Source organism: Pongo abelii, chromosome 8 (genome assembly GCF_028885655.2).
Source record: "Pongo abelii isolate AG06213 chromosome 8, NHGRI_mPonAbe1-v2.0_pri, whole genome shotgun sequence".
NCBI lineage: Eukaryota > Metazoa > Chordata > Mammalia > Primates > Hominidae > Pongo > Pongo abelii.
In genome coordinates this window covers 119,182,880-119,254,968 of record NC_071993.2, presented here as the reverse complement: position 1 = coordinate 119,254,968, position 72,089 = coordinate 119,182,880, and the positions used below count along the sequence as shown (strand labels likewise).

The window sequence follows — 72,089 nt, the reverse complement described above, 5'->3', positions numbered from 1 at the left end:
GACACGGGGGTAGGACGAGGAAGCCGGGGAAGCAGCGTGGAATGCAGGAGAGGCAGACACAGTAGGAAGAAGAAAGTCAAAGAAAAGAACTCAGAATCATGGAATGCTATGCAAAGGCAAAACTGAGGCTCTTGGGCGTAGTTATTTGCAGCTGACAAGAGGTGCAATCACGTTTGTGATGTAACATTCACATCTGTGTGCATTTGCTCATGAAATCCTTCCCAAGTTTTTGCTACTCTTTTGGCCTCCATGAAATCCTCCATCCTGGCTCAGAACCCCCAAATCCTGAGAAGATTTTGGACACTTTATGAAAAATCTAATTGCTTTAGCTTGAAACGTCATCAAATCTGATTTGCAAATAGCACATGGCCTTCAAAGGCTCTGCTTAGTAGTACAAATCCTGGTACCAATCCTCGTGATGTTGGCTACAGAGGAAAGAGGAGGAGCTGAGAACCTCTTTTATGAAAGTTTGATTCCCACTTTAAGATCTGTGTTTAACGGGTGATATTCATTCTTATCCCCACTGTATTCCCTACTCAGGGTTGTTTTCTGAGCTTGGGTCGGGCAGATAGCTTTATGTCAAAGGACTTTCTCACTGTAGAGGAAAACTGGGCTCCATATCGGGCCAGCAGGATTTAACCATCGGGAATGAAGATCAAAGACAGCAGAAAAGACAGACTTCATTCTCTCTGTTAGATTTGGCTGCAGGTGGCAGCACAGGGGAAGATAAGATGCAAAACCAAGGAAATCAATACTTTTGTTTTAGTATTGAGTGGAAAAGAATGTTTTTACGGTATGTCAGTATTCTTAACACTGATTTTTCCCTATATGCATTTCAGGTTAAGAAATAACCATGCCAACCGCATTTCCTCTCTCCACTCTGTGGCTGTCTTTATTCCCAAGTACTTCTGTCCGTGTTGTCTTAATTCCCAGTGTTCATATCCAGATCGTCCCTGCTTTGTTAGCCACAGTGGGATGAGTCCGTGGATCCCCCCACAGGATGGTGGAGATGCTTCCTGTGCTGACTGCTGTGGTCCTCAGGGAGCCTTCACTGCAGGGGTCCTGTGGGATTTCCTGAGATTATCCAGAGTATGAGGGCCTAGAAGTTTGTCATAATGACGCGTGCTCTTCTTCATAAATTTGTGGAAACTGCCAAGAGGTGGAGGACAAGCCCCGTGCAAGGGGTTATACTTCTTGGATGTGATTCTTCTCTGCTCTTTTGGAACATTTTCTCCCTTTGCCATTGCCAGCATAGTCTGGATCCTGTGTGCCTCTTGGGCCTCTTTTCACATCCTTCTCTACCTGTGTCTCACCACAGAAACACTCTTTTTCAATTTTCTGGACCCACCATGGTCGAACCTTATCACATGTTATCTTGTCTGCCTAAAGCATTCTTCACCCTACCCTGCCTCCGGGTCTGACCAAGTCAGGAGATTAGTCAGGTCTCTTTCTGAGTAAATCCACTTCTTCTGCTATGAGGTTAGGGTCCCCTGAACTTCCCCTTATTGGACCACTAACCATATTGTCTTATGATTGCTTGTTTCCTGATCCATTGCCCCCACCAGACTGACAGCTGTGAAGGCAGGGTTCGTGCCTTTATAACTCCCAGCCAGGACCCCAGAGCCTAGGAATCTGTGACACCCAGTAGGCTCTTTCTTGTGATAATGGCTAACATTGATGGAGTGTCTTCTACATACCCAACACTCTTCTAAGGGCTTTATCTTATTAACTCAGTCCCCACAATGAGCCACTGAGGTCACTGAGGTAAGTGTCAACCCATTTAACGAATGAGCAAACTATAAGTTAAGGAAACTGCCCAAGTTAACACAGTAAATGGCAGACTTCAGAGCCATGCTTTTTTTTCTTTACATCTATGTCATCATGCCATTCTAGGGCCGAAAGAGCTAGTGAGAAATGAATGAATGATAGCAGGCTGATGGTAAAAACATTGTAACTGTTTCACATGCTCTGTTGGACCCATTCATTCAGCTGGGCCTATTGAGCACTGACCATGTACCAAGCTGTGAGCAAGGCTTTGAGAATACAGTGATTAGCAAGCACAGACCCTGAGCTGAGATGCTTTCAGTTCTGAGATCTGCTCTGTTCTCTCTGTCGAGATCAGCTTTCCCGTCCGTCTCACCTGCCTTGGTAGCCAGGGTTAAGCACTTACAGGCTCTCGCCTAAACATGAAGAGGAGCTCCAAATCTGGAGTTTGTTCCAGCCTTGAAGTGAGTGCTTAATGAAGCTAGCATTGTCCGGAAGCTGACTGTATCTCAGGCACCGTGCTGAGTGCTTTGCCCTGGCTGATCTCGTATTTCCTCCTTATGAGGTAGAGGGGTTACCACCACCCTGTGTTTCAGATGAACAAACCAAGGCTAAGAGAGCATAAGGAATATGCCCAAGCTGGTAAGTGCTAGAGCTGAGAATCAATGGCAGGCTGGTCTAGCCTCCAAGCCTTTGCCCTTTCCATCAACCAGAGGCTTTCTCGAGACCCTAAGCTTTGGGCTCACTGCATCCTGATGACTGGTTTCTGTTATTAAAAGTAACAGCGAGGCCGGGCACTGTGGCTCACGCCTGTAATCCCAGCACTTTGGGAGGCCGAGGCAGGCGGATCACGAGGTCAGGAGATCGAGACCATCCTGGCTAACATGGGGAAATCCCGTCTCTACTGAAAATACAAAAAAATCAGCCAGGCGAGGTTGTGGGTGCCTGTAGTCCCAGCTACTCGGGAGGCTGAGGCAGGAGAATGGCGTGAACCCGGGAGGCGGAGCTTGCAGTGAACTGAGATCGTGCCACTGTACTCCAGCCTGGGCGACAGAGCGAGACTCCATCTAAAAAAAAAGTAACAGTGAAAACCGGAATTACTTTTGCACCAACCTAATATTCCTGTCAGACAGATATTCCTGTCTGTTTGTCTCCCCAGTTACTGAGTTGGGGTTTTCTCCCTGCTTAGTGGTCCTCAGCCCCCTCTTCCTTGACTGGACCCCTGACCTAACATCTTTTCTGACCACTCATACTTGTGGGCTCCACACTTATGCCTGATTAGGCAAGACGGGGCACCTGCCTGGGGACACCTGCTTTGAGCCGCCCTCAGTCTCCAAGTGGCCCCTCCTCTTCTCTTCTCTCAGGGAATGGTCTTGGAGCATCTGGTTCTAGAACATCACATTTGAAAAAGTCTAAACCAAGGTCTCCAGCTTAAGAAACCCCCATACATCTGTTAATCTTTTGTTAGAAAAGCAGACAGCCTAAGGAAAAACGTCATTAGAATCCAGAGCTGAATCTTGCTTTTTTCACTTGTTATTTAAATTGTTCAAGCTCTAGTTTCCTCCTTTGTAAAATGGGTGTAATACTTTCTCATGAGGTTACTTTGAGACTACAGATTCTGTGTTCTGTAAATATGGGTTGTGTGCTTACTGTGTGTGAGGCACACAGTGGGTAGAGTAGAGAATGAGGCTGAGAAAGCTGTGTGCCCTTGTGGAACTTACAGTTGAATGGGGATGACCGACATTTAAAAAATCACACGAACAAATAGCTCAGTCCCATATGTGATGAAAAAAAGAACAGAGGACCTAGTTTAGATGGGGTGGGAGACCCACTGATGAACCAATAGGATTTGAATCCTTAATAGCCTGCCTCAACCAGAATGCAGGAACTTCTCAATACTTGCCACCCTGGCCATGGACCTGCACCTGTCTGGGGCTCAGAGTCTGTGAGAATAAAATGAGGGAGTTGGACTGAATGATTCCTAAGACTGAGTTGCCCACCTCTGGCATTTTGTGATTTGATGGCAGGTTAGATCCACGTGAAACCAGGGCCTCTGACTCCCTATCCTGGGCTCTTCTTCCCCAGGTGCTTCTGCTGGTGGAGAGAAGCTAGGCCCAAACTCAAGGTGGCAAGAGGAAGAAGTGACCAGTTCTCTCTTCTAGAATCCCCATTCTCTCAGCACCTCCCTCCTACTTCCCCCAGCTGGAGCCCAGTATTCACTCCCCTGGGGTCACTCCTATCAGAAGAACTCCCTAAGCCCCTTTCCAGGAACTACATCCTTCCTGTAGACCCAGTTCTCTGTGTCCTTCCTCTCCAAGCACCTGCATGTCCAGCCTGGGCAGTTAACCCACCTGGGGTGGGATTCTTTGGATGGTGAAATTCTGAGAACAGGAAGGCTGCGAGGGCAGCAGGAAGCTGAAGATTTGAGAATAGGCCTAGGTCTGTTCCTTGGCTGCCCATGAGTGCTCCCAATGCTTTCCACTTGACCTCCCCCAGGCTCACGATGTTCCCTCTGCACAGCACACAGTGTCTATTGTGAGCTCTTATTAGTGACATCTCTTACAAATGGCTGGTTAGCATTTTTTCCAGACAGAGCAGAAACTCTGGAGGTGGTGGGGAGGCTAAGTTTGCAGAGGGTGATGAAAGGAAATGCTTAGCCTCAGGCCTCTGAAAGAATGGAGATATCAGCATCTTCAATTCTCTCCCACCTTTCCTGGGTAGGGTTGAGGGGGGCTGTCCCCTCGACCTCCAGAAGCATATGCATTCTTTCTCCATCTCTTCTTCCCTAACTGGGGTCTCACTCTTGCCTTCAGCTGTCTGTTATCCAATACACCCCATTGCTTGCTGGTCATGGGGCTTAATGGGAACTCCAGGGGCATTGGTGTTTTAGCTGACGATGCCTGAAGAGAGCAATAATGGTGGGGAAACTTTGGTAGGCATGAGACTTCAGGGCACACAACTCTTCTTCATATGAATTCAAGATTTGAAAACTCCCTGTTTGATGGTGGAGTCATAGAGAGTTGAATGTTAAGAAAGGGACAGAGATGCTATGCAACAAAACTCTAGATCAAGAACATTTCCAAAGAGAGGTTGAATAGGAAGTTGTACTCCAAGGCAATTAACCCCAACAGCTGGTAAGAGGAAAATGACAGTATATGTGCAATGAAAAGTTCACTCTCATCCTTCAGTTCCCAGAACTTCAGCCTTGCTATTCCCACCACGTGGTACTGGGTTCTCCAACTGCCACACAGCATGTCAGATGTAAAACAGGGACCCTGCATGTCAGGCTGAGTCAGTGCTAATTAAATCATTGCATCACGGCTCCTGGGCTCTCCAGGCATAGGCAGGCAGGAGCCCTTTCCCTACCCTGTCCGCCTTGCCTGAGTGCACTTGCTTAGTGAGCTTTGCATGCAAACTCTACCCATGCCCTGTGGGGCTGGCGGGAAGTGTAGCTGTGTTATGGGTTTCAGCATCCTGCCAGAAAATCAGATTGGCCATAAAAACACCCAAAATGAGTCTTGAAAGAAAGTGACATTCATTTCCCTGTGGGCTGGACATTCTGCAGGAAAGGGATGGTTGCCGTAGAAATGAACCCTGAAGGCTGCTAGTAACAGTGTCATTCTTTTTTTGAGTCAATTCCAAAAAGTGACTATGAGGAACAGGGACCTGGGAAAATTGATAAACCTTGGGACTGAGAGCTCTGCTAGGACTTGGCTATGGGAAAACCAGGGGGACCATGAAGCAGCAGCAGGCAGGAGGCTGGCTTCTCCCCACCATCAGCTCTGCTCCCACTTGGACATCTGCAGGCACCATGGGAGAGGAGCTGAACTTTGCTCAGTGGTCCCCCAGGGATGGGGCAGCAGCAATTCTAACTCCCATCAGGCTCCCCTTGGGGCGCATTTTAATTATCCTGTGGGTTGATGCTCAGGGTGAGCCCGCTGGGTAAGGCAGGAGTGGGGCCCCTTCCACTACCGAGACAGAACAACATGCACTATTAGATACTAGAAAATGTGCTCTCTAGTCCTCCGATTGCATGGATCTGTGAAGCAGCACTGTGCGTCCCTGGGGCTTCGCCATCCCTCCTTCAGTGCCTGACTACACCATCATTCCTGCCCCATGTCTAATTAGCTCCATGAATCAGGGCAACAAGGCATAGTCACTGCTCTCAAGGAACTCACAGCCCAGTGGAAGAGACTGGTAATTAAACAGGCAATTTAGTGCAGCATTACAGAGTGGAAAATGTGACCGGACCATAGAGCAGTGCAGTGTGTTCACAGTGCAATGTGTTTCTTCCCAACTGTCCCCGTCCCCAATCCCTGTCCTTGTCCTGAACACCATCTCCATTCCAGCTGGGTCTCAAATCTGATCTTTCTCCAGCCAATGCCAGTGGTTGTTTAGCATTCATGGCACCCACATTCCAGACAGCAGATAGCTGTTGGCTTATGATGTTTTTTCCAGTCTAGGGTGAATGTATTCAATTTGAGGAACTTCCCTTCGTTTTGAGAGTCTATCCTTCCTGCTTGTTGGAATTTTAAAGCATTATTTCTTTTATCAAATGATGGGGTTTGTTGATTGGCAATTTATGTTTAATTTAATTTTAACCTTATGACTGGGCAGAATTAAAAAGTTAGTATCCCTTGGTTTACTGCACTGTAATAGCTCAGAGTCCAAGAAGCATTGTTCAAAAAGCTGCTTGTCACCGAGGCTAACATTCTTGCCTAAACCCATGCAGGAGCCCTTGGGATATCCTTCTTAGTTTCTGATTTCCCAGGCTGTAGCAGAGTGGCAGAGTTGATCTATTCAAATTCCATTCACTTCCCCAAGACACTTAGCTGGCTATTGCAGCCAAATCCTTAAATAGAAACTACTGTTTTCTTGGCGTCTCAGGCTCCTGTATGTTTAATGCCTCGAGTATCCACTTTCTGGGCCAAACTCATGAAAATCTAAAGGGGAAACAATCCATCTCAGAAGCAGTTGCAATGGAAATAAAAGCCATTAGTACTCAGTGTTATCTGGATGTTTAATTTTTCATTGATATTTCAAGATAAAAGTTGATTTTCAGAGTGGTGTTAATTTAGGTCACCAGCTTCCACTTAGATGCAGCTTAGAGACTGCTGCAAAAGATGCCAGTACGTTGGTTTATGGTAGCCGAATCTTGGAGGTTCTCCATCTGCCTGCTTCTGTTAGGGGATTTTGGGATCATTGGCTCTGCTGTGATTAAATGAAGTCCCCTCATGCATGTGGTTATTCTGACACTTGAGATATGGTCCAGGGCACTGGAAGTCCCTCACAAGCTTGACAGATACAACAAAATGTCCACCAGGCAAGCCGAATCCCAAGAATATAAGTGGCAAAGTCCAAGTTCTTGGGCTGTAGTTTAATGTTCCTGAGTTAAACATTGTTTAAAATAAGCAGGTCATGCTAGGACCTCAATGCTTAGATATTTAGCTGCAAGGAGTGTTTTGTTTTACCCATGTTTGCAATGTTGCCTTCTCTCTGTGACAATAACTGCAAAAGAGACTCTAATGCTTGGGTTGAGTGCTTCTTGAGGTCAAGGATATACCTTGAGTGTGATGTTGGTGGACACCTTCTCCCTCTGCCTGTCTCTTGCTTGAGACACAACACATCTCCTGGCACGTAGGAGGCCAAACATGGTTGTTGGTGACAATGATAATGTGAACAATATACATTTTAGAGAGAATATTTCTGGCAGTTTCTACCATGACCTAATATGTCTACTTAATTATTAATATTTTAGCTTGCCTATTTCATTATTAAAATAAATTCCTTTGGCTTGATCATTGTGTTTGGTTTACTTCCCTAAGAAAAGGAAGTTGAGGGAGCATGAAGCCGGTGGGCAGCAGGGCCTCTAAGGGGACACTGTTCCTTCGGAACCTGCGCTGGTTGCTTATGCAGGGGCAAGAACATTGTAGAAGATTTCAAGCAGTGTTTCTCATCAAGGCTCTGCCAGCTGTGTGGACCTATGCAAGTCTCTTTATCTCTCTGGGTTTGGGTGTCCTTATCTGTAGAATGTGTTAGGTTGGATCAGAATGGCTCAACCTTGGCCCTATAGGTGCTATATATCAGATAAGTCTTTTCGTGTGGGGACTGTCCCGTATGTCATAGGAAGTTTAGCAGTGTCCTGTCTCTAAGCACTAGATGCCAGTGGTACCCCTCTCTTCATTTGTGACAACTAAATATATCTCCAGACATTTACAAATATCCCCTGGGGAGCGAAATCACCTCTGGTTGAGAACTACTGGATCAGATGATTTCTACCTGAGTTTGAGAAACCACATTAAGAGTTGTTAATGCATCCTGTTTTATTGAGCTTCTACTCTGTGCTAGGCACTGTATTAGGCTTTGTAGCTTGACTAGATATTCTATTGAGAAAGGGGCATCTACTTCATGAAAATCTGAATGAGAGCTGGATAATCTGAATTATTTGCACAGGCATGGAGGTAGAGTGAAGAAGATAGAATCCCTGTTTTGATTCTTACTAGCCATGTGAGCTTCATTTCCTCATCTGTAAAACATCAGATTTTCACACTGTTGTCAGAACCTAATGCCCAGTGTATAGGAAAACAACAGATCATAGTAGACATGCAATAAATAAACTTCTCTCCCCAACCACCGAGGGAGTCAGATCTGTGAAAATCATTAGCTTTGCCAGTGTTGCTCTATCTTTACAACCTATTCTTCCCTTACCCACTCCCAACCCTCTTCCTACTCAAGCCAGTGCTGATATATCATCTTAAAATCCCCAACTGTCTATTTCAAGAAGAGCCCCCAGATCTCTTGTGTCACCAGATGTTTGAAGTTGGGCCATCCTTGAAAGGGTTGTCTCCTTCTATCAAAAAAAAAAAAAAAGAACAAAGAAAAAATTCTCTAATTACCAGAGATTTGCAGACAGCATTGTTCTATCTATGTGCTTGAGCAGGACAATGGCAATAGGAATTGAGGACAAGGGACCTTCTACCATGTGCATTAGCAGCATGCTCCTCCTGGAGGCACTGATTAGGCACGGGTTCTCAGTGTCTCAAGACCATGCTTTGGATATTGACAGCAGCTGCTGTGCCATCTCCTCCATGGAATACACCTTGGTGTTTGGTAGCCTGGCATAAAGAGAGGCCTCATGTCACAGTGAGAAGGAATTTGGGGTGAGGGAGTTTGAAGCTGTACCCTCCTCTCAGTGAGACACTGACTAGGGGCTCCAAGGAACGTGAAGACAGTGTAGTTCTTTAAAAAACAGACTCTGCCTCAAATCCCAGCTTTGCCACCTACTCCCTGTGTGACCTTGGGAAACTTAGTTCTTTTTCCTGAACCTCAGCATCATATCTGACAAGTCTGTAATCATAAGGGTCTTTCTCAAGTTGGACAGTTATGAGAATTAAATAACAGAGTGTATGGAGAGCGTGTGGCACAGTCCTGGTAAATACTAAGTGCTCACCGGAAATCCATTATTGTTAATAATATGTATCATCTTAAATGGTAACTCTAAATACTAATGAATATAACATGTTAAACAGACAACAAAAGCAGAAGTTTGAGTGGGTGAAAAATTTGAGGTTGACTCATTCTGTTACTGACAAGAAAAAAGGCTTAGAAAGGGGCAGAATGGGAAAGCCTTAGTAACTAGGACCTCAGTGCTGGCTGTTGGCAGAGCTGGGGCAGATTCCCCCTCTCCAGAGTCCCCTTCAGATGCTGGTTCTCCCATGCTGGGGCTGCTTTTCTGCTCAAACATTTATGGCCCATGTTTAGAAAATTACACAAAAATTAAGGAGAATAAGGTGTTAGAACAGTGTGCTGTTTGCAGAGGGAATCTTTTTTGGAGGCTTGTTTTTAGAGGGACTCTTTCTTCAGGATAAGAGAGAAATGAATATTTTGTCTAATACTTTCCTAAATACCTAGGGCTACCCCAGAGAAGGGGGTTTCTATATGTCCATCTTAGCTAGATGAAACAGGAAGAGGAGACTGAGTGTTTTACTGCTTCTCTCTCCCTCCCCCTACCACAGCACGAGAGGAGGCCTATCCTCTACACTCCAGCTCACACTAACCAATTGCTTACACACCGTCAAGCACTACTGAAACTACCTCCTTTGTCCATTGTTCTCCTACCTTCTCAAAGTTCAGCCCCTGACTCCTAGCCTAGACCCAAGGGATGGCGAGTTGATATTTTGCTTCAATGCTGATATTCGGTCTTAAGAACCACTCTGAATTACTAAACAACAGAGCACAAATAATGTTCACCTTTCCAAATAAGATTTTAGATTTCTCTAGGCTGGCTCAGACCCGTGATTCATACCTTGCCTTTTACCCCTGGCCAGTGATTCATGAGTTTGCTTGAGAAGGAAAGACTGAGGCATCCAGGCTCCATGGTTGAAAGAAGAAGGGTTTTTAACAGAGTGGCTTGGTACTATTTTGGACATGCTTGAGATGAAAATTTATGTAGGTTTTTTATGGTGTCAGCGTGTAAAATTATGCATAACTACAATGAGAATGTAACCTTGCTTAAAATGTCATAAGTTATTTGAATTAAACTGTACTGTAGTCTTAAGTGATGGTTATAATTCAGTCAAAAGGTTTCGAGTCATAATTCCTGTTAGAACTCAATTTCCTATTTTGCCTTTTTTGACTTAACAGTTATCTACCTGCTGTCTTATTAAAAGAGGGCTCACCATGAACATAGTACACATTTGAATGTTCTTCTTTTCCTCACCTCCTCATTTTTAAACCCCTTTCTAGAATAGCATATATAGTACAATGGCTTAATGGAGAGATTGGTAACTATGGCTCCTGGGCCAAATACTGCTCACTATCTGTTTGATGAATAAAGTTTTATTGGCACACAGTCACATCGATTTTCTTATATACTGTCTAAGGCTGCTTTCATGATACAAAAGGGTTGAGTAGTTGTGACCAGGACCATATAGCTCACAAAGCCTAAAATATTTACTATCTGGCCATTGATTTTTTAAAAAGTGCTGATTTTGACTTAGAGAATGAGTGTTGGAGTCAGATACATCTGGGTTCAAATCAAGTCTTGGTTCCTTGCTAGATGTGACATTGGGAAAGTTGCATAAGCTCTGTGCAAAACATAACCTGTAGCATGGGAATGATAAATACCTATCTTGGAGGGCTGTTGTGCAAGTTAATTGCAAAACCTACAGCCTTGTGCCTGGCACAGAGTAAATGCTCAATAAATGGTAGCTATGCTGATGATCTTTCATTCTTTTATCCAACAAATGTCTATTTGGTGCTTTTTCTATGATAGGCCTGGGGGCTACGCAGTGACTAAAATGTAGAAAGTTCCTGCTCTTATGGAGCTCACATTCTAATGAGGAAGATAGACAATGGTCAAGAAAAAAAAATCAACAGGTTATTTTCAGAGAGGGTTAAGTGCTATAAATAAAATAAATAGGATGATATAGAAGAAAGTGACAAGGCAAGGGACAGAAAGTTGCTAGCCAAGTTAAGGTCTAAAAATAATAATGAATCAGCCATGCAAATGTCTGCAGAAGGAATGTCCTGGGAGAAAGGACCATAAACACACAGTTTCTGAGCCAGTGATGAGCTGGGGATGGTCCAGGAACAGAGAGATGACCTTGGGGACGAGGGTTGAGTAAGGCAAGGGAGAGTGATAGAGGACCAGGGAGGAGAGGTAGGCAGGGGCAAAACAATGTGAGAGCTTGTAGTTCCTGAAAAGATAATTGGCTCAGAGGCAGGGATGCAAGCTGAGACCATGAAAGAGCAGAAATGTAAGTGGGACCTTGACCTTATTCTATGATATTTGTTCTGAGTATCATCATCCATCCTCTTTGGTCTCAGGCATTGGCCACTGTTGAACAGAGGAATGAGTAGGGTCCTCGTGAGTCCTGGTCAAAGTGGCAGCTCTTGGCTATGGCAAGCCCATCACACCCTACTTGGGTTCTTCTCCTCACACTGCCCCCTGATTCAGCAGACACATCTTCTGGCCAATGTCACTACCTCTTTAAAATAATTCCTTTTCAGAAGCTTTTACTGCTTCTCCAGGTAGAGCACTTAAGGTGAAAATCAGTTAATGTAATCTCAAAACTCTAATAAATGGCCAGCAACATAAGACCACCAGATAAGCATTTTGTCCCTAGGGTCACTCAGAATTCACAGCTCAGTTCCCATAATTAGCATTTCTTTTATGTCTGAATCATTGAACAGGTGTGGACAGCCCCATAACAATATTTTACCTGTTTAAGGTTTAAAAGAAGGCCTTAGATATAATCAGTTGCTCAAACTGCCTCCAGAGTTGCTAATAATAGCTACACAGTATTCCACAGTAGCAAAACACTATTGCATACTTGTGGCTCACTTAGAGGTAAAAGTATCCCTTCAGTTTGCTTACCTTTATCCATTTTGAATGACTCCTTCTCCTCCTCTGCTTGTTCTCCTCTTCATTCTCCTTCTTCATCTTCTTCACCATCAGCAAAACTTTTTATTGGAAGTACTTAGCTCACTAATAGTAATTAATATTTCCCTTACAAAGCCGGGCATGGTTGTTCATGCCTGTAATCCCAGCACTTCGGGAGGCCAAGGCAGGAGGATCCCTTGAGCCCAGGAGTTCGAGACCAGCCTGGGCAACATAGTGAGACACTGTCTCTACAAAAAATAAAAACAAAAATTAGCTGAGCCTGGTGGTATGCACCTGTGGTCCCAGCTACTCGAGAGGCTGAAGTGGGAGGATAGCTTGAGATGGGGAAGTCGAGGCTGCAGTGAGCCAAGATTGTGCCACTGCACTCCAATCTGGGCAACAGTGAGACTTTGTCTCAAAAACAATCAATAGTATAGTTGTTGAAGGAAAACTATTCTCTCTCTCTCTCTCTATATATATATACACACACACACTATATGTATATCTATATATATATACATATAGTGTATATATATAGATACATATATATACACACACTATATGTAGTAAGTAAACTATACTTAATACTTAATTTCTGCAAACCCAAGGACTGAAATATATATATATATTTCCTTTACAATGTGTAAATATGTGTTCCTGTCTCCACTTACAATGTGTAAATATGTACTCCTGTCTCCAGTTGCTTTAACATTGTTAAAAGAACAAGATCCAAGTGTGGCTGTCTTCCAAGCCATGCTTTCATACAGTGATTCTTTTTTGATTTAGTTGACAACAATTGTATATCTTTATGGTGTACAATATGATGTTTTGATATGTATACTTATACGGTTTGGCTGTGTCCCCACCCAAATCTCACCTTGAATTGTAATAATCCCCACGTGTCAAGGGCAGGGCCAGGTGGAGATAATTGAATCATGGGGGGCGGTTCCCCCATACTGTTCCCGTGGTAGTGAATAAGTCTCATGAGATCTGATAGTTTTATAAATGGGAGTTCCCCTGCACAAGCTCTCTTGCCTGCTGCCATGTAAGATGTGACTTTGCTCATCATTTACCTTCCGTCATGATTGTGAGGCCTCCCCAGCCATGTGGAACTGTCAATCAATTAAGCCTCTTTCCTTTATAAATTACCTTTATCAGCAGCATGAGAACAGACTAACACATATACATTGTGGAATGATTAAATCAAGCTAATTAACATATTCACCACCTCACATACTTAATTTTTTGTGGTGGGAATATTTAAAATCTATTCTCTTAACAGTTTTCAAGTATACATTATTATTAGCTATAGTCACTATGCTGTATAAGAGATCTCCAGGAACTTACTCCTCCTGACTAACGGAAACTTTCTACCCTTTGACCAACATCTCGTTTCCCACCTCCTCCTGCAGCTGCTGATAACCACCATTCTACTCTCTCCTTCTTTGAGTTCAACATTTCTGTATCCCACATATAAGTGAGATTATGCATATTTGTCTGTCTGTGCCTGGCTTATTTCACTTAACATAATAATGTCCTCCAGGTGGCTGGGCGCAGTGGCTCATGCCTGTAATTCTGGCACTTTGGAAGGCTGAGGCAGGCGGATTGCCTGAGCTCAGGAGTTCAAGACCAGCCTGGGCAACATGGTGAAACCCCATCTCTACTAAAATACACACACACACACACACATTAGCCAGGTGTGGCGGTGTGCGTCTGTAGTCCCAGCTACTCGGGAGGCTGAGGCAGGAGAATTGCTTGAACCCAGGAGGCGGAGGATGCAGTGAGCCGAGATGGTGCCACTGCACTCCAGCCTGGCGACAGAGCAAGACTCCGTCTCAAAACAAAAACAAAAAACAAAACAACAACAACAACAAAATAAAAATAATGTCCTCTAGGTTTATCCATGTCATTGCAAATGACAGGATTTTCTTCTTTTTTCAAGGCTGAAGAGTAGTCCATTGTGTATATACACCACACTTTCTTTATCCACTCTTCCATCAACGGACACATAGTTTGCTTTAATATCTTGGCTATTGTGAATAATGCTGCAATGAACATGGGAGTACAAATATCTCTTTAATACAGCAATTTCAATTCGTTTGGATATGCACCCAGAAGTGGGCTTACTGAATCATATAGTAGCTCTATTTTAAATTTTTGAGGAACCCCCCATACTCTTTTCCACAAGAGCTGTACTACAAACACTGATTCTTAATCTGGGGTCCATGGATGACCTTGGAGGGAGGTTATGAAACTGCTGAAATGGAATGTAAATTTTTACATGTACTTTTTTTCTGGGAAAGAGCCTGGAGTTTCATCAGATTATCGAACTGTTCCCAGATGCCAAAAGGTGAGGAACTACTGCTTTAAAGACTTTACTGACTCAATCAGTAGTATAGTTGTTAAAGGAAAACTATGCAAGTTTATACCTGGAAAAGAAAAATGTGCTGAAGTTGAATCTGGAGAACCCTGTGATTCTGAAATACACCTTTTACCAGCTATGATCTGTGAAAGCAAGTGGGACTGATATCTGGATCCAATGGAACCTTCAGAATTTGAGGGGACTGGACATTTTCCTAGGAACTGCAGACATTACCTAGTACCCACTCTGTGCCAGGTGTTGTCTCAGTGCCTTACGTATTTTAACTCTTAGTCCTTATAATACTATAAAGTAGGTACTATTATTAGCTTTGTTTCACGGATAAGGAAAATGAGGCACGAGATAAAAACCATAAATTGAGTTTACTTTAAACATTCCAAGACCCTTCACAATTGTGGACAGTGTAGTTTTATGATCTGTAATTAATGGTTCACAATAATTATGATTTTGACATGTGTAAATGGCAGCCATGTTGTAATCTTGAAGTACATCCCAATTAATAATAGGATTCCTATACATGCCACCTCTGTTTTTGTGAATAAGAATGCATTACCAGGTCACATACAGAGGAGAGCAAGTTAACTGCTTTGCTTAATTAGAATTTGGCTAAGAGTCACTACGGCTTATAAAATAAGTTTACTAACCAAGTAGGCAATTTTATTTTTGGAACTATTAGCACAATAAAAACAATTCAGACTGTTTATCTGAGGCATGCCACAACATTGTGGAGCTTAAAGTCAATGAAACTTTATCTCTGGGAGGTTAAAATTTCATTCATTTAGGATTTAATCAATTGATGGAGCTTTAGATATAATTCATTCTTTACCTAGATTATATTTATTCAACAGTTAATGAGCAGGTGACCTAGAAATCTAAATGAACTATTCTCTAAGAACATTACTTATAAATAAGCTAGAGAAAAACCAACATTATTGATATTGATTTATTTAACCCATTGATTACCTATAGCAGTTACTAGGAATTCTACAATTTATGTATGTGTGCTTAATTTACATATGTTCCAATGCTTTACGGAGGTGAAGTAGGCCCAGAAGTGAGAGCCTCTGGAAAAATAACTATGATGTGATTGATAAAGGGGGAAGGTGTTTTGTTATCTTGTAAGCAGAATCAGATGTGCAAAAGGAATGGGGTGAGGGAAGTGTTGGTCTCTGTGATTCATCCAACGAGTAGTAAAACAAAATGGGGCTAGAAGAAGAAATTGTACCTTGTGATCCTGGATTATGAAAAGCCTATTCTCTAATATCTCACTTGCATGTTGGAGATCATCCTTGTAATAAACATCAAATATTGTATGGAGTAAGATGATGATGACTGCTAGTTAGAAAAGATGTGGTTAAAACCATAACCAATCCTGCTATGCTTACTTAGGTTTTGCTTTATATAAGGTAATTCAGATAATTGGGAACTAGGTTCATAACACTCTTTACTTTGGAGGCCTTTTCTTTTGGGAAATCTGTAAGTTAAAAGCCAAAGACAGTTACACAGAGTATGTTTAGAACACCCAAGATAATAAATTTTCCAAAGGAAAATATTTGAGCTTTTATACGTCAAATTTCTTTAGAAGTGTTCTAAAAATTCTAAATTTCTTTAGAAGTATTCTAAAAATTAGCCTTAGTTGAACTTAGATTGATCTTCCTTCCAATTAGACTTAATGAGTGAGGTTCTACCTTACTTTGAACTCATTAGAAAAAGAATAATCTAATTGCAAAGTAGTTCAGCTTCTCCTCTTCATGAAAATTCTTTCCTATTGACAAAGACTGATTCTGAGGGAGGAACAATAAAAATAAGTCTCTAGCCATGCCTAGTTTTTCCCTTTCAAGCCTTTTCAAATTCCTTCTTTCAAGAGTATTGGGCATGTGTGTGTTTACCTCCCAGGCTCTGCTTGGCCTTGTTCTAGATCGTGGCATTCTGTTTTGTGTAGACCACCCCCTGCACTGGAGATCAGGGGCCCTAGTTTTCCTTGTAGTCACATGTTTTCTCTACTCTGACCCAGGGAGTGGGGTGAGGGAGAGAAGATGGGAACTCTGCTGTCTACCTTAGATGCATGCCTACTCTAAGAGCTACAAAGTCGCAAGCCCCCAAACTCTGTGGTTTCCACATCACTCCTTGAATGTTTCTATTCCTAAGGCTATCCTTGTTCAGGACTCTTGATAGGTATAACAGCCATGCACCCTGTCCTTTTATAAGTAGCTAATCATGTCTTGTACTTAGACATTCAACAAATAGATATTGAACATCTGCTTTACGCAAGGTACTGTTAGGTACTAGGAATGCAGGGGAAAATTCAAGAATGCCATTTAAGAGAGAGAGAGGGGCAGATATTAAATTATTAATTCTACAATAAAGTATTTAGTTATAATTATGGTCATTCCTATGGGAAAGAAACTTAAGAAAGGGGCCTGACTTAGTCTGAAGGGTCCACAAAAATTTTCGTGAGGTGGTGAGACTTGAGCTGTGTTACGAAGTATGAGTTGGAGAAGAGATGTGGTGGGGACCACTGCAGGCAGAGCAAATGCCAGGGAAGGGCAGAGCCTGGCTTTCATGGGGAAGTGAAAGAAAGGCAGGGTGGCTGGAGTCAGAGAGCGAAAGAGTACGTGGAAGGAGATGGGGGTGGTGAGATTAGCAACGGCGGACTGAGCTAGGTATTCGACACATGTTACAGGCTTTAGTTTTTGTTCTAAAATCTGTAAGGAATATATGGAAGGATTTTAGTCAGTTGGGATGGTGACAAGGGAGAGAGATGGGGGGTATTTGGCATGGTGCATTTTGGCATGATGCATTTTCAAATGTGTGGGCTGGCTGATGTGTATGGGGGTATTTGGCATGGTCCATTTGGCATGCTGCATTTTCAAATGCTCGGTCTGGCTGATGTGTATGGGATGTCTGGATGGGTAGCCAGTGCAGAAGTAGATGTGAGGCATCCAGGCAGTGAGTCGTTATGCCCCCCAGTGAAGATGGTGATATTTTGGATTAGGATAGTGCAGGTGGAGAGGGAGATAAGGGGGTGATGGGTTTAAAGCTATTTAGAAGGTAAAATTGTTTAAGAGTTAGTGTTCTATTGGATGCAGGAAAAAGTCAAGAACTTCTAGGTTCTTGGCCTGCTGAGGAGATGGTATGAAGTGAGAATTAAGGAAGGACTTGAGCCAGCAAAACATGCCAAGAGAAAACATCTAGGTGGGTAGAAAGAAATGCAGGAGAGCACAAGGTTGTGAAAGTGGAGAGACTGCCTGGCTCTTTACACCCAGAGCTGGGACTTGCTCAGCAAGCCATCCCTACCCAATAATCTGCCATCAGGTTATACAACAGTAGAAAGCTTGGAATGAGTCTGGGCTTGTCCACGTTAAAATCTAGTCCACATTAGGATCTCTTTTCCAGAAGACAAGACGCTTTGTTTTCATATCATTCCCGCCAGTATCTCAGCTCCATAAACCATCTTGGACAGTATCTTTTAAGAACCAATGGTGATTTTTAGGGAAATGGTCTTAAGCAATACTTAGGAACAAAAAGGTTTTCCTGAAAGACATAGTGTCCGCAGAGATGCAATTCTAAGCACAGCAAAGACAACCTTTTAAAATGTTATATAGTGTAGCCTGTCTTGTTAGAAGCGCCTAAGTCTCTTCATTCTACATTACGACCTTTGGTTTATCTCAGCCCAACCAGAAGTGTCATTAATGTGGTTCGATTGTCATTAGAGCTGTTCACAAATGTTTAGTTATCCAGGACACATGGTAGGATTACACTTCTTTACCCAACAAAGCGGATTAAGAGCCAGTGTAGAGCTTACTACACTCTCTTTTCCAGCCTTGGCAAACACGAAGGCGTGTATCAACATGGAACCTTCCTCAGCCTGGGTCCCTCAGTGACCATTATGAGCAGAGTCCCAGGATAACCTCCTGTTGACATGTAGCATAGGCAAGAAACAAACTCTGTTGTTTCAAGACTAAGACGTTTGTTACCGTATTATAACCTAGCGCATTCTGACTGATATAGTCACTCTCCCTAGAACAAAGTAACTTTAAGGGTTCATATGAGTTTCAAAAATTTAGGACAAATTTTGTGAGGATCCAAGCTCAAAGGAATAGCATTTCCTCTTTTGTCCCAAAAGTATCTGCAAGAAGTATGTTTTCCAAGCATAAGATCTTCGCAGCCTAGCCCTGAGATGAGGACGACCAAAAAACTAGAGCCAGTTCCAAAGCAAATCCTAAAAACAATTATCATAATGTTTTCAGACCTGGGATCTGCTAGCCCAGCTCTAACTACCATGTTCTTGCCTAGGCTAGCTGAATAATATATCCCTTGTATGTTTTGGCTTTAGTATCAGGTAGACGCTGAATTCAAAGTGCATTTCTGACACTTTACAGATTCTGACCTCTCCTGGTGCCTCAGTTTCCCCATCTGAAAAATGGGAGTAATAATAGTTTCTAACCCATGGGGCTATTGAGAGGATGGGCCCATCATCTGCCTGTTTGCCCTCGGATCTATTCCCCATCCTTCCCTGCTCTATTCTAGATCTTAGGACGATGCCCCCTTGCAAACTTATTCCTCAGGCTTCCTTGAAGCTTGGGTCAGCCCCAGTTGGCAGAGAGAGGATAAAAGTCATGGTATCTCCCTGTTTCTCAGGTGGCACCTCCAGCGGTGGTGGCTTCATGCTTTTGGCTCCTCCTGGGCAGGACCCCCTCCTTGGTCCCAGTTGTAGCCTATGAGGTGATGGCTCTTCGCTCTGTCAACACCTGTCTTTGCCACTCCAGCCTGAGGGAGGGTAGTGATCTTGTGTTGCTGCTGATCTCTGGGCCTCACCCTTCTCCTTTTGTCCTCTCTGCTCTTCCAAGACCTTTCTAAGTAGTTTTCTGTATTAAAGTCTCACTAGCGAGCTGTCTGGAAGGGGTTCTGTTTTTCTGATGGTGCCATGACTGACACAGGTGATTATTTGAGAAAATACCTCTAAAGTACTTAGAATAGTGCTTGGCACATAGAAATTGCTCAATAAAGGGTAGTTAACAAAACGTACTTACTTTCTTCCTTACCTAGATTCTCTGCTGCCAATTTAACCCAGGCGGGCAGGCCCCTGAATCATTGCCCACTTCTTATCTTCCTGGTTGACCAAGTCCATAGACATGGGCTTCTATTTTGATTCACCCTTCTCTAATCTTACAAGGTAAAGGGTATTCACATACCTCCATGACATTTATGACACATGTCAGAATTTTATTTTGAATTTTCCAAACTTTTTACTATGGCTTAAAAAGACCTGGTCTGCCTGTGTTCCCAATTCCTCCCTCTGGCGTTTTTTCCCACTTACCCACTCCAGCCACACTGGCCTTGGTTCAGTTCTCACTCTCTGCCAAGTTCTGCCCTCCCTCTGGGCTTTGGCGTGTGCTCTTCCCTCGTCTTGGAGAGGTCTGCTCTGGGCTCCTGTCTTGGCCAGGCCCTGCTCACACCCTGGCCTCAGTGTAGCTGCTCTCCCCTTTTAGAAGTCCTCCCTGACCACCTTTTCCAATATCGGCCGCCTCTGTTCTTCTCTGGGATGGATGCTGTTTGGATTCTTTATTGCACTTAAAAAAAATTTCATTGTGATTTTAAGTTTGTTTATCTTTCTTCCTACTGTCTCCATCCCTGCATACCATACGCCATTAGACCATGAATTCCACAAGGGTAGGATCTGTGTGTAACTTCTTCATCTGTGTGTCTTCAGCACTTAGCAGGATGCCTGCTGCAAAAAAGGCTCTCAGTCAGTGTGTTATGAATGAATGGGTAAATGAATGAATACTGTATTACTCTGTTTTTAAATAGCTTATGTCAAAATTCTCTTGAAGGCCAATAGTGATAATTTGGGGCATTCCACCCTCCTACCCCTTACCCTGTTGCTTGTGTTGTGCAGAAGCCAAGCAGAGGCCCTGGGTCGGCTCAGGCTGGTCCCCTTCCTCATTGCACCTTGCCTGGGCTCTGCGTGGTACTCGAAGTTCCATTCCCTTCGTGACGTACTCTGCCACTGGGACCTTCAATGAGGTTTCTAAGGTGCTGGACTGTCATTCTTCACAGTCCCCCCATCTTCACCCTTTTTTGAAGCCATGCCACCTCCAAGGCTCTGCATCTGAAGGATCTCAGAGCTGAGCCATCAGACCCCTGAGTCCTGTCCCTTCTCAATGCCGAGCCATCCTGGCCTCCACTCTGTTCTTGGACAATCTCTCCTCCCACAATCCAGCTTGAGTCCATGAGAAAACAAAGGCCCATTTAGAATTTGTCTTCTTGGATACCAACCCCAGTTGAGCAGCTTCTCATTTTTTTGCTTTTGATCGCAAAAAGGCAGTTAGTTGCAATTACTTAGTCTACTTCAGGTCTTAGGAAACCTCAGATTTTAAACCACAGAGCCTGGCTATGCTCCTGGGAGAGAGGAAAAATACCTTTTCTTCCCTAAGAACAAGCAAACAGTAGTTAAAAATTAAAAGACATTCAAGCTAATTTCTTAACTACACTGCTCTGCTAGTTATCCCATGCAGGGCCCCAGTTTCCCTCAAGAATTGGTGCCCTGCCCAGTGGCACAGCTAGTGGCTGGAAGCGTGGAATACTATCTAGTTCCCACCGTGCTTTCTTCCTGGGGAGCTGAACCTTGTCATGGACCCTATCTGGTGGGATATGGCAAGAGAGATCTCCCAGAAGCCTGGCTGCTTACTGCCTTGCTCCAGTGTATTTGATGACCATCTTGAGAGACTGCTGCTCTAACCTGTCTCATCACAAAGACACTTTCCATTCTAGGCTGTCCGAGTTGGACCTGGGCTTGGTGCATTCTTTGAACACTATGTCTTATTATAACTAACTTCAGCGTCCAGGAAAATGTGCTTGTCTTCCCTTCTGGTTGGCTCTGCCCTCCTCACTCTCCCTCCTAGAATGAGGTCCCAGCATGCCTTATGCTTGAGCCCAGGAAGTTTACATTATTATAAGCCGTGATGTTTGGCCACAGTTCAGTCTTCTTTAAGACTTGGAAGCAAGTGTGTATGTAAGAAGAAATATCACAAATATTTTAGCTTGGGAGCAATTGCTTGGGACTAAGGAAATAGTTGTCTGTGTCTAGTGTGGGCCCACTTTTCTTGGTGTAGCCTTTTGGAAGATTCTGCCTTCTCTAAAAGAAGGAAGAATATTCATTATTTGCTTCTCTGAATTATTCAGTTCTGAATTATGATTTCATAAACCAATATATATGTGATGGGTAATGCAATTAGCAGTCCAAGTGTGGGGTACCGTTATAGACATTTCCAGCCAGCACTACGCTATTCCAGTCATCCTTTAACGTCTCTTATTTGAAGCTGCGTCTATTGAGTGTTTCCTGATGAAGCAGGTTGCAGTCAAAATGAAGTCCTTATTATGCCATAAATGTGGTAAAAGTAAGTCAGAGGGGTTTCCTTCTCTTCTGGCCTAAGACCCTTTCTTTCTTTTCTTTTCTTTCCTTTCCTTTTTTTTTTTTTTTTTGAGATGGAGTCTCACTCTGTTGCCCAGGCTGGGGTGCAGTGGCACAATCTTGGCTTACTGCCACCTCTGGCTCCTGGGTTCAAGTGATTCTCTTGCCTCAGCCTCCCGAGTAGCTGGTATTACAGGCACACGCCACCACGCCCAGCTAATGTTTTGTATTTTTAGTAGAGACGGGGTTCCACCATGTTGACCAGGATGGTCTTGATCTCTAGACCTTGTGAAAGACCCTTTCTTAAAGGCAGAATCTAAGGTCACCTTCACTGCCACCCCTCAGCATGTGATACACTGGTAGGGACTATTTCTAGACATTTTCTCTCTTTTATTATTTTTTGAGAATGTTTGAGTCATTCTGGCCATGAGATCCAGGCTCAAATATGATTAGAAATATATTTATTTATTTGCAGCTATTTAATTGTGCATATTTTATTTTATCCAATGAAATCTTGAATTTCTAAAAACAGGGACTAGAGTGTATCCTCCTCACAGAGAATAGGTAGGCAGTAAAAAAGTTTTTGATTAATTGTTTAAATAAACTGGGCTTGGGATGTGTTGCAATAGGTATCTAAGCTGCCCATTTCATTAAAATGAACCTGCGTGGTGACAATCAGGAATGTTACCCAAGAGTAACAGAAGACAACATTGTAATGGCTTACACAGGTGGAGATTTGGCAAAATCCAGAGGTGTCTGATTCGTGGTGTTGGGTTTGGATATTGAATTACACAGCAAATGGGAGAAAAACGGAAAAGGAAGCAGTGCCAGCTGTGTCCTCTTTTACTAGGAAAGGAAAACTTCTTCAGGAACCCTCAGTTTGCCTTGCTCTCAGTTCACATTGCCCAGAACTGGGTCATGTGACCTTCTTGGCTAGAAGGATAGTTGCAGTATTAGGGAACAAGATTATCATAATTGGCTTAGATACCTTGATTCATTCTTTTCTCAGAGCTAGACAAGAGATCACACTGAATATAATCAGAGAGTGGAAATACGTCTTGAACAGGTAGGTCTCAGTGAGTGCCCCAAATCAGCTGGAACTAGGGAAGTGAATTCTGGAAGCCACAAGTCAATGAACTTGATGCTGATTTTTGAAACTTTTTGAAACAATGATTAAACAGGAGTAGTGTAAATATTCTAGACTATGAGCTCGAAGGGAGGAAGTGTGGTGCTGTCTTGTTCAATGCTGTATCTGCAATAGGTTGGGTGGCATGAAGTAGATATTCTATAAATATATACTGAATAAATAAATAAACAAAAGCAGCCCAAAGAAAAGTAGGTCATAATGAGAAGAGCATGGATCCAGTAAGAATAATTCATGCCAAACTACTTCCTTTAAAAGTTCTTGATAGAACAATCATTATATTTTATATAAGGGAATTTAATAGATACTTTATCATTGGATTTTTGCAAGTCAGTTAACAATGTCCTTACAATATTCTTGTAGAGCAATGCTATTATGCATAGGTAGACCTGCAGCTACTTGAACAAATGCACCCGGGGAAGTTTGGTCAACGAATCTGGATCAGTCTGAAGGGGAGCCTCTGAACAGGGACTATTAGGAAGGCAGCATGAATTATTGTCAAGAATATGAGGTTTAGTATGAGAAAGGCCTAGGTTCAAATCCCTTCTGTGCTTCTTTCTGTCTGGTTGATTTGGGCAATTTATTTAATTACTCTGAGCCCATTTTTCTTATCTGTAAATTAAGGATCATAATATCTTGCAGCATCATCATGAGAATGAGCCATGTTAAAATGTAACAGGTATACTGGTCAATATGTAGGATGGCAGAACAAAGATTTTAAAATACCTCGAACATCTGGAAAATGGCAAAACAAAACAAAATGGAATGTACACAGAGGTACATGTGCATTGCTTTCACAAACACAGGGTGTGTGCCATTTTCATAATTGGCTTAGGTATCATGATTCATTATATTTTCAGAGTTGGCCAGGAGATTGTCCTGAACAAAATCATAGAGAGGGAAACAGAAAGGGAAGAGCTTCTCTGCTGGTACAGTGGGTGGGACCAGCTTTTTATAGGATCTAATCAGACTCACCTTATGAAGATAGGAAATCTAACATCTGGTACACCACCCTGAAAACAAAAGGCAACTAGCTTGGGTAATGAAAGGCTGTATTACTGTGTATATAGAATTTGTAGTGCTGTTACTCTTCTTGTTCCTAATATCAATAATGTGTGTCCTTCTCTTTTTTCCTTATGAATCTGGCTAGAGGTTCATTAACTCTACTGATTTTCTCAAAAAAATTAACTTTCAGTTTCAATTGTTTTTTATTTTCCTACTTAAAAATTTTTCTGCTTTCATTGATATCTGCCCTTTATTATTTTCTGTTTTTGCTTTGCTTATTTTGGGTTTAATTTATACTTTTTTCTTAAGGCTGAATCTGAGATAAATAATTTGAGATCTTTCTTTTTTTCTAGTGTAGGTGTTTTAGTACCATAAATTTCTAAGTACTGTTTTAGCTGCATTCCTCAAAGTATGATATGTTGTGTTTTCATTATCATTTAGTTCAAGGTACTTACTAATTTTCATTTTCATTTCTTTTTTACAGCATGATTTTTTAAAAGTATGTGAGTTTCCAAATAGTTAAGGATTTTCCAAATACCTTTAAGTTAGTGGTTTCTAATTTCTACCGTGCTCAGAGTATATGTTTTATGATTTGGATCCTTGTATGTGCATCGAGACTTGTTTTATGACTCAGAATATGACCTATCTTGGTGGATGTTCTGTGCACACTTGAATGTTTATTCTCCTGTTATTGGGTGGCATGTTCTATAAATGTCAATTAGACCAAGTTGGGTTGATAGTATTGTACAAGACTTTTACGTCCTTATTAATTTTTTACCCACAGTTCTATTAGTTATTGGGGGAGGGGTATTGAAATGGCTGACTACAATTGTAGATTTTTAAAATTTCTTCTTGCAATTCGATTAGTTTTTGATTTATATGTTTTGAAGTGCTGTATTAGAGGAATAAATATGTAGAATCAGTTTGTCCTCATTATGAATTGACCCCTTTATCATTATAAAATGATCCTCTATATTTCTGATAATATTCTTTGTATTGAAATTATATGATATTAATATACCCACCTATATTTCTTTTGATTAGCATTGGTATAGCATACTGTTTTCTAACCTTTTACTTTTATTTGTCTTAATATTTAAAGTGAGTTTTTAAATAGGTGGCATATCATTGGATCTTCATTTTCTTTCCAATCTGACAATATATGCCTTTTAATTAGGGTGATTACTTATATGAGCTTAAATCTATCATCTTGCCATGTATTTTCTCTTTATTCTATCTATTCTTTCTTTTCTTCCCCATCATTTACTGCCTTCTTTTGAATTCATTAAACATTTAAAAAATTCAACTTAAGCTTCTCTGTTGATGTGTTAACAATAACTCTTAGTTTTGCTTTCATAGTAGTTGCTTTAGGAGTTAAAGTATACATTTTTAACTTATTACATATTACCTTCAAGTATATTATACCACTTGGTGTGTAAGATAAGAATCTTACAACAGAATACTTCTCCCTTCCTGGACTTTGTGCTGTTGTCATCATACATTTTATTTCTACATGTTATAAACCCCACAAAATGTTGTTTTTGTTTGTGCATTAAGCAATTATCTTTTAAAAGAGTTTTAATGGCTGACATGGTGGCTCACTCTTATAATCCCAGCACTTTGGGAGGTCGAGGCAGGCGCATTACTTGAGGTCAGGAGATCGAGACCGGCCTGGGCAACATGGTGAAACCCCAACTCTACTAAATATACAGAAAAAAAGTAGCTGGGCGTTGTGGTGGGTGCCTGTAATCCCAGCTACTCGGGAGGCTGAGGCATGAAAATTGCTTGAACCTGTGAGCAGGAGGTTTCAGTGAGCTGAGATCACACCACTGCACCACTGCACTACAGCCTGGGTGACAGAGTGAGATTCCATCTCAAAAATAAAATAAAATAAATTAAAATAAAAGGGTTTTAAAAATAAAAATTATTTACCTACATATTTGTGGTTTCTTAAGCTCTTAATTCCTTTGTATAGATTCCGAATTCCATCTGACAGCATTTTTTTTTGTCTGAAAGACTTTCTTTAACATTGCTTATAGAATGATCCGGCTGGTGATGAATTCTTTCGGCAATTCGATGTCAAAATATGTTTTTATTTTATTTGATATATATAAAAAATATATAAAATGTACATACTATATATTAATATAAAAAGAACTCTCGATTGATAGGTTCTTCATTCAGTACTTCAGATGCTGCTCCACCATCTTCTGGTTTGCATTTTTCTGATGCGAAATCTGCTGTCATTCTTATCTTTGTTCCTCTGTACGGTAATGTCCTTTTTTTTTTCTCTGTGATAGCTTTTAAGATTTTCTCTTTATCAGTGGCTTTAGGCATTTTGATTGTGATGTTTCTTGGTATGGTTTTCTTTATGTTTTTATTGAGTTTGTTGAGCTTTTTGGGTTTATGAGTTTATAGTTTTGGTCAAATTTGGAAAGTTTTCATCAATTATTCTTTCAAATACTTTTTTCTGTCCTCCCTAATCTATTCTTACCTTATATTTCTCATTTTCTTCAGGGACTACAATTGCATGTATACTAGGCTCACTGATACTCTACTTTTACTTTCAGTATTTTTCTTCCCTTAGTGTTTCATTTTGGATAGTTTCTATCACAATGCTTTCAAGTTTGTTTTTGTTTTTGAGACAGAGTCTCGCTCTGTTACCCAAGCTGGAGTGCAGTGGCACGATCTCGGCTCACTGCAAGCTCCGCCTCCCAGGTTCACGCCATTCTCCTGCCTCAGCCTCCCATCAGGTTTTTTACTGTTTCTTTTTTAGTAATGTCTAACCTATTAATCCTGTGTGTGTGTGTGTTTGTGTATGTGTGTGTGTGTGTGTCAGTGTGTGTGTGTTAGGGTGTTAAAAATCTCAGACGTGGTTTTATTATCTCCTAGATGTTTGGTTTGTGTCTTTTTTTTTTTTTTTTAAGATTTTTCACATCTCTACTTCCCATGCTCAGTTTATTTTTTCTACTTATTGAACACATTGAATACAGTCATAATTACTTTCTCAATGTCCTTGTTCTCTTATTTTATCATCTCTGTCATTTCTGGGATGATTTCAATTGGTTGATTTTTTTTCACATTACTTTCCTGCTTCTTTTGCATGCCTGATAATTCTGATTGGATTCCAGATGTTGCAAATTTTACCTTGTTAGGTGTTGGTTATTTTTAATTTCCTGTAAATATTCTTGTGCTTTGCTCTGGGACACTTTGTTCTTAAAAACAGCTTAATCCTTTGGTGGCTGGCTTTTAAGATTTCTAAGATAGAATCAGAGTAGCTTTTACATTAGGGCTAATTTTGCCCCACTACTGAAGCAAAACCATTTGAGTTGTGAATTATGAGGTTTTCCAGTCGGGGTGCCAGGATCAGGCACTATTTCTGGTCCTGTATGATCACTGGGTACCTTTCTACTCTGCCTTGTGGAAGCAGAATTAATTTCCTACCCTGTGCAAGCTTTAGTAATTGCTCTGTCTTTTCTTCATACATGATTATTTCCTGCCCTTAGGTAGCTTCCTCACACACATGCTCTAATCAGCGGAAGACTGGATTGAGATCTGTTGTAGATCTCCACAGCTCCTTCTTTCTCTGTGTAGCTTTCTCCTTTCTGATAAACAACTCACAGTTCTAGCTGCTTTGGCCTCCCTGCTCTCCCAGTTTTATCTCTTCACCTCAGGGAGTCTGCCTAGCTCTTTTTTGCTGCTCCCTGTAGTTAGTAAATCAAGGCAATCACAGGGCTCAGCTCATTTGTTTTCCCTCCTCAAGGACCACCGTCCAGCACAATGTTTAAAAGCCATTGTCTTATAAATGCCTGTTTGTTTTTGTTTTTAGTTGTTTTAGGCAGGAGAGTAAATTCAGTCCTGTTGCTCCATCTTAGCTGGCTAGACTGGATTGCTATAAATTACTGTGGCTCTCTTCATAAAACAGATTGCCAAGAGTGTCACCTATTTCCAAAACAATTCTTGTTAAGTAACACGAAACACCTGACATTGCAATGTACATCAGCTCCACAGTAACAATTGTGCAACAGGCATTACTGAAGAGTTGCCTACAAATGAATTTTATGTAAGATGATCTATTTTTCCCTTTGGCTTACATTTTAAAACTCCTGTGGTATTCTCTCCAGTGAATTTGTTGTTACTTTCTCTTTAGTAGTGACTTCAAACCCTAAGACTTTCCGTTATTTTCACCCCTCTTTCTTTTTTTCCTTGTCATGGGCCAATAATCTGTACACAAAATTTCATAATGTTTTGGGATTAAAATTCTAGTCAACATAAAGTGCTTGAGTATTTAAGTGTGTGCTTATTGCTAAGATTATGTGTGTGGGTTGAATAAAGACAGGGTCTTTGACCTCAAGAAGCTCAAAATCTTCTTAAAAATATGAATATCAACTCCCATTGTTTTTGATTGTTTCAAAAGAGAAGAACATTTGTATTTTGGGGTGGATTTATACACAGAGGCACAAGAAAGTTCAAGATTTATACACAGAGGCATGAAAAATTCAAGAGAAGGATTTTTTTTAATTGTTCCTTAGCCCCAATAAGTACTGAGTGCTTACTATACAACAAGAGACTTTGGTGTTAACTAAGAGACTGAGGCAAGTTACTGACATAATGTGTTTGTAATCATCTAGAAGACTTGACAGAAATTGAGAAAGATCCAAGGTGTGGTATTGTATTATATATTTGAGATATCACAGGACAGTGTGGTTATTGAGGGCTGGAGAGATTAGGGAAGGCCTGAAGAACTAGTTCAGGAAGGAACTGTAGAGTTTCAGGGAGAACAGTATGAGCAGAATTAAGAGGATGAGTGCACATGGCTTGCCTAAGAACAATCAGAGAGGAAGTAAAACGCTTCTGCTGGAGAAGAGGGAATAGCAGAGGCCTCTCTGTGGAGGCCTTATTATGTTCCAGGCTTAGGCATTTGTCCTATGGGGGGCTGTAGATGATTTTTTTCCAGGTGGGTATGCACGAAGATTTGTACTGAATAGGGGATTAGGATTCGTGAGTGTAGGAGGGACAAGGACTGGCGGCAGAGGCTTGAGGGAAGGGCATATGACTTAATCATCTTTGTATTCACAGATTCTAGTTCATACTTAATGTTTGTTGCTTGAGTGCATGTAAAAGTTTATTTATTATAATTATTTTTTGAGACAGGGTCTCGTTGTTGCCCAGGCTGGAGTGCAGTGGTGTAATTGTGGCTCACTGCAACCCCCTGCCTACCAGACTCCAGCAATCCTTCCATCTCAGCCTCTTGAACAGCTGAGAGTGTAGATGTGTGCCACCATCCCCGGATAAAAAACGTTATCTTTTTCCTTCTAAATTGCTAATGCTCTTGATAATCATTGGCCTTGTCAATGGCATGACAAGCATTGTGAAAAAACTTCATGGTCAGTGTTATTTTGTTCCAAGGGCTAAAGGTAGGCCAACTTGAACTCAGACTACTTCAAGTCATTTTTTTAAAATTATATTTTAAATTAACTAAATAGTTGCATATATTTAGGGGGTACAAATCGATGTTATGACTTATGAATACAATGTGGAATAATTGAATCAAGCTAATTGACATATCCACCTCAAATACTTCTCAGTTTTCATGGTGAGAACTTTTGAAATGTACTCTTAGCGATTTTGAACTGTATAATACATTATTATTTACTATATTCACCATACTGTGCAACATATAGTCCGAAGGGGGGAAAAAGCCCTTATTTCTCCTAACTGAGGCTTTTAATCCTACAAGCCTTATTTGCTTCTTTTCATATCTCATTCTCCTCCTTAAAGGAAAAGGCACTCAGCCAGTTTTGTAGAAATTACACAACATGGCCATTTGCAATCCCTGCCTGTCCCATTCGTAGTAAATCCTACATAGTCTTACAGATCTCATAAAAAGTCAGACCACACACATAACCTGATAGCCCACGCGCACATTCCCAACAGAGCCTGGAAGAGGGACAAGCTCCCGGATAAGCTGAATTTACTTACACAAAGCAGAATGAGGTACCCACACACACTCACACACGCATGGCCTAGGCAGTGTAACCATCTGTCCAGGCGCTCACACACTATCTTTAGCCACACACAGGCACGCACACTCGAGTACACACATTCCACCCTCGGATCCACTCACGCTCTCTGAGGCCCGCAAGCCGGGCCCCGCCCCCGGCACTGGCTCGCCGGCGGCCCTGCTGACGTCAATCCCACGCGCCGGTTGCGTCATCAGGGTGCGCCATTGCAGCAGGCATTGGCCGGGACTTGAAGTGCGGGCTGCTGCAGCAGCCGAAGCCGGAGCTGCTAGGGTGCAAATTGCGAGGGCAGGTGTGGGCTGCGGGAGGCTTCTCGGGCCGGGAGCGCCGGAACAAGTGCGTGGAGCTGGTGCGACTCCTGCAAGTTGCTGGGGCAGTCGTGTCCCCTCTATTCCCCGATCCCCGAGCTCCGGGCTTCTCCCTGAGAAATGGGTCGGGCTCGTGCAGGGGTGGGGGTCAGGATTCATCTCTCCTGGGGAGACTAGGCTGGGGCATGGGTTCTCCTGGGTTGGAAGGAGTCCTTATGGACTCAGTCCCCTAAGCATCTGCACGCGCGGAGGCGCCGCCAGCCAGCTCACCTGGGTCCCGAGGGGACATTGAGGCAGCAAGGGGTACTCTGAGAGCAGCCGGTATGCTGGAGATAGTTAATGACAGCGTTACCATTGATTGGACTGAGCGCTCACTGTGTGTTACACACTGTGGTAGACCCCTTGTTTATATGATTCCGTCCTCTCAGCAACCCAGGAGGTAAGAGCTATCATTCTGCCCATTTTCCAGATGGGAAAACTAAGGCATAGAAGTTAACCAGCTTATGGTAATAAAAAGTCACACAGATGGTAAGCAGTGGAAGATTTAAACCTTACTGCTGGTCTTCCAGCCTCTGTCCTTTTCAGATCCTCTAGTCAGCTTCCCTCAGCGCATGCTGGCTGGTGCCTCTGGGATATTGCTTCTTTATTACTCCTTGACCTAGAGCGAACTGTGCGGAGGGAGGAAGTGCAAAACGTGGACCTCCTGTTGGCACAAGCGAGCCTCTTTGTCCTCTCCTCATCCCCTCTTCACTTCGTTTTCTCAGGCAGCAGCGGCTACCCTGTTGTATGGACATTCTGCACCCGAAACTGATAGCTGAGTCCTGAAGTTTTATGTTATGAAACAGAAGAACTTTCATCCCAGGTGCATTGGTTTATTGTCTCCCCTAGCCTGTTATGTTAGATTGTACTTATGTTAAATTTTTAAGGACATAGGTGGTTATGCCGAGAATAACAGTGACTGTAGCAAACCCATGTGGGGGTTGTAAAGAAATTGGAATATGCCTTCCAAAGGAACACTGTTAATCTAGACATGACCTTTCAGGATTTTAAAGGAATAATTTTAGGCCAGGTGAGAAACAGCCAAAAGCAAAAATAATGTGAGGCTAGAGATTATGTTTGAAAGTTTTTATATTTTGGGTTAATATCTATTCTAGGAGTTTACTCTTAGTGAACCTTTTTCCTTAGGGTAGAAAAAAGCTTATCGAAAAGGATGAAAACTTATACATCAGATATTTCAAAATAGTGTGCTTTTCTTTCAGAGCTTTGTAGCTTTGTATTACCTTTGTATTAAAAGTGAAAATGTTTCTTTTAGGACATCACAAGAAAATTAAGATCTTAATTCAATTTAAGTACGGGAACTTAAGGGGTGCCCTAATTGCCTTAATTAAATAAACATGCCTTCCTTCTGCCAGGAACTATTCAATTAACAAAAATGAAATAAAAATAAGCTCTTATTTTCATTTGCAAATGACTATTCATAGCTATTTTGTTTGGATACAATTCATAGCTATTTTGTTTGGATACAATTCATAGCTATTTTGTTTGGATACTATTTTGTTTGCATACTATATTTTGTTTGGATACTATTCATAGCTATTTTGTGTGGATACAAAGGATACAATGTTGTATCCTTATATATTCAGGAAGTCTTAGAATACAAATGCTGATTTTTTTTTTTTTTTTTTCTAGTCAGGGCAGCCTAACTGTGTTCATATAAACACATCAAAGTCAGTTTTTTACCTTGTGACTCAACATGGTAGAAGTCTGTCAGTTCATTTGATATCCCATTATGGAGCAAAGTAATGTAGAAATCAGAATTTTGAGTTCTGGTATTTACTCTCTCGAATCCTTGTTAATTTAAATGGTACCTATTTTTTATAGCACATGATTTGGGAATTACACTTTGTGACATGGATGAATCTGCACTGACCCTTGGTACAATAGATGTTTCTTATCTGCCAAATTCATCAGAATACAGTGTTGGTCGATGTAAGCACACAAGTGAGGAATGGGTAAGTTTAGGATAAGAGTTAAAAGCATTCAGCCTAAAAATGTTCATTTCAATGATGTTTGTGAAGGTGCAAATACTGGCAGCAACATAATATCATGTCAAGATTAATAGCTACAGAAACTGGTATGTTTATGAAACCTAATAAAAAATTTTATGGCATTATATTGGGAAGAAAAAATGGTTAGAAAATTTATGTATACTGATTATGTTAGAAAATGAAATAATCATTTTGCATAGGAAAAAAACCGTAGTAGCAGTTTTGGGACAGGTAAGAAATTTTTTTTTTCTTTCTTTCTCTTGGTATGTACTTTCCATGAGTTATACTTGAAAAGCATGAATTTTATAATAGAAGTAAACTTTAAAAAATTAGGAACTTATAGTATGAATTCAATCCAAAAGACATACATTTTGTTGGATTGTTTTTCCTATTTCAGTATAACATGATGTATTTTAAATATTATCTTGTCTTTATATAAAAAATAGTGTTTTTTTTTTTTTTGCTTAATTTTGAGAATGTTATATCTATATAACAGAGATTTGAGCAGCTGAGCTCAAAGTTAAGCATTTTTAGAACAGAAGAACAAGGTTTGACCCTAATTGAACAGTATAGCTATAATTTACATTCTGGTCTTTAAGTTCCCTCGATAAGATAAAGGAATGTTATATAAGTTTACCTGTTTTTTTATTTAAAGTAAAGTTATAAAAACTTGCTCACTGTGTAAGGCCTTTATAGTTCTGTAGTAGGACTGTGTGATTTAAAAGGGGGTAAGGTTAATTGTTAGATTAGAGATCCAGGAGTCTGAATTGATTCATCTAGCTGTCAGAAGTCTGTTTGACCTTCTGCAATTTAGTTTTTAAATTTTTGAATACTGCCTTCAGTGTGTAGCTATTACTATTCTTGGGTGCTCAACTTTTGCTTATGTGGTAAGCTTTTATCCAAGTGTTCATCATGGAGGGAGTACTTAAATGAAAATCACCCAGAATATGCCATAAGTTTTTCTTCTGTTCAAAACACTTTAGATTTTGAGATCAAGTAGACAAGTATTCTCTTGCCATTTAGAAACTATATTTTTTTCTTAATATTTGTCAGGGTGAGTGTGGCTTTAGACCTACTGTCTTCAGATCTGCAACTTTAAAATGGAAAGAAAGCCTAATGAGTCGGAAGAGGCCATTTGTTGGAAGGTGTTGTTACTCCTGCACTCCCCAGAGCTGGGTAAGAACCTTACTGCTTATTGACCCTAATACTCAGCATAAAATATGGTTTCCAACTTTGTAGTAGGCCGTCTTATTGGACTAAATTCACTTTCAGAACAGAGACCCATGTTTATGAACCAAATATTTCAAGTAAAGATGTTGACACACTTTTCTTTCCATTTATTTATTTAGTAAATATTGGTCCCATAATTGATACTAGGTAACATTCTAGTTCTTTTGAGGTTTTAGTAGGATTTTAAGGGGGAGAGTAGATCTTACTTTCGGTTAAGTCTTCAAAGGAGTTAGTGGGAACCTTCATGAACTTTTAGGTGTTGAACTTTAGCACTTAACATTAAAATTCTAGCAAGGTAAGAAGGAGATAATGGGACAGAATAAGAAGTTAAAGCTGTGACTTTGCTCTGAGCCTTTTCTAATGGAAGGTGTCTGTTGACTTTGTGATAGTGAAAGATTGTCACTAAAATGTTAGAATGAAGATTTAAGAGAGTGTATATGGGTTTGTTGTTTGTATTTTGGTGAAAAAACACAAGCCATGCAATATCTTTTGCATTACAGCACAGTCTTTGAGAAGAGCCAAGTGGGTGAGAGGTATATTTTCGGTGGTAGTTGAAGAGAAGGACAAATTAGCACAGGAACGTAGAACTTCACGTAGTTGTGTTTGAATGCAGTAGAATTGCCCTTTAAAAGTCATATCAGGATGTTAAGCTCTCTCTGGGATCCAGTTATTAGGATGAAGAAATTCTGCCGTTTAAGTGCCTGCCATTTATAGAGGTTGATTATAACTTGTGTGGCTAGGTAATTGTGCTGTGTGAATTTTCTACTCAAGGTTGCTTTGGCAGAAAGTAGAATTCTGAGTCTGGTATAAAGGGGTTTACTAACATGGGAGAGATTTGTGTGGAACCCAAGCAGTTCATGTTAAATGTTCAGATCTGCTGAAGAATGTCATGTTAAAAATATTGCTTCTTTTAAACCACAAGTACCCTGTTGCAAGAATTTGGTAGAATTCAAGGATCACAGAAATTTCTAGCCTAGGAGTAAAGCTAGTTCAGATTAATAGGCCACTTGAAATCAAGATTTAAACAGAATGTCATTTTCTTTTTAGATCTGACATCTAGTCTGATTCTAATTTTGAATACTTAAAACAATAACTACAATGTGTTCTTAAGTCAGAGGGTATAGGAAATAATTTGGTAGTGGTAATGGTTTGGAGTAAGGGTAGATAGTACAACAGACAATTGATTTTTGCCCTACTATAGCACCTGATGGAGTTGAACTTGATCTTGAATTCCTTCCATGACATGATCATTTAAAATAATTTGTTTAAAAATGTTTTTATTGCTAACTGTATATTTGCTATCTTTTCTCTGAAATCCTGTTTTCCTTTTCTCTAAAGAGATTCCACTTAAGTAGTTTTATATTTGTTGAGGGAACATTGTACTTTTTCAGCATTTAAGTATGGAACAGTTACCTTTTTGCCCATGTTGATAAAGCTATAGACTGTCTTTTCAGCAAAGTTATCTCTGGATTATCTTTCAAGATCACATGTAAAGAGGGTGACCAGTAGACATATGATTTCTCATTAAATGGACAGTTATTTAGGGGTAATAGAAAGACCATACTCTTTAGATCAAGACATAAGATTGAATCCTAAACCTCTGCCAGTCTTAGTTTCTCACCTAGAAAATGGTGATAACTCTTTTGTGTCAGGGATTTTGGGAGATTTAGTAAGCAACAATAACTGCATGGTACTTAGCGTGGTCTTTGTATTTTGGGAAAACTGAAATCTCTGACATTCTTGTAGCTTCACTTCTTTCAGGGTGGAGATGAGGAGTCAAGCAGCAAGGGGTACTATTTCCTTTGGTTTTAAGGTGATTTGTTTGTTTGTTTGTTTTTTGTTTTTTGTTTTTTTTTTTGAGATGGAGTCTTGCTTTGTCACCCAGGCTGGAGTACAATGGCATCATGTTGGCTCACTGCAACCTCTGTCTCTTAGGTTCAAGCAGTTCTCCTGCCTCAGCCTCCCAAGTAGCTGGGATTACAGGCACCGACCACCACACCCAGCTAATTTTTATATTTTTGGTAGAGACGGAGTTTCACCATGTTGGCCAGGCTGGTCTCAAACTAATGACCTCAGGTGATCTGCCCACCTCGGCCTCCCAAAGTGCTGAGATTACAGGCGTGAGCCACCGCGCCTGGCTAGTTTTAAGATTTTAAAGATGAATTTTGAGTTTATGACATTCTTTGAAGGCTAAAAAGTACTTTTCAATAAAACTTTTTTCTTCACTTAGATTTTTGAGGCAATATCTGTTTTTATGCTTGATATTAAAGTTATCAAGAACTCATAATGAGAGCTCTTCACCGTCAATCTAGTTGTGTATTTATGTCTACATTTACTTTGTTTTATATAGGACAAATTTTTCAACCCCAGTATCCCGTCTTTGGGTTTGCGGAATGTTATTTATATCAATGAAACTCACACGAGGTAAAAAGAAATTTCTTATGTTTTTAATACATCTCAAAAGAAAAACTTCATAATAATCAGTTAACACACTTTAAGCTGAATTGCTTTGCATTACTGAGAGTTAATAGAATATGAGTTTCTGACACAAGAGAGATTATCTGAAAATTGGAAGCAGTATAGCCACAGAGAGAACTATTACTGTTACCTCTTGTGTACTTACAGATATTTTCAGGGGAGTGTAGATGTCACTTAGAATGTTCTTTGACTTATATTGATTTTGCATATGAAGTATGCCAAAATGTGGGAAATATTTGTCTGAGGAGACCAGTAGGTTTGAATCTCTTATGATTTATTATGACTATTTAATATTTAAAAAAAAAAGTATAAATTATTGAAATCTGCCCAATCTGTAGGGTGTTAAAAGACATTTTCTCTGTTGAGCAAATGTTGTTTGAGTTACTATTTACCCAAGACTTTACTTAGAATTCTTACAATTTCTAGGCATATGGGGATAGGCTTGTAAGCACCAGTGTGAGAGAAAAGAGTCTTTGTTTTATCTGACTCTAGGCCAGGGGACAGGGAAAGAGAGTAGAAAGGTTGTGTGAATGTCTGTGAGGCAAGAGAATCAGTAGCCAAATGCTAGCAGTCCTTGTAATTCTAAAAATAGATACCTGGAGTAGGCAGGCAGATAGGCTCAGATGAGAAATACTTGAAATTCTATGAAAATTAGTGCAAGAAATCAACTACTTGAAGCCCTTATGATATTACTTCTCATAATTTGATGATGAGATTACATATGAGAATGATAATACTTGCATATATAGTAAACTTTTAAAAATAGAACTTAAGTGTAAGTACATGAGCAGATCATTCCCAGGCTGCTGGTCTCTCTCTCTCTCTTTTAAATTTACATTTAAATTTAAATTTAAAAAAGAGGGGAGAGACTTTGGTCTGTTGAATTTTTTTTGATAAGATGATAAGATCCTAAGAAAAGGGATCTCATAGAGTCTTCCTTATGTAAGTAGATATTTTATATATAAAGCCAAGAGGTTTGTTTCTTGCCCTCAATTAGAGACAGTTAAGGAAAATTGCATTTGCCACGATGACGAGGCAGAATGAAACTATTCAGTGAAATAAGCTGCATGTTCAGCTATTTAGTTCTTGTGTGTATTCTATGAAGCAAAGCCTAAAACATTTTTACACATTCACGTACAGAGTCACACACTCTGTCACTGTCACACTCATGCACATATGCACACACACACACAATGCTTTCAGTCAGTTGCAAAGGGATTTCATAGAGAGCTTGGACTTTGTACATACCAATAATATTTCTGAAAATGTTGGCTGAAGGAAGAGTTTAGGATTAACGTTTAATATATTGGGCCAAACTTTTGGAAGATTTAGACAAAGGAAAGGAGGAAGAAAAAGAGAATGGCAGGAAGGAGAGGTGAAGAAATAGGTGATTCATAAACAGTTCTCTTTCAAGTTACTTTTTCTCTATTGAGGGTATTCTGGGTCTTTTCAGAATTACTGAATTGATAATGATAATGCGATATCATGTAATCATTACAAATGTTTTCAAATTATTACATAATGAAAGCTTGTAGCATTCTTATTCGGAAACTCATCTCTCCATCCTCCCATCTAAACACCACATAGTCCTTTGTAACTGACAGGAATGTGTTCTATCCCTCAGGTGTATTTAAAGTGTGAAGGGGAAAAAAGTGAGAAATTCTGGCTTCGTTAGCCTAGAGTACAAATATTTAGATCATGCTTGACTTCTTTCAACTGATCAACCTTGTCAATTCAATTAGAGAGTCAGTGATTATCTTAGGAAAAAACAAAAACTATAATAAAAAAATTAGTCTTTGATCATAGGAAAAGACTTCCAAATTTATCTTTTTATAGCCCATAGCTATAATTATAAGCTGTATGGTTTATCAGAATAGATATAGCTTATATATAGCATTAAACATTTTTGCCTTTTTAATGGTATTAATAAAGCCAGATGTTCTTATTTCTTTTTTTCATATTAGGGTTATTCAGCACAGTAACACTATTCAAACATTAATACACAAATTCCAAGTTTCAGTTTTAGCTGAGAGTACATGAATAAAATTGGCTGCACAACATTCTGAACTACTAAGGAGAATTTGCTGTAGGAGAAATCTCAGAAAGAGATGACATTAGGCTTTGTTTTTCTGGGCAGAAAATTAGTTTATGATTTAAGCAACTTGTTTTAGGGGTACCTCTAATACTTCTCTGCTAAATCATTTTCACAGACACCGGGGATGGCTTGCAAGACGCCTTTCTTATGTTCTTTTTATTCAAGAGCGAGATGTGCATAAGGGCATGTTTGCCACCAATGTGATTGAAAATGTGCTGAACAGCAGTAGGTAAGGGCAGGGCACAGGTGTAAAGGTGGGAAGAGGCAGGGATGGGTAGTAGGAGTGGGAGGGGGAGGTAATTCTTAGTAACCTTTAGTTTCTCTGGGACTGTGTCTCAAGAAGTGTTCACATTTCCAAACATTAAATGTTAAGCTCCAAAGGAAACTAAAGAAAGGCAGGAGAACAGGTGCTTTGGTGACAGTGCCATGTGGGAATAGCAGCCTGGGTTTATGGATTAATAATTGAATGGGTTTCTAAAACATGAAAGGCAAATAGGAGTTCAGAGATGCACATATTTCCAGAGTTCTCTGTTTTCTGTAATATAAATGTTGGAGACATTGTATTTCCTATTTTATAGCCGAAAGAGAATTGAGTTTGATATTTTTGCCAGTTACTGAGTATCTAGGTACAAATTCTTGTGCTAGAAAGTCATTGCTAGAAATCTTAACAGAATGAATTACTGCCTTTGCTCTTACAGGAGCTTGCTTACAATAGGAAAGACTGATTGGAACTCAGGTGGAATGGGGAAATAAATATTCTAGAGTATGAGAGTTTGGCTGAAGATGTTCCATGCTCCCATACTCTAGAATATTGATTCTAAAGTACTGGCCTCATTGGTGTGGCCAGTTTTAGAGATCTACCTGGATTTGGGGAGCAGGAGACCAGGGTGAATTAAAAGGCTGCTTTGAATTCCTAAGTGTCATCTGTAGACTCTTTGTTATGTTTGTTAGGGCCTGAACAATGCTGGCACATAATATGTACTCAAGAAATATTTTCGAATGGATGAGTGAGTAGTTGATAGTGGAGGTGCATCAGTCATGGTAATGACTTGTAGAAACATTCCTGGCCAGAATGCAATGAATGCTTTTTAGGGAATAGACTTGGGGGGCATCAGTGTCCTATGGTATTGGTCTTTTTATATTAGTGAATTATGGGGCTATGTGGAATTTTGCTGTATTTCACTAGTCCAAAATCAGCACCAGTGGGATAAAACACAATTATGTGAAGTTCTTAGATTATTATATATTCTGTTTTCTTGTTAAAACCTTCAAGTACATTTATTTCATCCAGATGTTTTGACTAGTAACTGGGATGTTAGCAGTGGTTTAAGGAGGTTGAACCTCATGCTTTCTCCCCTAAGTCAGCTGGAAGATTTATAAAACTGGATTAAATGTTTCCTTTTATCTCACTGCTTATTATTCTGTGCTGTGCTCTTTTGATGTTGAGCTGTGCCTTTTAAAAATTACTGGTTCGAGTTAAAAAAAATTTGTAAATATTTATGACCCTTTTTGGTCCCCCGCCCCGAGTTTTACATATAGTTTTACTAATGGAGTCACGATACAAATTAAAAGTAAATTAAGTCTTCAAAAGAAAAATCACACATTAATTTGATAGTAGACTTTTGGATACCTCTGAATTATATGCCTAAAGGGATAACCTTTCTTTTTCTCTCTTCTGCTAGAGTACAATTTCGTGTCCCTCACACTTTAATGGGAACATTCAAATTCACATAGTTGTCACCCAGTGAATTTGAATTAAATTCTTAAGTCTACTTTCCAGATTCCTCAGAGATTCATTGATTTAGGAATATAATATTCTTAATATTTAATAGATAGCCAGAAAGAGCACTTCTAGCTTGAGCTTATTCTTTCATGTTACCACATTTTAAAGAGAACATACATTTTGTTTTGTGATTTACAGCTGCAGTTTAGAAAATACTGAATACAGAATGTAGTATAGAAACAGTTACATTGTCTCTTTTTCCATTTTCATACCAGAGTACAAGAGGCAATTGCAGAAGTGGCTGCTGAATTAAACCCTGATGGTTCTGCCCAGCAGCAATCAAAAGCCGTTAACAAAGTGAAAAAGAAAGCTAAAAGGATTCTTCAAGAAATGGTTGCCACCGTCTCACCGGCAATGATCAGGTATTAAAAGGCAAGGCAAAAAGCTTTCAGTCACAGCCATGCTGATTTGAGCAAATAAGACTGAATTATTGAACTTTCCTAGCACAGTTCTCTTTGTCCAAAAGATGTTTTAATGAATCCTGGTATTAAATTAAACTCTTCTTATATTCTTATTCAGCTTTTGTGCAAAGTAGCACTGTGGTAGGTTTGAAGGTGCCTTCATGTCTGTTAATTGATAGCAGCCAATGTATTACTACTAACGTCTGCTCACCTAGACTGCTTGTGAATCAACTTTCACATATCTGAGTCATAAAAGGAGTGGTTTGTGTACATCAGAGGGATCATTCTGCTCACTAAATATTCATTCGTCTTGGTCATTTGCTTCTGCAGTATAAAATGTTATTAGAGTGAAATATGATTGTAGTCTATAATAAATGGAGACTTCTGTAAGTAGTATATATATAAAGTTAGCTCTAATTCAGCAATTCAGACATACATGCATGCATGTGCACACACACTTAAGTCATTTACAAGTACTTTTAGGTTGTAGGTCCATAAATTTAAGTAGACAGAAGTCAACTGTATATGCTTGTATGTAAAAATAATGTGTGTTCATTTATGTTGTTTTTTTTGTTTGTACTTTGTTTCAGACTGACTGGGTGGGTGCTGCTAAAACTGTTCAACAGCTTCTTTTGGAACATACAAATTCACAAAGGTCAACTTGAGATGGTTAAAGCTGCAACTGAGGCAAGAATTTCTGTGAATCTATTACCCTATTTTCCCCTCAATTGTAGAGTGATTTTAGAGTTCTTGTGGAAATGTTTTCTTGTGTACCGTGATGTATTTCAACCCATTTGGAAGATTTCCCTCATTTGTGATAACTTCAGTAGCTGTGTATTTGGGGAGGAGAAATGGAATACAGGAGTACTTACTAGCAATATGCAGGATTCCTTTTGTAAGTTACCTTGCAACAACCCTGAAAATCTGGTAGAACAATCCCTATTTTGTAGATGAAGCAATAGAGACACAGATAGATAAGTAGGTTGTCTCAAGTGGCAGATAATAAGTGACTTGCCCTGGATTTCAAACCAAACCAAGCCTGACTCCAAAACCTGTGCTCTTTTTATATCAGTAGAACTGCTTCTCAGAAAGGGTATAGGTCAACTGGAACTCTTGATTGCTCTTCTTCCCCCAACTTATTTCTGTTGTTATAGTTGCTCTTTTTTTTTTAGCTCAGAAAGTATTACATTGAAGGAAGTTCCTATTATTGGAAAATGTTTTTAAAGAGTGAGTCACTGATTAGCCAGTGTTTGAGTGACTCTAGCCAAATATGCAGTTGCAAAGTGTGATTGAATTTTACATTTGAGTTTTAAATTTGGCATTTTTCCCTTTGCTAGACGAATTTGCCGCTTCTGTTTCTACCAGTTCATAGATCCCATATTGACTATCTGCTGCTCACTTTCATTCTCTTCTGCCATAACATCAAAGCACCATACATTGCTTCAGGCAATAATCTCAACATCCCAATCTTCAGGTAAGATGAGCTTATTTTGGAATTTAAGGAATTAAAAAGATTATGTTTTGAATTTTTATTTTTTAAATTATACCTTTCGATATGTTATTGTAAAGATGACATTAGCCTTTTTTCTTTTATTATGAAAGTGATACATAGTTATTGTGTAAAATTTGGAGAGTGCAAAAATGCATTAAGACTGTCATCATTATTTATATATTTTATATTGGATACTTGGTGAACTGTGACTACCTAAACTTTATGGGCATTATTTATCAAGTAGATAAAAGGCAATTAGAAAGGCAAGATAGCAAATTACCATACCAGGCTCAGCAGTAGGGAGTTGTCTGGTGGAGGAGGGGGCAGTGAAGTGGGAGAAGGGTTAGTGATATAAAGACAATCATACCTGTTACTTTGACCTCATAATTTAGTAGAGCTAGAACCACTTAAAAAGTACAATATCATGTGAAAGGTGTGTTTTAGAGGTTTTCACCTTTTGAAAGGTTTTTTAGAGGTTTTCCTCAATGCGTTCCATTCAGGGGAAATAGTATGTGCAAATGCGGAGAGATACAGGAGCATGGTATGGCTGGGAAGTGAAGGACTATTGGGTAAGGTGGGAATATGGGATGCATTAGGAAGGATCAGAGACTGGAGGTGGTAGCTGTGTAGGTAGTGAAAGCCGGATCAAAACAATTTCTAAGCCAAGAGATTAGAGTCTGTCCTGTACTTGAGAAATGACATGTTCAGGTTTGTGTTTTGAAAGGTCATTCTGGATTAGAAAGAATGAAATCAATTCTGCTTCCATTAGGATAGTTCAGGCAGAAGATAATGGAGGTTTAAATTGTAGTATTGTTTTTGGACAGGAGGGCATAGATTTAAAAAGTACTTAGTAGCTCGAATTTAAAGACCCAGTGCTAGTCCCTATGGGGGCTCAATAGAGGGGGAGAGGAAGGAGCAAGATTCCCAGGTGTTTACCACCTAGGAAACTGGGTAGGTGGTAGGTCTGATCACCAACAAGGAATTGGTGAGGAACTGGTTGAGCTGGTTTGAGAAATTAAAGTTTCAAACCTGAAAGCACAAAGCATCTCTAAGGTCAACTCTGTGGGTAGAGAGTGGATAAAAGGAGCATGAATTTAGAAAGAGACTGGAAGGAAAGTGGGCTGGCAGGTTGTGCAGGTGGAGCTTCACAAGATGGCCTTCATCACCTTTGTGTGCTATGTCCTCAGTATCACAGTCTAAGGAGCTCCTTCTTAATCCCTTGGTTCAGAGTTCTATAGGCTTTCAGAGTTCTGTAGCTAACCAGACTCCTGTGAGCCAACTGAAGAGAAGCCATGGATTCATGCAGTCAATGATATTTATCCAGCTGTGCTTTAGACAAGAGAGAACAAAATATATAGTCCTTGCCTTCACATAGCTTAACGGATAATGTAGACAGACAGCTAGCTGTAATAGCGTGTGTTATGATCCTACAGGGTAGATGTGCTTTTCCAGGAATTAGAATATCTGTGTTTGCTCTCCAGGGGACCTCTCTCCAGGAACAAGGAACCGGGAAACTGAATTAGAAAGTCATCAGGAAGTTTCTGGTGGGCACAGACTTAGAGGGAAGAGGACTATTCCACTGGGGCTCTAGAGAAGCCTTGCTTCTCTTGTAATTAGAATATTTCTTGTACCCATTTCATTCACATTTGGTTCTTAACTAGGATTTCTTGGAGCTGCTTAATAAACACTGATAATTTTTCATAATCCAACTTCCCTTTCATGGACTCTATGCCAGTGATTGTGTAGCTCATCTGTCCTTCAGACACAGCAGGCTGTAGTTAGCCCAGCCTGTTTTTGTGCAGCTTTCTTTTGTTACATGACAGTCTACCCATTCACAAACCACTTCTCAGGGGTTATTTTTGTGGATGGCTCATCTCATTCATTTTATTCTGCAGAGTTTTTCTCTCAAAGAGTGATACTAAGCTTTGGCAACACCTTACTGTGGCCACCTTCTATTTACTGTAGAGCAGTGGTCCCCAACCTTTTTGGCATCAGGGACCAGTTTCATGAAAGACAATTTCCACAGACCATGGGGGTGGGGAGGATGGTTTTGGGATGATTCAAGCATGTTACATTTATTGTGCACTTTATTTCTATTATTATTACTTTGTAATTTATAAAGAAATAATTATACAACTCATCATAATGTAGAATCACTAGATGGTCCCAACTGGGGGTGATAGGAGACAGTGACAGATCATCAGGCATTAGATTCTCATAAGGAATGCACAACCTAGATCCCTCATGGGCAGATGTGCGGTTCACAATAGGATTTGCACTCCTATCCTATGAGAATCTAATGCTGCTGCTGATCTGACAGGAGGCGGAGCTCAGAGAGTAATGCAAGTGATGGGGAATGGCTGTAAATATAGATGAAGCTTTGCTTGCTTGCCTGCCACTCATCTCCTGCTGTGTGGCCCGGTTCCTAACAGGCCAGGGACCAGTATTGGTTTGCGGCCCCGGGGTTTGGGACCATTGCTGTAGAGGATACCAGAAATAGATATTAATGTTTATATTAGTATCACTCTACTTGAAAAGAATAGGAGGCTGTGAGTTTGGAAAGATTGACTTAGTTTCAACTTCATATCAAAATTAGTGTTGTAGAAAGAGACATGGGGTTGGGAAAAGAATTGTTTTATGCCTGTGTATGTGCAAATGAAGCACATTTTTGTTTCATGTTTTGGAAAGATGGTTATGCTTGGTTTCAGTTGGATAAAATTATTTTTGTCTCACAACGACCCTCTGTAAACAATAATTATTTGAGAAAATTTCCCCCAAGGAGCTTTCGTAATAAACATCATATTCATTTTGTAGTAAACATGCCATGGGTAAATTTCAGAATGTCTAAGGGTCAGTGTCTTGAGACCCTGGGCAGGATTTTAAAATTTAGAAGTGTTCTATAATCCTCTTAAAAATCTATACTATCATTTTTATGGGTAATATGTCATGCAAACTCCTTTTGGCTTGGAACAGATGTAATAGAGGCTCATTATACACAGTGATATCCCAAAGACTGATGAACAATGTAAATGACTGAAACGTCAATAATATGGAAAATGAAAAAAATGCCTGCATTTTTACTGTCAGCTGCTCAAACAGCACATATGGCTTGTATCCACTTGGCAAATGTTTTCAATTAACTTGGAATGTGAGTATTCTTTTTACATTTTTCTTTGTAAATAATTCATGTATTCTGAATTTATAGTACCTTGATCCATAAGCTTGGGGGCTTCTTCATACGACGAAGGCTCGATGAAACACCAGATGGACGGAAAGATGTTCTCTATAGAGCTTTGCTCCATGGGGTATGTGTGATCTCTAATTATCCTTAGGGATATTGTGTTGGTTATCACAGTGGAAGGAAAAATGACTCTTTTGAGTTGAGATTTTTAGAAAACTACTCTTTGAGTAATTGGAGTGATTATGGTTTGAGTTTGGTCATTTTTTGTTGTTGTTGTTATTACCAAAATATAGCATTGGAGGAGCTGTTTTATTAGTGTGAATAAGATACTTTGTCAGTAGTGAAGTTATCGTTTTTTCTGTTTTGCTTTTAAAGATTTAATTTTTCTGAGCTCATTCTAAGTTGAGTGGTCTTGAATTCGTGTTTTACTTTCTTCTTATATCCCAGCATATAGTTGAATTACTTCGACAGCAGCAATTCTTGGAGATCTTCCTGGAAGGCACACGTTCTAGGAGTGGAAAAACCTCCTGTGCTCGGGCGGGACTTTTGTCAGTTGTGGTAGATACTCTGTCTACCAATGTCATCCCAGACATCTTGATAATACCTGTTGGAATCTCCTATGATCGCATTATCGAAGGTCACTACAATGGTGAACAACTGGTAAGGGTAACTACACAAAAGTTGTCTTTGCTTATCAAGTCTTTTAGATTTAACTTTTAGAATTTACATTTGCTTTTAGAATTAAGAATTTTTTTTTGGTACTCCCTATGTTTAAAGCACTGTATGAAATGTGATTGGATGGGCATGGTGAGTAGCTTTCATGGCCTATCTTTAACTTGATTGGTAGTGCTTATGTGGTGTTTTCTTGAGCTTGGCAGAAGTGACCTGGTTAGATTTATCAGTGCCGACCTTGGTCATGGGATTGGGAAGTGGGAGAAGACTTGTCACCGTGTTGCCGTCTCTGCTGTGGAAGGTTATCTGCGGTTTGTTCTCCCCAGGGCTTAATGAATATGTGCATATTTTAAATTGGGCTTGAAGAACTTGTGGGGTCATGTTGGCAAAAACACCTACAGATTAATTTGAGAAGTAGCAATGACTTTTTCAGTACACCTTTTTATTGAAGTATAATAGTTACAAAAGAGTATATAAATCATAAGCCTGTAGCTTGAATTATCACAAAGTGAATACATCTATGCAACTAGCACCCAGATCAAGGAACAATATTACCAGGACCTTTGAAACCCTCCTTGTGCTTTTCCTATCATCATCCCTTCAAGGGTAATCATTAATTTAATTTCTTACAGACTGGGTTAGTTTCGTGTGTTTTTGCACTTACGTAAATTGGATAACGTGGTCTGTACGCATCTGGTTTCTTTTGCTTAAGCAGGTGTTTGTGAGATTCATCCACATTGTTGCATGTAGTCTATTCCTTCTCATAGCAGTGTAGTATTCCAGTGTATGAGTATACCATAATTTATTCTACTGTTAACAAAATGTTTGGCTGTAATCATTCTTGGATACTTTTTCTTGATGACCATATATATTCATTTTGTTGAGTATGCGCCTAAGAGAAGAACTGATGGGTCTTAAAAAATATGTATTTTCAGCTTTAGTAGGTACTGCCAACCACTTTATCAGAATGGTTTTACCAGCTTACCACTCCAGTCGGCAGTTAGAGTTCAAGAGGAATTTAGTTTTGTTCTTATTTATTGTGGAAATTTTGGCTGAGGTACTTATTTCAAACTTACGGCTCCAGACATGTCAGAAATTCAAGGACGTCTGACAATCAGAGGCTTTAGAAATTAAGTGATAGGCTTACAAATTAAGTGATATGATCTGTATGACACTCTTCTCCTTGTGTTCTATGAATCTGTCCTTAATGTATACCCTACTCATCCTCACTGTGTCTCACGAGTTCATATCTGAGTCTGTGTTCATTGTATGTCCTGTCATTGTCCCTTATGTGTAATAGATACTAGGTGTTTACTGAATGAATACTCAGCTCAAAGGCCACTGTGAGGCTGGATTTGCAATTACTTGCCTAATATTAGACATTTAGACTCTGGTGATCATCAGACCTCAGATAAATGGCCTCTTTGATGTTTTATTCTTATTTAAGAACCACAGAACAGTTTTCCAGGCTATGTCATTTTTTCCTTCATTAGTTTGCAATTGTATTTTTGTGAATTGTGTGAACATGATACTAAATGAAATAGTATTAAATGTTTTGTTTTTCATTGACTGAATTCCATCTCGCAATGACATGATTACATCTTTGAATACTAAACGTTTTCTGACAGGCCGCAGTTAATGACTACCTCCTTTCCTTCTTCATTCATTGTTCTTTTTCAAGATGAACTTACAGTTTCCATAAAACAAGTTATTCTGTGGATAATAGAATGTTTGTGTATGTGTTGGCTTTATTTCTCACCATGTTATTCTCACTATTGGAATTTAGGGCAAACCTAAGAAGAATGAGAGCCTGTGGAGTGTAGCAAGAGGTGTTATTAGAATGTTACGAAAAAACTATGGTTGTGTCCGAGTGGATTTTGCACAGCCATTTTCCTTAAAGGTGAGTGTCTGTTGAAATGAAACCATGTTGAAGCATGGACCTGGAGTCAGGAGGCTCCAGTGCTGACTCTAACAGCACCTCTCTGTGTGACTTGGGGCTGCAGTTTGCTCTCCTGTAAAATGAGGACTATGACAAAGGTGGTGTTGCCTAAATTTTTCCACAAAGTTTGCCTATTGACAAAGGAGAGTGAGTATCTGTTTTTGGGAGATATCAGGCTCAGCATTTATTGCTATTATTATTATTTTTTTAATTCATGACTATCTAAGGGGAATAAAAAACAGGTAGAAGGAATAAGTTCTAGTATTCGATAGTACAGTAGGGAAATTATAGTTAACAGTAATTTATTGTGTATTTCAAAATAACTAAAAGAGAAGAATTGTTAATATTCCCAACACACACAAAAAAGGTAAGTGTTTTGAGGTGATGGTTATCCCAATTACCCTGATTTTATCATTACACATTGTATATAGGTATCCAAATATCACATGTACCCCAGAATATGTGCAATTATTATATATCACTTAACCCCAAAAGTCAAAAAAATTTTGAGATGAATGAATGAATAAATGAATAAGTAATTGTAAAAAAATAAAAATTCATGTGAATCTTGCATGTGCCTTTATAATACGTATTTATATCTTATGTTTCAGAATTGCCTTTGGGGGAAATTTTTCCAAACACCTCCCCTAAAAGCTGGGTAACTTTTTTTTTTTTTTGAGACGGGGTTTCATGCTCTTGTTGCCCAGGCTGGAGTGCAGTGGCGCAATCTCAGCTCACTGCAACCTCTGCCCCCTAGGTTCAAGCAATTCTCCTGCCTCAGCCTCCTAAGTAGCTGGGATTACAGGTGCCTGCTACCACACCTGGCTAATTTTTGTATTTTTAGTAGATACGGGGTTTCAGCATGTTGGCCAGGCTGGCCTCAAGCTTCTGACCTCAGGTGATCTGCCTGCCTCCTCCTCTGCCTCTCAAAGTGCTGGGATTACAGGTGTGAGCCACTTCGGGCAGCCAAAGCTGGGTAAATTTGACAGGATAATGCTTTCTATGTCCTATTGTGTAGAATCCAGTACCCACACATCCCAAAGGTTAGTGCCATCCTCATTGAAAGTCTGGGACTGGCAGGTCCCTGAGGCCCTTGCTGGTTTAAATTCTTAAGATATTCAAATTGTAAAGGAGAAGGAGAAGAATGGGTACAGAAGTAGGGAGCCCAGGGATAAGGAGCAGAAGGTCCCGCCTCTCCTTTTATTCTACTTCCTGGCTTAACTTTAAGAGATTCCAGCTGCTGTGGTAGACGCTTGCTAACCTTAAATGCTTTGGTAGACGCTTGCTAACCTTAAATGCTTTGATCTTTTAGAACCTCATCACTTCTTGCCACTTTTCTTTTTCTTTATTTTTTAAATGGTCACATAGCTCCTCTCTCGTTATGATTTGCTTTTAGATTGAGGTTCTTTTGAAAATAATGTGACCTTGGGTTGCCAGATTTTTTTAAGTATGATTATGTCTATCATCACTATAAATGATATTAAGAATGTCAGTTTTATGATGATGTATGAGAAAAGTTAAAAATTTCTTTTAATTTTAAAATGATTTTGTTTAAGCATCCTGTTCTTTGTGTCTTCAGAGTTCAAGTTCAGTTTCATGCTTAGCAACATTCTGTGAATCATTCTGGACTTCTGAAGACAGTTTAGGATATAGAAAGTATTTCCCGTGCTCTATAGCATGGCTTATTTCATAAACAACTCCCTTTTAACCTTTGGAAGATGAAATTACATTTTATATGTTGGTGCGAAAGTGAGGGTAAATGATCATGTTGTATTTTTTTTCTCCAGGAATATTTAGAAAGCCAAAGTCAGAAACCAGTGTCTGCTACACTTTCTCTGGAGCAAGCGTTGTTACCAGCTATACTTCCTTCAAGGTAAAATTCATAGAATGTTTTTAATGCTAATCAAGCTACCAGACATCTGTTATTTCTTGTATTGCATAGATTAACCTTATTAAAAATGCACACATTCTTATTTTCACTTCTTTACTCAAGTAACTTTTCTCTTAGTCCAATAAGGGATATTGAGATGACATGTTTTCATATTAGTTTGGAAGTTTTTAATTATTTGCTTATAAAATCTTTTTGATTTTGTGACTCATATAGGAGTTCTTATTTGATTTATGCTTTTTGAATGCTTGAACTGAGTTTTTCTGGTAGTAGGTTATGCATGTTGTATGTAAGTGAACCGTATGAAAGAATTTTGCTGTTTGAATTTTTCAGAATTCAAATTGAATTCAAATTGAATTTTAACTTAGAGAAATTGAATATGAAGCCTTTCCTTTAATATGTGGAAGTGTTGAATTTTCAGAAATGTTTTAAAATAAGGCATCTTGCATTATGTATTCTTTGTGCCAGTGGTTTTGGAAGTGATGTATCAACAGACTATTTAGTTATAACTAAATAACATGTTTTGGCCAGGTCATAATATAGTATATTATGGAGGAAAAGAACCCATAGAAATAATCTGTGTGTGGTTTAAATTTAAAATATATACTAATTTAAATTTAAAGATCAGTTCCACATGGTTTGCCTTGTGAAAGAGTGCGGTTGTGTGTTGATTTTTGAAATACTTTTTAGACCCAGTGATGCTGCTGATGAAGGTAGAGACACGTCCATTAATGAGTCCAGAAATGCAACAGATGAATCCCTACGAAGGAGGTTGATTGCAAATCTGGCTGAGCATATTCTATTCAGTAAGTAGAATACCAGACTCTTTAATTCTACAATTTAGATTCATCATGGTATGGTGCAAACTATACAGGTTTTGGAATCTGCTGAGGTTAGTTTCCACTTCTATTAATTCACAGGTGGTGATAGGTAAGTTATTAGAAAGAAGATGATACCGTGAGGATTTGAGATAATTGGAGTTAAACAGCTTATACAGTGTCTGGTAATCAGTAGGTGTTCATGTGGCAGTTGTTGTGCTTTTTAAAGATAGTTATTATTAAAATGATTTGTTGCCTCTGTTGCTCATTAATGTGTTTTATTTGAACTACTTGAACTAATTTGTGGTACAACGTCTAGATTTATAGTTGCATGTCCATTTCTCCTTTGACCCCATGAGTTTTTGTAATGCAGCAAATATGAGTGGCCTTGTATAAAGCTTTGCCTTAGCCGTGGAGAATACAAAATGAATAATTAATGGTTCTGAACTCAATGAGCTTATGTTCTTGTCAGTGGGATGGTTATACACAAATAATTAAAGTGAACCTAGAGAGGAGTGTGAGTTCACTGCAGGACCAGTCTTCTTTAAGTTCCAAGCTGTACAATTGTGTACTGTTGTGGAGGCTGCTTTAAAATCCCAAGGCAGCACAGTGGTTCTTTGGTGCTCAGCCTACTTGTGATTTCTTTCTTGCTGCTCTCTGGGCCAGGACCCTGATGATACTCTCAGCGCCCCCTGCCAATGCTACTGGGGAGGTCTTCCTCCCTCACCTTGCTCCTCCCATTCTGGAGGCCCCTATTCCTGCTTGACTTTGGGTCGGAGGATTCTTTCTCAAGTACATTTGATTATGTCTCTATCCTGCTTAAAATCTGGATACAAAAAATAATACCTTATTGTTAAAAAGTTTGAAAATAAAGATGAAATAGATATCAAAAACCCATTACCCAAATAACCAGTGGTGTTGCTCTGTAGTCTCTAAAAATATTTTTTACAGTTTTGTATTGTTCAGCTTTCCATTTATAACACAATATTCATATTTAAAAATACTTTATAAATATTTTTAATAGCTATACATATAGTACTGAGTACTTTTTTTAAACGCTGGAGACAACTTCAATTACCAGTGGTGAATGAAGTATTCATAAATTTATTGTTATCTTAGAAAACTCACAAATGTTATCATGATTTCAGATTATTCCATGGGTGTCCTCAGATTTGATTTATATAATTATAATTTTATGCAAATTCAGTGTAGGGGTGTGCACTGTAGTCATTCTCAAATGTGTGTCTGTGCCCTTCCTTCTTACCTCTGGGTCAGGTTGAAAGAGGGAATACAAATCTATTGAGCACCCATTGCTGTGGCTCCTGTGCCGGGCCAATCATTTTATTCTCATGTGGTCTAATGAGCTAGGTAGTATTTTCATTTTCTCAGTGAGGAAAGTGAGGCCAGGAATTTAAGTAATTTGCCCCAAGTCATGAAGTTAGTTAGTGAGTAAATTAGGATTTAAGCCCAGATTTTTCTGACTTCAAGTCAGCTGTTATCCTTCTACTACACCTTTGTTTTAATATGGTGAATACCAGCAAGAAGAGTGAAGTAGAGTTGTAGTTATAATAGACTGTAGGTGGGAGCAAGTCAAGGAATATGGAAATGGGAGATCCTGTAGAACTAAAACAGCCTTGTACTTTGGGTCTTGATATTTCAATAAAAGTGTCTCTTTGTCATACAGTAACTAAATTCCACTGGCCTGGATTGAAGGTGGACCTGTCTTACTTAGCCTGTTGTATGATGAATAGTGATCTCTAATGAGGTTCCATTATACCAGAACACTGTAGTATTATAACTTCCTTTTGGTAAATCACACTTTTGGGAAATGTGATAGAAGACTTTCACAGTTTTAAATACTCCTGTTTAAAATTTAGGTATTTCAAAAAAGTTCAGCTATGTTTGTAAAAAGTGCAACTAAAAAAAGCTTTGTGTTTGCCTTCCAGCTGCTAGCAAGTCCTGTGCCATTATGTCCACACACATTGTGGCTTGCCTGCTCCTCTACAGACACAGGCAGGTATGTCTGCAATGTCACCTGCAGTTAAGTAGGAAGCAGGAGAATGTTTTGTCAGCTGCTCAGATACATATTCAGGGGCAGATTTGGCCCACTCATGGGTAGTACTATGAGGTAAACAGTAAAATAAGCTGAGGACCCTGCCCAAAGGAGCTTATCAACTTGGTGGAGGAAGAATCTACATTTAAAAACAAAACAAAACAGACTGCTTAATATATGTAGTACTAAGCTATTGCTTGATTAGTACTGTTAATGTAAATAAGGTCTATCTCATTAACATGTGGTATGTATTCTGATAGCAAATGCTTTCCAAACGAATTGACTGGCATTTTAGAACCCACCCTTTATCCTCCCAAAATACATTTGTCTAAGCTTTATGATGGAAGAGACCACACCAGTCTTGTTCAGTCATGTTCTCAACACCAAACAGTGCCAATATATATAGGCACCAAATAAATATTTGTCAGATAAATATTTAAAATGAAGGAAATCTTGCTAAAAAATAAGCACTCCTTACTTGCAGATGGCTTTTCTTCTCCCTCTTGTGATCTTATGTGTGCATATCATGTGTCATGGCTAGAGTGTTCACTAGCATGTGTAATACCCTGACATTCCTGGAGGACCAGCTTTTTAAGTAGTTTTCTGACTCGCTCTGCATTGCTGTTCTGGCCCTACTTCTCTATGTGCTAGCAGTGAACTTCAGGAAAGCCAAGGCAAGAAGAAAGTCTTGGAGTGTTGGCCTCTCAGCTTTTTGGAAAGTAGGTTTTCCGCTGTCATACCACCATTTCCGTCTTTCTTTAGGGAATTGATCTCTCCACATTGGTCGAAGACTTCTTTGTGATGAAAGAGGAAGTCCTGGCTCGTGATTTTGACCTGGGATTCTCAGGAAATTCAGAAGATGTAGTAATGCATGCCATACAGCTGCTGGGAAATTGTGTCACAATCACCCACACTAGCAGGAATGATGAGTTTTTTATCACCCCCAGCACAACTGTCCCATCAGTCTTCGAACTCAACTTCTACAGCAATGGCGTACTTCATGTCTTTATCATGGAGGCCATCATAGGTATGTCAGGCTTTGAAATATTTTCAGTCATTTTCATGGAAAATAAAAAGGCCTAAAACACATAGTGGTATCTGCTTTAATTTGGATGATAGCCCCTTGCTTGAGGGAATGTGGCTATAATTTTAGTTTTCAAACGAAAATGTAATCTCCTGTTATATCACTGTTTATAACTACAATGAGTAGTTACTGAATTACCATTTGTATAGTATTACCCTTATTTCTCAGGAGAGGTAGAGTGTCTTGCTATCCAGGAGCTGAAACTCTAGCTGAGATGAGACATACACAGGGTAGCAAAGTGAGTGAAAGGCCTCATTTGTGATTAAGAGAAAAGAGAGGAAGGAGAGAAGAGGGGGCTTATGTCTTTGGACAAGGTTTTTGATGCAGTTGGGATCATATGGAATCATAAGAATTTAATCTTGTGGGATTTACTTAAATTTCTTCAAATACAGGCAGTTATTTTTGATGTATTAATAATCTCTTAAGCTTATTCGAGCTAGTTGAAATTTTTCTTGGAGACTTTGAGCTGGCAACTTCATTGTTGCTTTTCTTTTCTTAGCTTGCAGCCTTTATGCAGTTCTGAACAAGAGGGGACTGGGGGGGCCCACCAGCACCCCACCTAACCTGATCAGCCAGGAACAGCTGGTGCGGAAGGCGGCCAGCCTGTGCTACCTTCTCTCCAATGAAGGCACCATCTCACTGGTGAGTGAAGACTCTTCAGTGTTGCCTGGTCTCTTTTCTTGAGCGTTTTCAAGAAAACATAACCCCCCATGTTTTTCTGTTAGAGAATATTTGGCCCATTGTTGATACTTTATATTCCACTCCTGGATTTCAGTGACCACCAAACCAATGTCATTTACTATCTTGGTTTGCTCTCTGGGTCACTGCTTCACTGAATCTATCCTGCAGCTATGAGACATGATAGGACAGATTGCTCAATGTTCTCAGGCAGTCACATCCAAAGCTAGTGAGCACGTATTGTGTGAGAGGCACTGGGTTAGTTGTTTGTAAATAATTAACACACCACCTGTAGATGATGGAACCACAGATGGTAAGAGCCAGAAGCAGCCTTAAAAATCATCTGCTCGGCCGGGTGCAGTGGCTCACGCCTGTAATCTCAGCACTTTGGGAGGCTGAGGTGGGCAGATCACGAGGTCAGGAGATCGAGACCATCCTGGCTAACATGGAGAAACCCCGTCTCTACTAAAAATTCCAAAAAAAAATTAGCCGGGTGTAATAGCACGCGTCTGTAGTCCCAGCTACTTTGGAGGCTGAGGCAGGAGGATCACTTGAACCTGGGAGGCGGAGGATGCAGTGAGCCGAGATTGCACCACTGTTCTCCAGCCTGAGTGACAGAGCGAGACTCCATCTCAAAAAAAAAAAAAAAAAAAAAAGAAAATCATCTGCTCAACCCCTCTCAATTTACAAGTGAGGAAAACCAAGCCCAGCAGTACTAATGAGCATTTATATTATATACCCAAACACTTTTAGGCATTTATCATGAGACATATGTATTAAGTAGTAGATTTCCTTCTTCTCAAAATCATCAACATGTAGAATTCATATTTTATTTGAATTCCAATATTTTCTTTTGTATGAGTGTGTCTTGAGATGTTGATGAGATGAGTGCATGTGTTAGGAGTACCGCCCCTTCCATGCCATGCTTTGTGTGAGGTGTACTCGTGGTCCTGTTGGGGAATCTGTTTTGCATGAACCTTGGGTGGTGGGATGGAAGGGATGAGGGCAGATAAGACTCCTAAGATTGACCTTGTCCTTTCTCTGGTTTTTATTTACTTATTCCAGTGTTGTCTTTCCTCAATCACCACTTTTGTGTATAGTATTTATTATAACTATTGCAGAGAAACTGTCTTATAAAGTAAAAGAAATAGATGGTGGGGGGCTGATAAGCAGTCTTCAGAGGGCTTGCCACACTGTGGGTGTGGGGAGAGAATTGAGCTCAGGAGTACCCCTTGCAGGTGGTGCAGCGTTGGGTGCTCTGCCAACTTTAAATGACAGAGGTCTTTTCTTGGGCTTTGTCCATGACCGTGTGTGCATCAAGATGGTGGGCACTGGGAATCACAGGACTTGCTCAGTGGGGTGACGGAGGTAACAGAATGGAAGGCTTTGGCAGCTATCTTGTACCGTGTTTTCTGCGTTTAAAAAAAGAAGTATAAAATGGTGGCATTTATATTTAAATGACTTTTCTTTTCAGCCTTGCCAGACATTTTACCAAGTCTGCCATGAAACAGTAGGAAAGTTTATCCAGTATGGCATTCTTACAGTGGCAGAGGTAAGAGGTAGAGCTTTCCTTTATTTGTCTTTATATTTGCTCTTCATTCCCTTACCTTTTCTACAACTTATTTAAACCAATAATTGGCCAGGTGTGGTGGCATGTGCCTGTAATCCCAGCACTTTGGGAGGTGAAGGCGGGTGGATCACCTGAGGTCAGGAGTACGAGACCAGCCTGGCCAAGATGGCACAACCTGTCTTTCCTAAAAATACAAAAATCAGCTGGGCATGGTGGCACACGCCTGTAATCCCAGCTACTTGGGAGGCTGAGGCACAAGAATCGGAGAGGTGGAGGTTTCAGTGAGCCGAGATCGTGTCAGTGCACTCCAGCCTGGGCGACAGAGTGAGACTCAGTCTCATAAATAAATAAACAAACCAATAATTACATTTGGTATATAGTCATGTTCAGATGTAGAGAAGCGAAAAATAAGAATGGGGAGAATAAGTGTCCTTTGGGATTATTTAATATTTTGGTTCCTATTTGTAAGTTGTGTTGTCTAAAACATATACTGACTTGATTCCGTGACATCCAGAAGTTTGTATGCTAAGTTGAGACGTTACATCTATCAGTATGCTTGCAGCTTGCACATCTGCAGTTTTCATTTTTGAGATTCTATTTTAATTTTGGTAGATTTAGTGTAGAGGAGATGGCCTGGAAAAGTACATATCAATTTAGAACATGTGGGGGTACTTTTATTTGATCTTTCTGGTAGCTCTCCCCTCCCACCTACCCTTTCTTTTGTCTCCTGCTGTCTCCTGACTGAGTTTGAGTTTGGAAGGGAAGTGGACTGACATTATGAGTGGTTAAACAGAGAAGAGCCAGGAAGGGTCACAGAAGAGGACTGCCTTGTCCTGGCTCCACTGGGCAGTTGTTTGTGTGCCCGTGCATATTTATTTACTATCCATCATCTCCTTGGCCTAGCATGATGACCAGGAAGATATCAGTCCTAGTCTTGCTGAGCAGCAGTGGGACAAGAAGCTTCCTGAACCTTTGTCTTGGAGAAGTGATGAAGAAGATGAAGACAGTGACTTTGGGGAGGAACAGCGAGATTGCTACCTGAAGGTACTTGGGTGAAGAGTTCTGGTGGATATTACAGGAATATGTTGAGGTTTATCTGCAGTGAGATCAGCTGGAGTCCTGGTGATGTCTTCTTATCTAAAGAATCCCCCAACTAGCTCTGGTACCTTCTGTGTGGTAAGGACACTCAAACTGTTTGAGTTGAATTAATACCTTAAGTTGTTCAGTTTAAGTAGAAAAGGAAAGGAGAGTCTGAAAAGTAGGAAGATGAATGTCATAGGTGAGACTTTCACCATCCTTTTGGGAAATACACAGGTGCATACCTGTTTACCTATACCTGCACCCCTCATGAGGCAGCAATTTTGCTATTGAGCTGCCACTGACCTGGTTGCTCTTTTTGAGTCACTCTTGTGACTCAAAAAGTCACTCTTGTCCCTCCCAAAATTGCATATATTAAGCTCTTTGCTGTCAATTAAAACAAATACCATTATAGGAGAAAATTGAGATTAAAAAAAAAGTCCCTGATTTAGAAAAATCAATTTTGTCTAATTTATAATTTTAGAACTTAGTAATAATGACCCGTCTTTTCTGAATACTCTAAGAGGATTACTCTTTTTTGACATTTAGAAATTGTCTTCTTTTTCACTTGGGTGGTATTAGTTTAGTTTCAAGATAGGGCAGTGATCTTGCTTTCACACTCCAGAGGGGCTTCACCAAACCAGTGTGTTTTGGGTAGGTACAGTGAGAGCCTCTCGGCCATAAAGCACCACCGTCACGGTGGCCATCATTCCCCACAGTGCTGGACTGTGGGCAAAGGCCATTTAGGGGAGGCAGGGAATAGGTGCTGCAGAAGGAGTGAGATGATCTTTGTGGTCTCCCATTGGTCTTTCTGCAGACTTGAGTGACTGTTGAGCCCAGGCTTCAAACTGTGGAGGACCTGGTCTTAGGAGCGGCTATTTTAGTGATGACAGCATATCATAAGTAGGGCATTCATTTATGAAAATTTCTTCTAGGTGGCTGTTCAGTGAACACAAGCCTCAAATACCATAAAAAAGTGAATGATCACAGTAAAGAATGTGTTTGAAAGCTGGCAGTTGTTTCCAGCAGAGATTCTCTGCATGAGGGGCAGGGGGCCGCTTTCATGTAGTGCTGATGTGAGTGGCCATCTTCTCACGTTACTGGCTCTCCAGAGAAAGTCCTCGTCCACTTGCCTTGTGTCTCTTGTCCCTTCTTCATGACTTCATCTCCTGCTTTTGCACACTCAGGTGAGCCAATCCAAGGAGCACCAGCAGTTTATCACCTTCTTACAGAGACTCCTTGGGCCTTTGCTGGAGGCCTACAGCTCTGCTGCCATCTTTGTTCACAACTTCAGCGGTCCTGTTCCAGAACCTGAGTATCTGCAAAAGTTGCACAAATACCTAATAACCAGAACAGAAAGAAATGTTGCAGTATATGGTATGTTAAGTCATCATTTGTTCTTTTAAAATCTTTTTTTTTTGATTACAGAAATTTGCTAATTGTAGAAAATTGGAAAAATGCAAACTTACCCTGACCTCTAACACCATAGAGTATTACTATTATCTTCTTTGGCATGTTATATAAGTTGAATGATACAGTTATACACTCTTACATCTGGCTTTTTTCACGTAATGTTATTTTTGAGATTCATACATGTTGCATATAGTTGTTCATTTGTTCTTGTTGTGTAGTGTTCCATTGTATAAATATTTACCACATTTTATTCATTGTGCTGTTGATGGATATTTGGGTTGTTTTCAGTTCACAGCTGCTTTGAACAGTGTTGCTATGAGCATATTTGAATATGTCTTTTGGTGAACATCTGTGCCCCTATATACAGCATATATGTGGGAACAGAATTGCCTGGTTGTAGGCTCTGGGTATATTCGGCTTTAGTAGATACCACCAAACAGTTTCCAAGGGGTTATACCTACTTGTCCTCCCACAACAGTGTGTGTTTCACTTGCTGCACATCTTGGCCAGCGCTCCGTCTTGTTTGTTTTAGGAGGTATGATTGGGGTGGGAGTAGTATTTTATGCAGTTGTAGTTTGGAGCTGAAACTACTTTGAATCACTTTTTAGAACCAAAAGGAATCTAATCTAATCACCTCATTTTATAGTTGAGGAAAATACCCAAGGTCACACTGCTAGTTAATGGGTAATCTCGGGATCAGAATTCTTGTTTCCTAACCTCGAGGCCTGTGCTTTCTCTGGTTCCACTGATGTACAGTCATCTGTGTACCACTGGGTAGCTTAAAGAATATTTATACACTGTCTCATTTGATTCTCACAACAGTCCTGGAAAATGGATGTTTTAGGTATTTCTACTTCCCTCTGTTCTCCCTATTTCTCTCTCTGCACCCCCTTTTCTTTCCTCCTCCCTTTCTTGTTTACCTCAATATAGGACAAAGTAGGTGTAAGCAAAGTAGGTTTAACAGCGAGTCATCTGAGAACTCACAGGTTGCCAGTGGTGGAAGCGGGGCCCCACCCCTGTCTGCTGACTTGGCCTCATTCTCTTCCTAGCTCCCATACTTTCTTACTGTGGCTACTGGGATTGTCATGATTTGTTGGGCCTAACCATTTGACAGGGTTTTATTCTCTCTCTTCAGCTGAGAGTGCCACATATTGTCTTGTGAAGAATGCCGTGAAAATGTTTAAGGATATCGGGGTAGGTGTCCACCATTTATGGTATAAAAGCTATTTTAACTTCTGTTCTCTTTACATCTAGTCTGTTTGAGCTACCTTTATGGTGGGGTGGACCCCGAGAGAAGCAGTTTCTGCTGGCTTAATGATAAAGGCATTATTGGGAATGGGGCATGTAGGATGGGTTAGGCTATGTTGAAGGTAAAGCCCATCAGTGTAGATTTATTTGAATGTTCTGGAATTTTACTGATTTCACGTTTATTCCCAAGCTGCTGTATATAACTGGTATCAATATGTTTCAGGGTGCTACAGGTTGAGTATCCCTTATCTAAAATGTTGGGACCAGAAATGTTTTGGATTTCAGATTTTTTTGGGATTTTGGAATACGTGAATTAGACTTACAGGTTGAGCATCTCTAATCCGAAACCCAAAATGCTCTGATGAGCATGTCTTTTGAGCACCATATTGGCGTTCAAAATCTTTCAGATTTTGGAGTACTTCAGATTTTTGATTTTGGGATTAGGACCACAATCTTGGCTCTTAATTATTCCATATGATTTTTAGTTACTTTCCTGTATATTTATGAGAATTTCTAGAAGTATCCTCAGGTGTTCTTTACCTTCATGATTCATGGGGAATGTAAGTTCCATAGAGATACTAGTGGCCTTTTGTGAGGGACTGTTTGTGACTTTATTCTAAGTCATTTTAGAGTATAGTTACGTTGGTTGAAATTTTAGAATATAGTTAATGTTGGTTGAACTCCATCAAAATAAAAAAAAAAAAAAAAGAAAAAGAAAACCTTGCTTGCATTGGAAACTCCCACCTCATACTCACACACACCCATGCATACATTTACTTAAAGCCAGGATATGGTTTTTTGTGCCTTTACTGCCTTCTGAGGTCTAGGACGCCACAGTTCAGGTTGGTAATAGAAATTTTTTTTATTTTTTATTTTTTGCCTTTAATTTAATCTAAACTTTTTCTTTAGGTTTTCAAGGAGACCAAACAAAAGAGAGTGTCTGTTCTAGAACTGAGCAGCACTTTTCTACCTCAATGCAACCGACAAAAACTTCTAGAATATATTCTGAGTTTTGTGGTGCTGTAGGTAACGTGTGGCACCGCTGGCAAATGAAGGTCATGAGATGAGTCCCTTGTAGGTACCAGCTTCTGGCTCGAGAGTTGAAGGTGCCGTCGCAGGGTCAGGCCTGCCCTGTCCCGAAGTGATCTCCTGGAAGACAAGTGCCTTCTCCCTCCATGGATCTGTGATCTTCCCAGCTCTGCATCAACACAGCAGCCTGCAGATAACACTTGGGGGGACCTCAGCCTCTATTCGCAACTCACAGTAGACTACAAGATGAAATCTCAATAAATTATTTTTGAGTTTATTAAAGATTGACATTTTAAGTACAACTTTTAAGGACTAATTACTGTGATGGACACAGAAATGTAGCTGTGTTCTAGAACTGAATTTTACATGGTATACTTAGTGCTGCTGGGTAATTTGTTGGTATATTATCTGGTTAGTGGTTAATGCTTCCTTTAAAAATAATTGAGTCATCCATTCACTCTTTTTCAGTTTTATTTGTCAATAGTAGCTACATTTTTAATGGGAGCACCTTTTATCCCAAAGTGCTTTATAAATTGAGTGGACTGATATATCACACCCAGGTATCACTGTGCTGTCCTTTGCTGTCAGATTTAGAAAATGTTTTTAAGAGCTATGTGAAAACAGACAATATTAGTTTAGGTTGGGAACTGAGATATTGTAATCAAATAGTTAACATCAGGAAGTTAATTTGGCTGGCAAAATTCTAGGGAAACTTGGCCAGAAAACTGATGTTGAAGGCTTTTGCTCATATAAAAAAGTGCCATTGAGTTTTAAATGACCAGCAAATATTTAGAACCCTTCCTGTTTTATGTCTGTACCTCGTCCACCCCTCAGGTAATACCTGCCTCTCACAGGTACAGCTATTTCTTGGAAATCCTCCAACCAAATAGCAACTTTCCTGACTTGATGAGCTTGAGCTGACAGACTCTGTTAGAATACAGTGCTCTGGCCACAACTGATGAGGGCTTTCTGTACTGCACACAGATTGTGTACTGCACCCCAGTCCAGGTGACTGGTACCCACTCGAGTTGTGCCGTGCACAGGCTGTCCAGTATATGCACGTGGTGGCCCTACTGACTGGTAATGGTTAGAGGCATTTATGGAGTTTTAGCTTTGAGGAAAAACCATGACTTTCAACAAATTTTTATGGGTTATATGCCTAAACCCTTACGCCACATAGTGGTAAATAATTATGAAAAATGGTCTGTTCATAATTGGTAGGTGCCTTTTGTGAGCAGGGAACATAATTATTAGTTTATTATGGTAATTATGGTGATTTTTTAAATATCATGTAATGTTAAAACATTTTCTAACAGTTTACTGTTGCTTATCTCCAAGATATTATGGAATCAAGAATTTTTCCAGATGAGTGTTACATAGATTCTTTGAATTTAGTATAAAAGTACTGAGAATTAAGTTTGTATTTCCATAAGCTTGGATTTTAAACACTAATAGTATCTCATGAGTAACGTGTGTTTTGGGAGAGGGAGGGATGCCGATTGATATTTCACATTGTATGAAATACCATGTTTGAAACTCGTAGCAATAATGCTATGCTGTCGTGATCCCTCTCAAGTTCTGCATTTAAAATATATTTTTTCTTTATAGGAATTGATGTATACCATTAAGTCATTGTCAGTTGTAGTAGCTCTGATGTTGAGTGGGATATCATGTTTTAGCATTCTATTTTACTGACTAGGGTAGAAGAACACTTTCCTTGGCTACATTTGGAGGATACCCAGCGAGTCTTGGGTGTTCCTTATCTGGGGAAGCAAACATTTCACTAGTCTCTTTTTTTCATCCTTTAAATTGTAAATTAAGGATTACTCAAGCTCACCGTTATTCAAGATTGGGACTCACTTCCCAGTCGACACTCTGCCCTGCCTGTCACTGCTGCAAAGAGCTGCTGCTTTGCCAGCCTAAGCAAAGAAAATACGGCCTCTCTTGCATTATTTTCCCTTTTGGTTGGTTTGTTTTCTAGAAGTACGACCAGATGCTTTGGGGAATGCAATGTATGATTTGCTAGCTCTCTCTCTCACCACTTAACTCACTGTGAGGATAAATATGCATGCTTTTTTTAACTGGTGCTTTGAAAATCTTTTTTAAGGGAGAAAAATCTCAACCAAAGTTATGCTTATCCAGACAAGCTGACCTTTGAGTTAATTTCAGCACAACTCATTCTTCAGTGCCTCATGACTGAAAACAAAAAACAAAAAACAAAAGAACGAAAGCTTCTTCACAATAAAGCTTCCAGATAGCACCGTTTTGTTAAAAGATACATTCTCATTGTTTTCCAACAGTGATGGCTTCCATATAAGGTTAAACAAACTAGGTGCTTTTAAATAATTTGTTACAGTTTACTCTATTGCATTTCTATAACATGAAATGCATGCCCTTCTTTAGGGGAAGACTGTGAGTCAAGTTAAAAAAAAACAATATTAAGCAATATGCAACTGCAGTCTGTTTTTAAAAATGAGAATGTCCTAAGTGATTCAGAAGGGAGGAAGGAATTTGTGCACTCTGAAAACGCATGCAAAACAAAGGCAAAAACTAGTGTGAAATGTGTAGAACTGTTAACTGAGGCGGCATCGAGTCTTCCTTCTGAAATCTGTTAAATTTCACAAAGTCATGAGGGTAAATGGAGAAAATATTTCTGGGATTACAATGAATGTAAGCCCAAATTGTGGAACTGCCAGTAACCTGGACGGGGAAAAGCATTTCCCATAGCACTCCATGTAATGTGAGTGCTCTGTGAGATGTTCTTCAGTGTTTTATAGAAATGGTGTTGCTGGGAAACTAAGTTTGCACCTGGAAACTTACAATGCACTTTAGCGCAGTAAGGGCTTGGCATCCGGCAGTGAAAAACTGTCTAACCCAGCATTGCCCAAACTATTTTGACACCAGGACCTTTTTCTCTTTGGGTTACTTATGAACCTCTCACTAATGTCCTGTGGAGAACATTTTGGGAAACACTATGTTAGATAGTTCTTTAAGGAGACAAAACGGTAACGAACAGATGGCACTGGGGCAGAATATGCATGTATTTTGTAACATCCAGTGTGGCGTTGAATAGATGTGTATTTCCTCCCCTAGAGAAAATAAGCACAGAAAATTATAATGTAGGTGATCGGAGCTCTTTCCTTTGATAGAAAGAACAGCCCCAATGATCCTGGCTTTTTCACTGAACGTATCAGAAGACATGGATGAATTGGGGTAAATAAGGTTTTAATTCAGATCTAGAAGAAAGTATTGTACATTTGAATGCAGATTTTTATCCACAGATAGTTGTAGTGTTTAGACATGACAGGACCTATCGTTGAGGTTTATAAGACTTACTATGGGCTGTAAACCTGTTTTTTAAAACTATTTTAGAAACCTGAGACTTGCCGTCTGGCATTTTAGTTTAATACAAACTAATGATTGCATTTGAAAGAGATTCTTGACCTTATTTCTAAACGTCTAAAGCTCTGAAATGTCCTGATGGAAGGTATTAAACTATTTGCCTGTTGTACAAAGAAATGTTAAGACTGTTATGAAAAGAATTACTATAAGGTACTGTGAAATAACTGCGATTTTGTGAGCAAAACATACTTGGAAATGCTGATTGATTTTTATGCTTGTTAATGTATTGCAAGAAACACAGAAAATGTAGTTTTGTTTTAATAAACCAAAAATTGAACATATTCTTGATGTGTTTGGTTTGTATTTAAAACAATTTCCTACATAATTCATTATACGAACAATTATTGTTTTCTGACTTGATATAGCAACTTATTAAAATGCTTAACGATATCTTACATAAATGTATGAATCTACAGTTCATGCTTTTATTATTGACCCACAGCTTTCCAAATTTGATCAAGCATTTGGAGACGTAGGTCTGCTTCTTAGCTATTGCTCTCCTTTTATTTAGTAAATATTCATATTCTAGAGAGATTCTGTGGGTTTTTGTAAAGATTTCTTTAAGCTTGGTGCTTTTTGTTATATTTTTACATATTTAAGTTTATAAAAAGAGTTTTCTCCACTAGTTTATCACAGTTGCTCAAACAATGTTAGTTTACTTTTTTGACAAGAAAATTACTTCTTTTATCAGAGCACAGATTTTGTGGATTCTTTGAAAGTTCTCAAATACAGCCTGATCTCCAGAGCATTCCTTCTGGGAACAGTGGTAAATGTGTGCCTGCTGATGACGTCCGTGTCCTTTGGATGCATGATGTGGCTGTGAAACTGATTGATGCCCAAGACCATCCCATCCGTTCTCCAGCCAGCCTCTGTCCCTAAACTTCCTACTTGAACGCTTCTGATTTCCTTTGTGATGTTGCTGTGACTGTGCCCTTACTCTGGCACATTCATTCTTTGCATTAGCAACTCTCTTGCTACTGCCAAAGGTTACCTTCCTTTTATTGTAGCTAAATTCTAACTTTCACAGCCACTAGGTAAGTGGATGTTAATTCTGAAGTCTCATCTCTTGTTTAGTCTACTCTCTAATTTTAGTCCTATCATTTTCCTTTTTTAAGCACTTGCTGTCTTCTACACAGCTAGTAAAATTCCAACATACCTCCTTGACATGTACGAGGGCACTTGTGGTGTTGACACCCCTACCTGGCTTCTCTTGCCCCTTCAGTTTCCATGGCCCTATTGTCTCCTGTCTACCGTCGCGACTCCATGCTTCTCCAACTCTTCCTTGCCTCCCATCCCTTACCAGATAGTCCTGGTGGTGTTGCCTGATCCTCTGATTTGGAAAAAAAAAATTTTTTTCAGTATAATCTGGAATTTGTGTTTTTATGTGAAAGCATCTAATTTTTACACGATGGTCCAACAACATATATGGATCAAGTAAATTGCCTTTCCAGGCCGTTTCTATCTTGTCAACTGCCAGTTTGTATCTTTTGGCCTAGGAAAAAGAAGCATGAAAGGACCAGTTTCAAGGTGCCCCTTCCAGGAGGAGCTAGTGGGCAATGCCCAGGGGAGAGAAAGCTAACCTTGGTCAACTGACTTGGGCAGGACTAGAACTTGAGGCAAGTATCTGATGAAGACTGGTGATGTTTAACTAGGCAATGAGCACGTCTGGATCAGCCTTTGACATCTGACTCACTCCTGTGCCCATGTCAAAGAAAGTGTGTATCAAAACAAGCTAGCATTTGCTGCTGGCAGTGGGCTACCTATGACAGGTGATTAGAGTAAATGAGAGGACAAACGCAATTTCCAGCCCTCTGGGAAAACATCTTACTTCTTTTGTCTCGCAGGTTGGTGGACAATCAGAAAGGAAAGAACACAAGTGGACACACCCTCAACCAGCTGCTGAAAGTTCCCAACCTACATAGCCAAGATACATCGTACAGAACTTAGTAGAAGTGAGGTGACTCCCTAAGGCAAGAGCAGAGGTAGCATTCCTGAGTGTGCATTTCACCTTGTTCCTCACTCCTTACTGGTGGGCTAATCCTATGCCCATACCGTCCTTTTTCTTTGTAATTATTAACAATGCCCTCTTTGACTCTTAGAAGAGTCTAGGTGTGCATAATAGACTATATGGTTGCTGTATCCATGGGCTCTGCAGCTGCTAGTGACAAGGAATCCTGCTGGAATTGAGAACGAAGCCACCTTAAGAATATATACTCAGGTTTTTATCACCTGAGAATTTTGAATTTACTTGTAAGGAAATGTTTATGCACTATATGCACTATAAAACATCTAACTTCTGCTTCTTGAACCAATCTTAGCACTTGTTGGGGAAAGCTCAGAAATAGCGCAGTTGTCCCCAAGTAATCTCTCTCGGACAGAGAATCCTACAAAGCCCATCTCTTCTCCTACTTTTGGAGGGTTTGAGGCTTTATTATTTCTCCATTGTTGAAATGGTGGGCAAACATCCCGCTTCTATTTCATGATTCTAGGCGTGTGTGGTGGTGAAGAGAGTGCTGACTCCCTTTGCCTAACAAGGGAAAAATAGAACAGCACGGGGCCCACAGTGAGGATTTTAAGGAGCCGTGGAATACGGTGGCTCTGTCTAGACCGGTGATTGTCAAGGGTGGTTACCAGACAAGCAGCATCAGTATCACCTGGGCAATTTCAGGATTACGTGGACAATTTCAGTATCACCTGGGCAATTTCAGTATCACCTGGGCAATTTGTTGGAAATGCAACTACTTTGAGCCCCAACCCAGAGACCAGCAATATGTATTTTAACAAGTCCTCAGGTGATTGTGATACACATGAAGTTTGAGCACCCTTGCCCTAGACACTTGGCACAATCGGGCATTTCACAGTTCTACACAGTGTACTCCAGAAGTAAAAACGAGGGAGAGGGCATGGGTGATAAACGCCCTTCTAAAGTGGCTTTTCCTCCAGGACGTGTTAAAGTGATCAAGTAAATGGGACAGAGCTGGGCTTTCAGGTAACAGTGCTTAGATCCTTTATGTACCTGGAGACATTTCTTTCTACAATGGGAAATGGCTGCCTTGAGCCTTGTCATTGCATAGCCATCTCTGTAGATGCTGGCATAGCTCCCATGCAGTTGGGTGACTTATACCACAAAGTTTGGCATTGAGGTGCTTCTTAGCCCTCAATCTATGAAAAGGAGGCTTGCCTGAGTTGAATTCTGTGTGTGAGCTTTACACAGTCTTTTGAACTGATCCCTTGGTCAGTAAACCTAGGACTGAGAGCTGGCTTTCTTGTGTGCATGCAGACTCTGAGCTGGTCACATCACTTCTGTGGACACGGTTGTTCTCCATATGGCATAAGGGCAAATGCACAGTGGATTTTTGAAGATGAAATTAGGTTTAATGAAGGTGGAAGTGTTTTGTAGGCTGGCAAGTGTGAAACAACTGTGTGTGTGTTGTATGCTTTCAGGTGTGGCCACAGAAGAGACACAATTTATTATAGTCACAGGTCATACAGACAGGAGACGTGGGACACACCACACATGGCCACATGGGAAAGACACAGGGGTGGTCAGGTGGCAGAAGACAGGAGCGAGGTGGGGGCTTGGGTCAGAGGTTTTATTGATGCTTCTGAGGGAAAGGCAGGGCAGGGCAGGGTGAACTGTTCAGGATTGATAAGGAATAGTCTGGATAATTTCATTGGACTCTAAACTATAGGAGTGGTCCTTAGTTTTCTGTTATCAGTCCCTGGGATGAGTTAGGTAGAGGAATATTGCTTACGAGGGTGTATGGGCCAGATTGAGAAGGCATGGCTCTGGATTAATTAGTGTGTATATCAAAGTAGGCTCCTGGCTGAGTCCTTTGCTATCTCTAAGAATTGACTAGTGCCAGAAGGGGCAGTCTCTCCCCAGCCAGACAGTCTTTTTAAGATGTCAAAGAATCATAGGATAGAAAGTTTAGCTCTGAGGAAGCTTATGCGTCCTTCAGAGGGAAATTAACGGTCACCTAGTATTCTGCCTCCAAGTTTTACAGAAGAGAAGATTACCAGTGCTCACACAGCAAGTTGATAGAATCTAGACCAGAAGCAACATTGTTTGACACAGTCCAGTCAACACCAGCCCAATGGAACACGGACAAGTCAGTAAAATGACTAAGTTTTCCTGCAGCAAAGTCGAATCATGCATGTGTTTGATGTGAAGCTTGGCAAATGGCATAATGATGTGGACTGGACGGAAGTTAATTGCCTCCAGCAAAACAGTGTGGCAGCCATATCTAGGACTGACTTGTGCTTCTATCATTGGGCACTGTGCTAAGCACTTTGTATGTATCATCTCTGTCCTCTGGGGTGGGTACTATTAGCCCCATCCTACCGGCGATGAAACTGAGACTCAGAGGTGAAGTAGTTTGCTGAAGACTGGTAACGCAGAGTTCACATTTTCTCTTGATCATTGTGACATGCTTCTTTCTGGAGTTTGCAAACCCAAGGAACCTTCATCTAGGAGCAATTGACAAAAGCACAGGGAAAACAGTGTTTAGGAAAACATCCTCAAGGATGGGGGAAGAGAAAGTGAGCAAAGGGCTTTGCAGAAGATCTCTTCGAATGTTCTTGCACAGTTGAGCAAGAGGGGAGTCTTTGAGGTTGAAAATAGCCAGAATGTGCTACTGCTTATTGCAAATCTGTTATGGCACAGAGCCACACTCAGCAACTTAGCATAGGGTAGTATTTTTATTGTATGCTCCAGACACCATGCTGATCGTGGTCCTAAACAACCCTAATAGTAACCTGAATGTGAGCAATTTCTCAGGGTCATGGTGTTGGCAAGCGGTGTGGCTGGTTTTCCAACTTGATCTTCAACATTGTGTTTGACAAATGCTCAGTGGAGTCACTTAGCATCCCTGGTGGGTCCATGTCTGGAAGAGAGAACAACTAACTTTGAAACAGAATCTGGAGATGGCACTTATTTGGGAATTGTTTTGAGCACAAAGTGAGCTTTAGTCAGGTTCACTTTGAAGTCTCTCACTGTGTTCACTGGGTTGGAAAACTCACTTTTCTCTTGTGGCTGAGGGAACAGGTGGCATTTCCACCCTGTCCTCCCTCGCTGTGTAAGGCTGTGGTCCTGGCCCCCTCCCTCTGCAGTCAGGAGAGACCTCTCCCCTCCAAGACACCGAATGGATCACTTCCAAACCTGCAATCCTGGGACAGTAATGATATTGACAGGGCCAAAGCTACATCATGCTTTGAGGCTCTAAACTACAAGCTGTTTTTTCATTTGTTTGTTTTTACACAAAGTGTCTTTCTGCCTCTGGGTCAGGATTTTTTGTTGTTGTTATTTTTGAGATGGAGTCTCCCTCTCTCGCCCAGACTGGAGTGCAGTGGCCCGATCTTGGCTCACTGCGACCCCCGCCTCCCAAGTTCAAGCAATTCTTCTGCCTCAGCCTCCCGAGTAGCTGGGCCTACAGACGCGTGCCACCACACCCAGCTAATTTTTGTACTTTTAGTAGAGACGGGGTTTCACCATGTTGGCCAGGATGGTCTCGATCTCCTGACCTTGTGATCCACCCACCGTGGCCTCCCAAAGTGCTGGGATTACAGGCGTGAGCCACCGCGCCCTGCCAGGAATTTTTGTACAATCTGTTTTGTAGGAGGCTTCTAGCCTCCTTAACATTCCCCCATAGAATTTCCCTCTCACTGCAGACACAAGGCAGGAAATTAAATTTGGAGAGTATATCTAACATGGGCAATGGAACACAATCATTGTTTCTGGTCAGGATGAAACTTAATTTTTATTGTCAACAACCTTGCATTTAGTTCTTTCGCTTCGTGAGAATTCATACTTCTTTATTGTAATCTTTTGAACCAGGAGGGTCAGCTGAAATGGTGTGCCTGTGCTTGCTGTTTTAATTCAGTTTTATTAAAGATAAAATCTTGTCAGTGCCCAGGAAATAATTTTACATAATGGTGAAATGTAGAGGTTGAAAGAGTAACTGTCAGAAAGACATTTGGGTCTCATGGCATTGTGAGGGGCTAGGACTTGGTAGATACTGAATATGGAGTTACTGTAGCCAGGCCAGGCACACAGAGACAGGAGATACCCCACACCAGGTGAATTCCCAAAAAGCTCCAAGGAAATCAACTTTAAAAATTACAACATGATTTTAAAGGATTAAATGCTTTGCTATTTAAAGTAGCCCCCTGGCAAGGTCTTCAGTGATACGAAGGTCATCGAGTCTGCAAAGCAGAGTTAGTAATTGGTTATATGACTTCAGGCACACACTTGATCTCCCCCTTTTGTTAATTAGGGCTAGTAACAATGACTGACCCCACGTCTAGCACAGGAGTGTTAGGAAAACCTGCTGAGCCAGTGTGAGGTGCTTTGCAGTGTAATTTAGGTGTAAAGGTGGGCTTCGGTCACAGAATTGGACTTTCTTGAGGCAGAGTTTTGCAGTAGATTCTGTAGGCCCTACCTCTCTCCCCTCAGCCACCCTGGAGGACAGATGCGGATGTTCCTGCACCCCCTCTCTTCCTGGGCCTCTCTGTGGAGGGTGTTCTTGGTTTCTGCCTCTGGTGCTTGGGAGCCAACACCGCAGAGGTGAGAGCTCGGGGGATAAACAGCCCACCTTCTCTGCCCCTCAAGGGCATACTCTGGAGGGTCCCTGTGGGTGGGATGATGCTCCAGTTGCCCTCATCAGTGACCTACTCATGAGCACCCCTTTCTTGGCTTTTCTCTTCTGTGTCTCCCTGTCCCAGTCCCTAACTGGCCTTCCTGGCATCAGCTTGCACATAAATGACTTGCAGCCAAACTCTTGTCTCTCTAGCAGCTTTCAGGGAGACCCAAACTAAGACAGGCCTCATGGCTATTCATCAGACAAGATGCTGAACTGGCTGGGCGCAGTGGCTCACACCTTTAATTCCAGCACTTTGGGAGGCTGAGGCAGGTGGATCACTTGAGATCAGGAGTTCAAGACCAGCCTGGCCAACATGGAGAAACCCCATTTCCACTAAAAATATGAAAATTAGCCAGGCATGGTGGCGCATGCCTGTAATTTAAGCTACTCATGAGGCTGAGGCAGAAGAATCGCTTGAGCATGGGAGGCAGAGGCTGCAGTGAGCTGAGATCGCGCCATTGCACTCCAGCCTGGGCGACAGAGACTTCATCTCAAAAAAAACAAAAACAAAAACAAAAAAAACAGAAAAAGATGCTGAGCCACAAAGCCACGTCAACAGCTAGTGTTTCAAAAGACTACTAAGTTGCACTAACCAATGCAGTGTCACTCCAGGTTGTGGAACAATTAGAGGAAGAGAGAGGGAAGCTGACATTTCTAATTCCGGGTTTGAGGTCCCTGTCAGAAGTTGGTGATGAGGAATGATCTGGAAATACTGCCCTGGTTCCTTTGCTGGTTGCCAGGAAGAAAGATGATCAACTGTGGTTAGAGAGATTAGGATTCAGGGTGGGAAGTATTCGGGGAGGGTTATTACCATCATCAACCCACATTCACAAAGCCTAGAGAAGGCAGAAGATACAAAGGGCCAACCATGGCCTCACCTGGGGCAGCCCTCTGGCTCTCAGGGGACACAGGACTTTATCCAAGAAAAGTTACCTAACAATATTGTAGTTATTTGTAGAGATTTGGATGGTGATTGAGGGAGGTCTCATATCAGAGTTAGTTTTTAATTAAGTCTTGAAGGAAGGGCAAGAACCAGAGAGTGGGGACAGGAATCCCTTCAACAGTTCACCAGACGGTTTTGTTTTTTGCTTTTTGTTTCTTTGAGGCAGAATCTCACTCCGTCGCTCAGGCTGGAGTGCAGTGGTGCAATCTCATCTCACTGCAAACTCCGCCTCCTGGGTTCAAGTGATTCTCCTGCCTCAGCCTCCCGAGTAGCTGGGAGTACAGGTGAGCGCCACCATGCCTGACCAATTTTTGTATTTTTAGTAGAGATAGGGTTTCCTCATGTTGGCCAGGCTGGTCTCGAACTCCTGACCTCAAGTGATCTGACTGCCTCAGCTCCCAAAATGCTGGGATTACAGGTGTGAGCCATTGTGCCTGGCCCCAACAGTGAAATTTAACAAAGCTCTTAAGTGATAATATGCGAGGCCTGTGCGTGGCCACACAT

General features: G+C 40.4%; 1 protein-coding gene across 7 annotated transcripts; it reads left to right on the top strand.

Annotated features, from left to right (window-relative positions):
* Window positions 1–30,303: 30,303 nt before the first annotated feature.
* Window positions 30,304–64,282, top strand: GPAM (glycerol-3-phosphate acyltransferase, mitochondrial). 7 transcript variants are annotated; one of them, XM_024253991.3, is made up of 22 exons: window positions 30,304–30,450; window positions 31,187–31,284; window positions 32,304–32,434; window positions 33,524–33,646; window positions 36,051–36,124; window positions 38,389–38,502; window positions 40,272–40,418; window positions 41,048–41,144; window positions 41,795–41,931; window positions 45,155–45,254; window positions 45,578–45,790; window positions 47,589–47,702; window positions 49,529–49,614; window positions 50,320–50,435; window positions 52,394–52,464; window positions 53,263–53,527; window positions 54,084–54,226; window positions 55,737–55,814; window positions 56,736–56,876; window positions 58,097–58,286; window positions 59,458–59,516; window positions 60,480–64,282. In XM_024253991.3, the coding sequence occupies exons 3-22, from the start codon at window positions 32,333–32,335 to the stop codon at window positions 60,594–60,596; spliced, it is 2,487 nt and encodes an 828-aa protein (XP_024109759.1). In that variant the 5' UTR covers window positions 30,304–30,450; window positions 31,187–31,284; window positions 32,304–32,332; the 3' UTR covers window positions 60,597–64,282. The 7 variants fall into 7 exon arrangements, with proteins under 7 accessions (XP_024109759.1, XP_024109761.1, XP_054378831.1 ...); XM_024253993.3 differs by having other exon boundaries at window positions 30,307–30,387; XM_054522856.2 differs by having other exon boundaries at window positions 30,310–30,406; window positions 31,191–31,284.
* The last annotated feature ends 7,807 nt before the right edge of the window (window positions 64,283–72,089 follow it).

Excerpts from the sequence above, each read along its gene's own strand:
- GPAM (XM_024253991.3), top strand. The coding sequence starts at position 32,333 with ATGGATGAATCTGCACTGACCCTTGGTACAATAGATGTTTCTTATCTG. Across the intron at positions 47,703-49,528 it reads CACAGCCATTTTCCTTAAAG|GAATATTTAGAAAGCCAAAG; the intron begins GTGAGTGTCTGT and ends TTTTTTCTCCAG. Across the intron at positions 55,815-56,735 it reads GCATTCTTACAGTGGCAGAG|CATGATGACCAGGAAGATAT; the intron begins GTAAGAGGTAGA and ends TCCTTGGCCTAG.